Raw genomic sequence first — 72,089 nt, forward strand, 5'->3', positions numbered from 1 at the left:
GGAGCTTTTCCAGCAATTTCTGTGGGGTTTTTTTTTGGTCTCTGATTCACAGCATTCACTACGTTCATTCTTTCGCTTTTAGTTTGTCCTTTCGTCCGTGTTAAAGCCCCACATGTACATACGCGGTAATAGCAGGGCAGAGACTCACCTGTCTGCAGGAAAACGGTCATGACATTCAGGAACATCCATCTTTGAACGGTTTGCATCTTGTTTCTTGCTCTGCACGGTAATAAGAACTCGCATGTAATCTACAGGAAAACGGAGTGACATGTAATGCTGACGCGGCGTTGGTTTAACCCCAAACAGACCAGATGTATTCATCCTCCCAATGTGATCCGAGCGATAAACAATGAGGACGGAATAGGATTTGATTATCACACAGGCATCACCGAATACTCTGAGAGCGTTAATAAAAATAGCCAAAGTTAATGTTCGTGGTTCAGTGGTTAGCACTGCTGCCTCATAGCTCCAGGGCCCCGGGATCGATTCCAGCCTCGGGTGACTGTCTGTGTGGAGTTTGCACATTCTCCCCGTGTCTGCGTGGGTTTCCTCCCGCAGTCCAAAAATGTGCAGGTCAGGTGAATTGGTCATACAAAATTGCCCATAGCGTTAGGTGCATTAGTCAGATGGAATTGGGTGTGGGTGGGTTACTCTTCGTAGGGTCGGTGTGGACTTGTTGGGCAGAAGGAACTGTCTCCGCACTGTAGGGAATCTAATCTTTACTGTTTATGCATTCCAATAGGTATTGACTCCATTGAGGGGATTGGTGAGCTCAGTTTGCTTGGACGCCGGGGTTTGCGATGCTAACAGTGTGGGTTCACTTCAATTCAACCTGGCTGAGGTCACGATGAGTGACTGTCAATCATGAAGATTTTTCATGGTAGTGTCCCTCCCTCCGAACTAGGAGACCGGGGTTCAAGTCCCAGCTGCTCCAGAGGTTTGTTATCATAACTTTAAACAGATTGATTAAAATAACTCCAGCTCAATCAGGTCTCTTTGCTCCAAGCGCACTCTATTACACTCTCAGATAGACCCTAACTACTCGCTGCATGAAAATTGATTTCTTTATAATGCTTTTATTTCCTCCACTTTTACTTTTTTAAAAGTTTTTCTTTCTTGCTCTCCATTTTTCAAAGAGTGGGAACATTTTCTCCCTATTTACTCGGTCTAACGTGTCATCATTTTAAACACTTCAATCAATGCTTCTCTCTCCTCCTCCCAGGAGAACGGTATCAAACTCCCTGTCCACCCACACCCTCCGCCTGTGTTGTGGTGGCCCTCAGGTTAAAGCACCACCAATTCTCTATTTACCTTTTACCTCACCTAGAATCTTCAGATTGTTCCGATTGATAAGATTAATACGAACCTAGATGAAAAGTTGGCCTCCTATATGCTCTGCACAAAAGCTTACCTTCGGTGAACCTAGATTGTTTCTGAGTGCCGGCGTGGAAGGAGAGAAGTGAAAATCAGAAGGGAGGTATTGAAAATAAACCTTAAAAGCATTTAAAAACAAAACGCAAAGTCAAAGTCAAGATCTCTGAGAGAGAGAGAGAGAGAGAGAGATCGTCACCACGCCTCACGTCAGGGGTGAGGATGAAAAAGTGGAATCTTCATGGTAAATTGAGCCGGTAAGGGAACTGAACTCACGGTGTAATTGTACATTGCAAACCAACGTTTAGTCTATCGAGTTAACCGATCCCCACACCCCCCCCCCAAAATACACCAGAACCGCAAAAGCGTGGTATTTGTAGGTTTGTAAAGTGAGGTTGGCGTTGACAGTACATTCAAGTCAACTGAATACAGCCTTTGCGATTTGATCTTACAAAGTATGGCGAGTCAGCAACGTTTGCAAGGGATCTTGGGTAAACAATGTGGAGCACTTGCAAGGGTTGAAATATTAGAGAAAATTAGGCGAAATTTAACGATTTGGAGAATTGGTATTTTCAAAGCTGTAGTTCGGGATGAAGGGAAGGCAGAGGCAACAGAACAAGAGAAAAAGCCATAACTGTCAGTTCCCAAGGTATTTGGTAGAAACTTGTTTTCAACAGCAATAATCTGGGGGAGAACGAGTTGAATGCCAAACATTGAGTTCAGGGTGCACAAGAGTGGGAAATTTGTGACGGAGAGAGAGAAAGAGAGAGATCATGGTATAAGAATCAGGAAAAATGGGTTGCTGGGAATCAATATAAATATCAATTTAGTTAAAACATTTCAGTAGCGAAGTATTGGCAACAGTTTAGGTTAAAATAGACATTTCCCATCAACTTCGTCAGCCAGATAGAACAGGTGGGATTGCGATCTCAGGTGTAAAGGTACAACTGCTCGACATGAGTCGCTAACTTGTTCATCGTGTCAACGATGTGTTGCTGTCACGTCACTGAGATGGGTTTAGCCCCCCTTTATTGGTGTTTATGAGGATCCTGTTTTGCTTAGCCATGTCAAAACAAAATGTGGTCTTTAACCAGTTCCGCTGCACAGAGATATTGAAACCTGTGTGCGGGTTTTCAATATTAGTTGTTCAAAATAGAGGAGAAGTGTCAACCCGTAAAGAGCAAGTCAACTTGGGAACATATTCTTTCACAACCAGATTCACTCTCTTCAAATGTTGGGTACAATTGTAAAGGCAGTGCACTAGTGCTCAGGGGCCCAAATTCGTCCATTACTCTGTGGCTTTTAAGTTCAACTAAAGAAAGAATGCATTGAACACCAATCTCAGTAATGAATCAATGGTCCACAATACATTCCTCCATCTTTACCTGGCCCAACGCATGATCCCAGAATAAGGCAGTTCCAGTGCAGAAGAAGGTCAATCTGCCCATGGTCCTTTCTCCCTGATTCTCCAAATGAAAACCATGATTTAGCGCCATCCTTCCCAAGTAAACTTGCACATTATTTCTGTTGATATAATCATCAAATAGATCACTTGAACGCCTTGATTGAATCTGCCTCCATCCCATGTCCAGGCAGTGCAAACCGGACCCAAAACATGCACTACCTGAAAAGAAAATCTTCTTTTGGTTGACTGGGTGACCATAAGAAGTATAGTTAGCAAGTTTGCAATTGACACCAAAATTGGAGGTGTAGTGGACAGCGAAGAAGGTTACCTCAGATTACCTCAGATCTTGATCAAATGGTCCAAAGGGTGAAAAGTGGCAGATGGAGTTACATTTCGATAAATGTGAGGTGCTGCATTTTGGGAAAGCATATCTTAGCAGGATTTATACACTTAATGGTAAGGTCCTAGGAAGTGTTGCTGAACAAAGAGACCTTGGAGTGCAGGTTCATCTCTCCTTGAAAGTAGAATCATAGGTAGATAGGATAGTGAAGAAGGTGTTTGGTATGCTTTCCTTTGTCAGTCAGAGTATTGAGTACAGGAGTTAGGAGAACATGTTGTGGCTGTATAGGACATTGGTTAGGCCACTGTTGGGATATTGTTTGCAATTATGGGTCTCCTTCCTATTGGAAGGATGTTGCAAAACTTGAAAGGGTTCAGAAAAGATTTACAAGGATGTTGCCAGGGTTGGAGGAGTTGAGCTATAGGGAGAGGTTGAATAAGCTAAGGCTGTTTTCCCTGTAGCGTTGGAGGCTGAGGGGTGACCTTATAGAGGTTTGTAAAATCATGAGGGGCATGGATAGGATAAATTGACAATGTCTCTTCCTTGGGGTGGGGGAGACCAGAACTAGAGGGCATACGTTTAGGGTGAGAGGGGCAAAGTATAAAAGAGACCTAAGGGGCAACTTTTCACGCAGGGGGTAGTACATGTATGGAATGAGCTGCCGGACAAAGTGGTGGAGGCTGGTACAATTACAACATTTAAAAGGCATTTGAATATGTACACGAATAGGAAGGGTTTGGAGGGATATGGCTCGGGTGCTGGTAGGTGGGGTAGATTGGGTTGGGATAGCTGGTCGGCAGGGATGATTTGGACCGAAGGGTCTGTTTCCGTGCTGCAACTCTTTATGGCTCTATGACTTTATAACTGACTGGTGAAATGTTCCAGAAGTTACAGATGAGCCTTGTCGGTTAATTTGTAAAAAGAGGTTAATGTTAATAGTACATTTGTGCAAGTGAACAATCTTTATGGTTTGTTTTTGTAACGTGTGATTGTTCAGCAACATTTGCAGGGATGCGAGGTACACGCTGGAGAGCACCCAACTCCTCCCCCACTCCCACAGCACCCCCCCCCCCCCCCCCCAAGCCACCTCCCCCAACACGCGCTCATACACATACACACACGGTCACACACATACACACACATGTGTTAAATTACCAAATCATTATTCTTTGGTGTTTGGGGTTTGAAAACACGCCAGGACATGAGGACACAAAAGATCTTGGCTCTTCTTCAAAAGTATACCGGTGGATATTTGTGTCTATACAAAGGACCAAACTGAGCAGCAATTTAAAATATAATTCTAAAGAGAATATCCATGGTAATGCAACACTGAGCAACTTCAAGTCTCAGAAGTGGCACACTGCATCCAGAACTGTCAGACTCAGAGGTGAGTTTGCAACCCACTGAGGCGTGAGCAAACTCTGTAGTGTTGGAAATTTTCACTTGTGAGTGCGTGGACAACTTCAGGCTTTAAAAAGTTTACTTGATTGAAGTTAACAAAGATACTTTGTGTGCTACTTTAATGGAAACAGGAAAAACTGTGTTGATGTTAAGAATTCTGTGCACTTTGGTGCACAGAGAAGTGAAATCTTTCAGAATGCACTCAAAATAATGAATAGGGAAGTCATACATAAAAAAAACTTGAAGATTACATTGTGTAGTCATCTAGAAATGGAAACATACTTGCTTTCTTGGTGACCTTAAAGATGTTTATAAAATTATGAGAGGCATAGATAAGATGAATAGCAAAGGCCTTTTACCTAGGGTAGGGAAGTTAAAGACTAGAGGACATATCTTTAAGGTGGAAGGAGAAAGATCTAAATGAGACCTGAGGGGCAACCTTTTCACACAATGGTCGTTTGCATACAGAATGAACTGCCTGAGGAAGTGGTAGATGCAGGCACAGTTACACCATTTAAAAGACATTTTCAACAGGTACATGAATATGAAAGGTTTAGAAGGATATCAGCCAAACTCAAGCAAATGGGACTAGTATCGTTTGGAAACATTGGCCAGCATGGACGAGTTGGACTGAATAGTCCCTATCCATGCTGTATGAATATATGAGTCTATGACATGCTGTAATCCAATCTCCCTCCAGTGATTCCACACCAATTTACAGTCGTCATAGAAGTTAAAGGTGAAATCTAGATCTGAAATGAATTCTTAATCTAGAACTGTGAATGTGCAATTGACAAGTTGATGGAGGAGCTGGATAGGTAACTAATGAATTTCAGTCAGGTGAAGTGTGATGTGACACTTCAGTTGTAACAACATACAGTGATAATGCAAACAATATAGAGTAAAACTCTTAAGGAATTATAGGAACAAAGAAACTTGCATGTATATGTGCATAAGGTAAAAACAAAGACAGCAGATGCTGGAAACCAGAGTCTAGATTAGAGTGGTGCTGGAAAAGCACAGCAGTTCAGACAGCAGCCGAGGAGCAGTAAAATCGATGTTTCGGGCAATAGCCCTTCATCAGGAATACAGGCAGAGAGCCTGAAGGGTGGAGAGATAAATGAGAGGAGGGTGGGGGTGAGGAGAAAGTAGCATAGAGTACAATAGGTGAGTGGGGGAGAGGATGAAGGTGATAGGTCGAGGGTGTGTGGAGTAGATAGGTGTAAAGGAAGATAGGCAGGTAGGACAAGTCATGGGGACAGTGCTGAGCTGGAAGTTTGGAACTGGGGTGAGGTGGGGGAAGGGGAAATGAGGAAACTGTTGAAGTCCACATTGATGCCCTGGGGTTGAAGTGTTCCGAGGCGGAAGATGAGGCATTCTTCCTCCAGGTGTCTGGTGGTGAGGGAGCGGCGGTGAAAGAGGCCCAGGACCTCCATGTCTTCGGCAGAGTGGGAGGGGGAGTTGAAATGTTGGGCCACAGGACGGTTTGGTTGATTGGTGCGGGTGTCCCAGAGATGTTCCTTAAAGTGCTCTGCTAGGAGGTATCCAGTCTCCCCAAGTAGAGGAGACTGCATCGGGAGCAACGGATACAATAAATGATATAGGTGGATGTGCAGGTAAAACTTTGATGGATGTGGAAGGCTCCTTTAGGTCCTTGGATGGAGGTGAGGGAGGAGGTGTGGGTGCAGGTTTTACAATTCCTGCGGTGGCAGGGGTAGGTGCCAGGATGGGAGGGTGGGTTGTAGGGGGGTGTGGATCTGACCAGGTAGTCACGGAGGGAATGGTCTTTGTGGAAGGCGGAAAGGGGTGGGGAGGGAAATATATGCCTGGTGGTGGGGTCCGTTTGGAGGTGGTGGAAATATCAGCGGATGATTTAGTTTATGTGAAGGTTGGAAGGGTGGAAGGTGAGCACCAGGCGCGTTCTGTCCTTGTTATGATTGGAGGGGTGGGGTCTGAGGGCGGAGGTGCGGGATGTGGATGAGATGCATTGGAGGGCATCTTTAACCACGTGAGAAGGGAAATAGCAGTCTCTAAAGAAGGAGGCCATCTGGTGTGTTCTGTGGTGGAACTGGTCCTCCTGGGAGCAGATACGGCAGAGGTGGAGGAATTGGGAATACGGGATGGCATTTTTGCAGGAGGTAGGGTGGGAAGAGGTGTAATCCAGGTAGCTGTGGGAGTCGGTGGGTTTGTAAAAATTGGCAGTGTCAAGTCGGTCGTCGTTAATGGAGATGGAGAGGTCCAGGAAGGGGAGGGAGGTGTCAGAGATGGTCCAGGTAAATTTAAGGTCAGGGTGGAATGTGTTGGTGAAGTTGCTCAACCTGCTCGTGGGAGCACGAGGTGGTGCCAATGCAGTCATCCATGTAGCGAGGAAGAGGTGGGGTGTGGTGCCGGTGTAGTTACGGAAGATGGACTGTTCTACGTAGCCAACAAAGAGACAGGCATAGCTGGTGCCCATATGGGTGCCCATGGCTACCTCTTTGGTCTAGAGGAACCAGTGCTTGGGAGCCTCTTGTGAAGCACTTCTGTGATGTTTCCTCCGGCATTTGTAGTGATTTGTATCTGTCGCTTCCGGACAACACTACTATTATAGAACAAGCCAAACAGAGAACAGCCAGGGAATTCCTAGAGGCATGGCATTCATCCACAGATTCAATCAATAAGCACATCGACCTGGACCCAATATACCGGCCACTGCAGCAGACAGCTGGAACTGACAACCGGAAGCGGCAGATACAAATCACTATAAATGCCGGAGGAAACATCACAGAAGCGCATCACAAGAGGCTCCCAAGCACTGAGGATGTCACCTAGACAGGGGACGAAACGTCTGCAACACAAATTTATTATATCCGTTGCTCCCAATGTGGTCTCCTCTACATTGGGGAGACTGGATGCCTCCTAGCAGAGTGCTTTAGGGAACATCTCTGGGACACCCACACCAATCAACCACCTGCCCTGTGGCCCAACATTTCAACTCCCCCTCCCACTCTGCTGAGGACATGAAGGTCCTGGGCCTCCTTCACTGCCGCTCCCTTACCACCAGACGCCTGGATGAAGAATGCCTCATCTTCCGTCTCAGAACACTTCAACCCCAGGGCATCAACATGGACTTCAACAGTTTCCTCATTTCCCCTTCCCCCACCTCACCCCAGTTCCAAACTTCCAGCTCAGCACTGTCCCCATGACTTGTCCTACCTGCCTATCTTCTTTCCACCTATCCACAGCACACACCCTCCCCCTGAGCTATCATCTTCATCCTCTCCCCCACTCACCTATTGTACTCTATGCTACTTTCTCCCCACCCCCATCCTCCTCTCATTTATCTTTCCACCCTTCAGGCTCTCTGCCTGTATTCCTGATGAAGAGCTTTTGCCCGAAACATCGATTTTACTGCTCCTCGGATGCTGCCTAAACTGCTGTGCTTTTCCAGCACCATTCTAATCTAGACTCTGTATATGTGCATTAGTCAGGACAGGTGAAGAGAATGCTAAATGAAGGCTTTATTAAAAGGGGCTTTGAGGACGTTTTGCTGAACTTGTATAAGACACTTGTTAGATTTCAGTTCGAGTAATATATACAATCCTGACTGCCTCACTGCAGGGGAATGTCCAAGTGGAGGACCAAATATTCATGATCATAAAACTTGGCTTGTTGTGAAATGATTTTTTCACATTGCTTCTAGTGGTGTTGCACATCACTGAAACATGGCAACCTTTTTTTGCCTTGTTACCATCTGCTACTGTGAATATTTTTTTCCTGATTAAGTTTTCAAAACTATCCATGATTTTGACGAACTTGATTAAATTTCTTCTTAAATTTCACTGCTGAAGGTAAGAATCTGGACTTCTCCAGTCCCTCTGCATAAATGAAACCTCTCATCCCTGTCTACAATTCCATCTCCTCCATGCTTTCTCTCTCTAAGGCCTTGCCAACCTTCTTAAAGCATTTCATCCAGAATGGGACTTTGTCCTCCACTTAAGGCTGAGCAGTGTACTATAAAATTTTATCATAGCTTCTTTGATTTGTATTTTATGAGTTGATTTTCCCTCTCATGCAGAGATGGAAGTGATGGTTGGAGTGATGGCCATGTGGGGTCAAGGAAAATACATTCAGATGGTTCCTTGATACATTGATTTCTCTAAAAGTTCCACAGCCTGTTCCAGTAGGCCTGGAAGCCTCTTCTTTCACTGAAAAGCCAGTAGGGTCTGTTTTCCAATGGAGAAGGGAAAGGTCTGCTATTGGAGTGGCCTGCTCGTTGTCCAAAGGGATCACCATATCTGGGCAGGTTATCTTCTTAAGGCTGGCTGGGAACAAAGTGCTGCATGTCCCAACAAGAGCACTGCTGAGACACCAGGACTCCCTTTGTCTGTGTTTCCCAACAAGAGTCATAGTGGACTCAAAATGTTAATTCTCTTTCACTCTGGACAGATACTGTTGGAGCTGTTGAGATGTTCAGTACTTCTTTGTTGCTTTTGTTTTGTAAGTTGAGCAATAAGTTTTCAAAGTGCTCTAGCTCTCTTAGCTACTGCAACCCTTTTAAGTCTTAGGTAAGTACCGTCTTTTCACATTTTTCTTACCAAATATATCATCTGAGGGTCTTTATTGTTAGGTTTATCTTTTTGGAGCTAATGAACCCCTAGCCCCACACCCCTTAAAAGCTGAGATTTGTTGCATGGTAAGAATTTAGAAGGGTACTTTACTTTTAATAGCACAAGATTCACACTAATATTTCCTTAGTCACTCACGAGACGTGGGTGTCATTGGCTGGGCCACAATGTATTGCCCATCCTTAATTGCCCAGATGTCAGTTAAGTGTCAATCACATTTCTCTGAGTCTGGAGTCACAGAGAGCTCAGACCAGCTAAAGTTGACAGATTTTCTTCCCTAAAGGACATTAGTGAATCAGATGGATTTCATAAAAAATCGGTAGGTGGCCACGTGGTCACTATTGGATCAGAATTTTCTTTTAAAAATTCTGGGATTTTTCCACGATGAAATGGTTCATTTTGCTTTTTACCCATCAAAGTGGGAAGAGATGCTTCTGTCAGATTTTAAGCTCTCCAAGTCTAAAAGCACTACCACCATTACCTGTTTGTGTTGGATAATGAACATGTTGATGTTAACCAGCAAACAGCTCCACTCTTATGAGTTTAAGTCAATAGCAGGACAAGCAACTCGCCAGTTGGTTGCATTTGATGATTTGTTAATGGTAATTTGATTATGGTAATTTGACAACTAGAAGTTACAGGACACTGAGTTTGTTAATGCATCACCCGTCGAGTGAGCACCAGTGAGACATTTGCTTTAAGTTCACAACGCCTCGTTATTATTTGAAATGTGCATCTGTGGTGCACAACTAACAATAGAATGCGGTTTTCCGGTCAGTTGAGTAAATTGGCTGACGCATGACAACCACGTGCTATCGACTCCTTGCTGCTTATCTCGGTGAAAAGAAGGGAATTTAAAGAGATAATTGGCCAGATAATTCTACTGCCACAGCAGTTTAGTATAGTATAGCATATACAGGATGAAATCAATGCGAACGTGCAGAAACTACAATGGTGAGGGTCGAGGACGGATAGTGGAATGAATATTTTCCATCTATTTTGCAATCACTTCACCTACAGAAGAAGTCATTTCTGCAATGCCTCCCTAACCAATTCTCGAGAAGAGTTGCCTCAGAAAGAATCTGATTCCCGTTCACTTTCTTTATACCCTCATTCAGTCGAAACTTAGACGATTCTGATTAGATTAGATTTCTTACAGTGTGAAAACAGGCCCAGCAAGTCCACACCGACCCTTCGAAGAGCAACCCGCCCAGACCCATTCCCCTACATTTACCGCTTCACCTAACACTATGGGCAATTTAGCACGGCCAATTCACCTAAACTGCACATTTTTGGACTATGGGAGGAAACCCACGCAGACACGGATAGAACGTGCAAACTCCACACAGACAGTTGCCTGAGGTGGGAATTGAACCCGGGTCTCTGGCGCTGCGAGGCAACAGTGTTACACTCTTCCAACAGTAATTATTGGTATTGTTAACATAGTCCTTTCATGAAATTTATGATAATTTGATGCAGCGTTTTTTGAAATGTTCCCCCCTTTTTTTAATCGCTAGTGTGGTGTCTAAAAGGGCACCATTCAATAATATCTGCTTTTATAATCGCTAAGTAACTGATGGCACCTGGCTAAGCTTGCAGACAACACAAACATAGGTTAAAGGAACAAGTAGCATTGAGGAGGCGGGGAGGTTGCGGAAGGATTTGGATAGGATAGGAGAGTGGGCAAAGAAGTGGCAAATGGAGTTCAACATGGGAAAGTGTGAGGTCATGCATTTTGGCAGGAGGCATTGACTATTTTCTAAATGAGGAGAAAATTCAGAAATCTGAAATGCAAAGAGACTTGGGAGTTCTAATCCAGGATTCTCTCAAGGTAAATTTGCAGTTTCAGTCAGTAGAAAGGAAGGCAAATGCAATAATGGCATTAATTTTGAGAGGACTTGAATAAAAAAGCAGGAATGCACTTCTGAGGCTCTATAAGGCTGGGGTCAAACCATATTTAGAGTACAATATTGTGTGCAGTTTTGGGCCCCACTTCTCAGGAAGGATGTACAGGCCCTCAAGCATGTTGAGGGGAGGTTCATGAGAATGGTTCAGGAATGAAAAGCTTATCTTTGAGAAACTTTTGAGGACTCTAGGTTTACACTCGACGGAGTTTAGACAGATGGGGGTGGGGGGTGGGGTGGGGATCGAACTGGAGTGAAGGGAAGACCTTTATAGAATGAAGATAAAGAAAAGCTTCTTCAACCAGAGTGGCGAATTTATGGAATTCATTGCCACAGAAGGAGGTGGAAGCCAGGTCACTGAGTATATTTAGAACTGAGAAAGACCGATTCTTGAGTATCAAGGTTACATGGAGTAAACAGGAAAATGAAACCTTTAGAAACCCTACAATGTGGAAACAGTCCCTTCAGCCCAACAAATCCACACAGACCCATTCCCCCATTTAACCCCTAACCCAACCGACACATCCCTGAACACTGTAGACAAATTAGCACAGCCAACCTGCAGGAGAGTGGAAACCGGAATATACCTGCGCAGACACGGGGAGAGAATGTACAACCCCACATAGGCAGTCACCCGAGGCTGGAATCGAACCCTGATGGCGTGAGGTAACAGTGCTAACCACTGAGCCACCGTGCTGCCTTATCAGCTAGGATTGAATGTCAAAGCAGTCTCGATGGGCCGAATGACCTAATTTCTGTTCCTATGTCTTATGGTCTTCTGGTAACCCTGTTGCTACTTGTATCTGAGGAAAGGCAATGTCCAGAACATACGTTTTCCTTGACTTAAAGTCTATCCAAACTTTAACTGTCATTACAGTTAAGGCTATGTGTGGAAAATGGGACTAGTGTCGTTAACAATGTATTTTTGGTGGTAAAGACTCGATTGATCGAAGGACGATCCATCTATGTTGTATGATTCTGTGAATCTCTAATTATTTCCCCCATTTCCCCATCTCCCCTCACCACCACCCCGCTCACCCCATGAAAACATTAGCAGATTGTGTATCGTGTTGGTACCATTCTTACCCTGACAAAAATACCGTTTTCCAACCGCCTCAGTTAAAGAATGGCTCAAAATAAGCGCGAGTAATGATAATGTGGTGACCTCTGGTGGTAATGTTGCGGTACTGAAGCCGAGTGAACAATATTATCCACAATACTTTTTGCTTGGCTGGAGATTTGAGTGCCGGAGTGAGTGCAAGAAGTGTATTCATGTCTTCCTGTGTTAGATTAGAGTAGATTACTTGTTGCATATCTGATTGCATAGTTCAGCGATTATAATATCAAGGTAGCAAAGACCTCAAGTTCAAATACCAAAAAAAGATAAACTGGGATTGAATTGAATGAATTTTTTTGCCATGAGGGAAAGAGATCTAGGATTTTGACTCAGCAACACTGAAGGGACTGTGACATATTTCCAATTCAGGGTGGTGTGTGGTTTGGAGGGAAACTTTCAGTTGGTGGTGTTCCCACGTACCTGTTGCCCTTTACTTGTAGATGGTAGTGGTCATGTGTTGGGAAGGTGCTCTCTAAGGAGATTAGTAATTTCTGCAGTTCATGTTGTAGATGTCATATACAGTTGTTATTGAGAGCTAATGGGGAGGGAATAAATGTTTGTCGACGAGGCACCAATCAAGGGGGCTGATTTGTTTTTCCTCATGGTATCAACCCTCTTGAGTGTTGGCAGTGCTGGACTCATCCAGGCAAGTTGGATCCCAATACATGTCAGTTTTGTGTCTTGTCGAAGATAGATAAGCCTTAAGGAGTCTGTCGATGAATTATTCGTTGCAAGACTCCTAGCCTCTGACCTGCTCTTGCAACCATCATGTTCATATGGGAATCCGATTCAGTATCAAGTCAATGGCAACACCAGGATGTTAATATTCGGAGATTCAGAGATGGTGCTGCTATTGAATGTCACTGTGCAATGGTTAGATTCTTTCGTGTTGGGGAGACATTGTCTGTCACTCACGAGGCAAATATTATTCACCAATTATCAGTCCAAACCTGGATACTGTCCAGGTCCTGCTGCATTTAGGCATGAATATCTTTGGTACCTGAGGAGTTGCAATTGGTGCAGAACACTGTACAATCATTTGCAATTGTTTCCACTTCTAACGATACAATGGAGTAAAGGTCATTGCTTAACACTTCACCCTGGTGATTATTTAACCCATCGAGCCTGATCTATTATTCAATTACATCATGGCTTAGCATCTACTTCAATGCCACTTTCCAACAATATCTCCCTATCTAATAATAACATTAGTCTCCAGAAATCGATTGATTTGCATCCAGAACCTGCTGAATGATTGAGCTTCCATGTCACTTTGGGGTAGAAAATTCCAAACAGTCACCATCCTCTAAATAAAGAGATCCTTCTTTATCTCAGTCTGACTATTTTCTTTATGAGACTGCATGCCCTGATTATAGAATCAGAAGTCAGAGGAAATAGCCAATGTTTGCCCTGTAACACCCTGTAAGCGTTTCATAAACTTCAATGTGCTCAGTTGGTTGAATGGCTGATTTGCAATACCAGAGAGAGAGAGAGAGAGACGCCAACAGAGTGAGTTTAATTCCAGCACCGGCTGAGTTACCATGAGCGTTCAACCTTCTCAACCTTATTCCTCGCCTGGGGCATGGTGACCCTCAGGTCAATCTCACTGCCTGACGTATATCCAAAAGAAGACCAACCCTATTGTGACTTTGCACCAAGATCCTTTACCTGCTGTGCCCAGAAGATAGCTAATCCTGCATCAGAATCTTCAGCAATGAGAAAACTCATAGGAAATGCTGACGTTACTTACAGCATAACTCATGATGTGGAGCTGGTCATGGACTTGTTTATTTCGAATGTATAACAGCCTCCAGTAGAATGCAGAAGATTTTTAATTTTGTTGTCATGCGTGCTCAAGTACAAAAGTACAGGAGTACAGTGAAAAGTGTACAAGACGATATCTAACGTACAAGTACCTAGGTACAGACCTTAAGAGCAAGGTAGAAAGAAAGAACAACGTTAAAAGTTTAATATTGCAGTCATTATAGTAAAACATATGAAGTAAGGTTAAAGTTACACAGTGCAGACCTTCTTAGTTTTAAGTTAAATAAGGAATTAAAGCTGGAAGTTCAAATATTGCAGTCTTTCTTCAGTGCTTAGCCAGCATGGGACCACCCTTCGGAATCACCTCAAGACCAGAAGTCCACGCTGAGGCCACGCCAACTGCGAGACCAACTTGCCGGGCCAAAAGACCGTCATGCCGGACTGAGATGCCACTACGGTAGGACGGGGGATCTCCCCGCTGGGTCTGGAGAGGAAAGAAAAGAGGAGAAAGTGGGGGGTGGGAACACAACATAGAAGAAAATGATGAGAAGGTAAGAAAAGAAAATGGACAGAGTGGACGAGCTCAGTCTGAAGCTTCCTGCTCCAGCTTGGACGTTTCACTGAGTTAACAAAAGTTTACAAGGAATTAATTGTTGATCATCTAAAAGTAGAAATATTATTTCGCAAACTTGATTTCTAATATTCACTGTAATTGACATTCTATTAATGGGCACTATGGCAAGCATCACAGACCATTTTTCTCTACACCGTCGATTTCCTGTTATAATTGCTCACTCTTGCATTTAGCAAGAGGAGGACATTGTTCGTGTTTTGAATATTGAATTCAATTAAGTTACAAATCACACAACACAGGTTATAGTCCAACAGGTTTAATTGGAAGCGCACTAGCTTTCGGAGCGACGCTCCTTCATCAGGTGATTGTGATAAAGGTGATTCAATTAAATTGAATTTATTGTCACGTGTACCAAGGCACAGTGAAATCCTTTATTTTGCGAGCAATACAGGCAGATCATAGAGTTAAGTAACATAGATATGCAAATAGTAGATAAACAGTGGCAAAAACAAAAGGACAAGTACAGGTGAATGTTAAGAGTTTGTGAGTCCATTCAGTATTCTAACAACAGGAGGGTAGAAACTGTTTCTAAACCGGTTGTTGCTTGTGTTCAGCCTTCTGTACCTTCTTCCCGATGGTAGAGGTTGTAGCTAAGCATTGCCAGGGTGGGATGGATCTTTGAGAATGTTGGTGGCCTTTCCTTGACCTGGTGGCCTGGTAGATGGATTCTATAGATGGGACGTTGGCCTTTGTGATTTTCCGGGCCGAGTTCACCACTCTCTGCAACCATCTCCGATCTTGAATGGCACAGTTGCCATACCAGGTAGTGATACACCCAGACAGAATGTTCTCGATGGCGCATCTATAAAAGTTAGCAAGGGTATTCGCCATCATGCCAAGTTTCCTCAGCTGCCCAAGGAAGAAGAGACATTATTGGGCCTTTGTAACCAGTGTATTCACATGAAGAGTCCAAGAAAGCTTGTTGTGGATGACCACTCCCAGGAGCTTGACACTCTGTACTCATTTCACCTCTGTGCTATTAATGTGTAGGGTGGCATGAGTACATCCCGCTGAGAGTCAATAATGAGTTCCTTGGTTTTGCCGGCATTGAGAGCTAGGGCTGCCGGGAAGTGTGAGTTTTCCCGTGTTAAAAGGGACTTACCTCGGGGAGTCGGGCCTCCATTTGCTGAGATGTGCGATGGAGAAGCAAAGGATTTCTGGAAAATCGTATATTTGTGTGGTTGTGTTACCCGAAACACTACTCGGGTAGTGTCTCCTACCCATCCTCCTCCTCTAACCAAAAAAAAGGTTGTGTGCGCCAGATTGATAAGGTAATGAGTTTATTTTTTATTCCTTATTTTTCAACAGTCTCTTTGGGCATTTAGATTAGTGGGAATGGAGGTTAGGGCAGTTGAATGTTCCTCCTGCAGAATAGTGTCCCTGCTGACTACATCTGCGGGAAGTGCACCCAACTCCAACTCCTCGAAAACCGCATTAGGGAACTGGAGCAGGAGCTGGATGAACTTCGGATCATTCAGGAGGCAGAGGGGATTATTCAGAAGAGTTACAGGGAAGTAGTCACTCCTCAGGTACAAGAAAAAGGCAGATGAGTTACAGTCAGGGGACGGAAAGGGAACCGACAGGCAGTGCAGGGATCCCCTGTGGCCATTCCCCTCAACAATAAGTATACCGTTTTGGATACTGTTGGGGAGGGGACTTACCAGGGGAAAGCAATGGGACACAGGGCTCTGGCACAGAGTCTGTCCATGCTGCTCAGAAGGGAAAGGGGAAGAGGAGCAGAGTAGTAGTCATTGGGGACTCCATAGTTAAGGGGACAGATAGGAGGTTCTGTGGGGACGAGAGAGACTCACGGTTGGTGTGTTGCCTCCCAGGTGCCAGGGTTCGTGATGTCTCTGATCGTGTTTTTGGGATCCTTCAGGGGGAGGGGAAGCAGCTCCAAGTCATGGTCCACATAGGTACCAACGACATAGGTAGGAAGAGAGTTGGGGATTAAAGGCAGAAATTCAGGGAACTAGGATGGAAGCTTAGAGCTCGGACAAGCAGAGTTGTTGTCTCTGGTTTGCTGCCCGTTAGATGTTTCATTAGGAACAGAGAAGATGGTAAAAGAGGGGAAAGTGTGGCATTTTTGGTCAAGGACAGTATTACAGTTGCAGAAAGGATATTTGGGGACTCTTCAACTGAGGTAGTATGGGCTGAAGTTAGAAGCAGGAAAGGAAAGGTCACCCTGTTGGGAGTTTTCTATAGGCCTCCGAGTAGTTCCAGAGATGTAGAGGAAAGGATAGCAAAGATGATTCTCGATAGGAGTGAGAGAGACAGGGTAGTTGTCATGTCGGACTTCAACTTTCCAAATACTGCCTGGGAACACTATAGTACGAGTACTATAGATGGGTCAGTTTTTGTCCAATGTGTGCAGGAGGGCTTGTTGACACAGTATGTAGATAGGCCAACAAGGGGCGAAGCCACATTAGATTTGGTACTGGGTAATGAGCCCGGCCAGGTGTTAGACTTGGAAATAGGTGAGCACTTTGGTGATAGCGATCATAATTCTGTTATGTTTACTTTAGTGATAGAAAGAGATAGGTGTATACCACTGGGCAAGAGTTACGGCTGGGGGAAAGGCAATTACGATGTGATTAGGCAAGATTTAGGAAGCATTGGATGGGGAAGGAAACTGCAGGGGATGGGCACATTAGAAATGTGGAGCTTATTCAAAGAAAAGCTTCTGAGTGTCCTAGGTAAGTATGTACCTGTCAGGCAGGGAGGAAGCTGTAGAGCACAGGAGCCGTGGTTTATGAAGGGAGTGGAATCTCTTGGTCAAGAGGACGAAGAAGGCTTATGTTAGGATGAGATGTGAAGGCTCAGTTAGGGCGCTTGGGGGTTACAAGGTAGCCAGGAAAGACCTAAAGAGAGAGCTCAGAAGAGCCAGGAGGAGACATGAGAAGTTGTTGGCAGATAAGATCAGGGTAAACCCTAAGGCTTTTTATAGGTATTTAAGGAATAAAAGAATGACAAAAGTAAGATTAGGTCAAATCAAGGATAGTAGTGGGAAGTTGTGTGTGGAGTCAGAGGAGATAGGGGAAGTACTAAATGTATATTTATCGACAGTATTCACTCTAGAAAACGACAATGTTGTCGAGGAGAATACTGAGATACAGGCTACTAGACTAGGTGGGATTGAGATTCACAAGGAAGAGGTATTAGAAATACTGCAGAGTGTGAAAATAGACAAGTCCCCTGGGCCGGATGGGATTTATCCTAGGATCCTCTGGGAAGCCAGGGAGGAGATTGCCGAGCCTTTGGCATTGATCTTTAAATCGTCATTGTCTACAGGAATAGTGCCAGAAGACTGGAGGATAACAAATGTGGTTCCCCTTGTCAAGAAGGTGAGTAGAGACAACTCTGTCAACTATACTTCAGTCGTTGGTAAAGTGTTGGAAAAGGTTATAAGGGATAGGATTTATAATCTTCGAGATTAGGAATAGTCAGCACGGTTTTGTGAAGGGTAGGTCGTGCCTCACAAACCTTATTGAGTTCTTTGAGAAGGTGACCAAACAGATAGATGAGAGTAAACTGGTTGATGTGGTGTATATGGATTTCAGCAAGGAATTCGATAAGGTTCCCCACAGTAGGCTATTGTACAAAATGTGAAGGAATGGGATTGTGGGAGATATAGCAGTTTGGATCAGTAATTGGCTTGCTGAAAGAAGACAGAGGGTGGTGATTGATGGGAAATGTTAATCTTGGAGTCCAGTTACCAGTGGTGTACCGCAAGGGTCGGTGTTGGGTCCACTGCTGTTCGTCATTTTTATAAACCATCTGGATGAGGGCGTAGAAGGGTGGTAAATTTGCAGACGACACTAAGGTCGGTGGAGTTGTGGATAGTGATGAAGGATGTTGTAGGTTACAGCGAGACATAGATAAGCTGCAGAGCTGCACTGAGAGGTGGCAAATGGAGTGTAATGCGGACAAGTGTGAGGTGATTCACTTTGGTCGGAGTAACCGGAATGCAAAGTACTGGGCTAATGGTAAGATTCTTGGTAGTGTAGATGAGCAGAGAGATCTCGGTGTCCAGGTACATAGATCCTTGAAAGTTGCCACCCAGGTTGACAGGATTGTTAAGAAGGCATACAGTGTTTTAGGTTTTATTAATAGAGGGATCGAGTTCCGGAACCATGAGGTTATGCTACAGCTGTACAAAACTCTGGTGCGGCTGCTCTTGGAGTATTGCATGCAGTTATGGTCACCACATTATAAGAAGGATGTGGAAGCTTTGGAAAGGATGCAAAGGAGATTTACTAGGATGCTGCCTGGTATGGAGGGAAGGTCTTACGAGGAAAGGCTGAGGGACTTTAGGTAGTTTTCGTTGGAGAGAAGAAGGTTGAGAGGTGACTTAACAAAGACATATAAGATAATCAGAGGGTTAGATAGGGTGGACAGTGAGAGCCTTTTCCAAATATGGTGACGGTGAGTACGAGGGAGTTTAGGTTTAAATGAGGGGTGATAGCTATAGGACAGATGTCAGAGGTAGTTTCTTTACTCAGAGAGTAGTAAGGGAATGGAATGCTTTGCCTGCAACGGTAGTAGATTCGCCAAGTTTAAGTGCATTTAAGTCGTCATTGGACAGGCATATGAACGTACATGGAATAGTGTAGGTTAGATGGGCTTCAGATTGGTATGACAGATCGACGCAACATCGAGGGCCGAAGGGCCTGTACTGCGCTGTAATGTTCCATGTTCTTTGTTTTTCTCATTTTTCCATGTCTTCCACCTCCCGTCTGTTGTCTGTTTCATCATCATTTGAGATTCGAACGACTATGGTGGTGTCATCAGCGAACTTGTAAATGACATTCGTTTGGTATTTGGGTACACAGAGAGTACAGTGAGTATGGACCCCTGGAGAGGGGCTTCAGTGTTGAATGTTAGTGAGGATGAAATATTGTCCCCAATATGCACTGATTGAGGCCTGTGGGTCAGGAAACTGGGGATCCAGTTGCAGAGAGTGGGCCTTAGCCCGAAATCACTAAGTTTAGTAATCAGTCTTGAGGGGATAATAGTGTTGAAGGCTGAACTGTAGTCAACTAGTCGGATTCTTACGTAGCTGTTCTTGGTGTCAAGATTTTCTAGGGAGGAGTGAAAGGCAAGTGAAATGGCATCTGATGTGGGTATGTTGGTCCGATAAGCAAATTGGAGTGGGTCAAGAGTAGTGGGAAGGCTGGAGTTAATTAATGCCATGACCAGCCTTTCAAAGCACTTCATGACCACCGAAATTATGACTACTGGGCAGTAGTCATTGAGGCATGTTACATGAGCCTTCTTAGGCACAGTGATGATGTTGTCCCTGTTGAAACAGGCAGGAACAGTGGCCTGCTGCAGGGAGAAGTTGAAGATGTCTGAGAATACCTCTGCCAGTTGATCTGCACATGCTCTGAGTGCATGGCCTGGTACTCCATCTGATCCCATCACTTTCCTTGGATTCACACAAAGGAAAACTGATCTGACCTCTGATGCAGTGACTTTTGGGATAGGTTCATCAGGACTTGTCAGAATAGCTGTTATCTCTCCACCGAAATTCTATTCAAAGCGAGCAGAGAAGTTATTGAGACGATCTGGGAGGGATGTGTGTCGTCTACTATCTTGCACTGTCTCTTTTTAGAACCTGTCATGTCATTCAGTCCTTGCCATAGTCTCTTGGTCCCGAATATGAATTGACTTCCAGACTTGTGGGTTACTGGAATAAAAGATGGGAGACATGTAGGAGGCACAGGAAATGGTTAGTAACAAATTATGCTCGAGAATTTGAGTACTTGGACGAAGAAATGATCTATCAAAGTCATCAAGCGCATTTCTTCCAATGATCTTGCTTGGTTATTTTCTCCTCTGAACTAACCAAACAAGGACAAGGTGCCAATTTGTAGGGCAATTGGAAAAATGGTAGTTTCCACAGGGGAGCCCAGAAACAATAAGAAGGAAGGAGAACTGAGGTACTTAGTCTTCCGTTGAACAGAGCAACAAGTATAGATGGTATATTGCATACTTTCCCCATCAGGCTTTGTACCATTGTTGGCTTTAAGCATGCTGTAATTTATCTGAAGCAATGATGATAGTAGCTTCAGATTAATGAGATAGGGAATATGTTAAGTTCCAACCATTGACTACATTAATCAATAACTTGAACGATGGGATTGAAAGCCATGTATCCAATAATTGTCAATGGTACAAATGTTTGCTAGAAACATTGTAATGGATTTTGCTGGGGTTATGAAGTTATAAAGGGATCATAACAGATAGTTGAATGGGCAATGCTCAATTTCAATTCAATGTGAAGTCATCAATCTGGATCTAAAAATGATAAATCATTTTCTCTTATAGAAGGAATTAAACATTGAAGGTTCAAAGAGACTTGAAGTGACAGATACACAGAATTTTTAATGTCCGAATTTTCTGGATAGTCTTGACTTACAAAAAAAGGATACTGGTGTTGTGCTGCTGAAGAGGATTAATGAATTGCTTCTAAGATAGTGGTAACGGCGGGTCGCAGCGTTTGACTCCTGAACATGGCTCAGGTTCTGCCGCATCCACACGGCTTCATTGCCGTCTTTCCAATTCCGTAACGTTTTTATTTTGCTTTGGTTACCCTGGGACCGGTTCCTGACGCCCTCTTGCCGGACGCTGGGGTCACAGGTATCTCCATCCCCGCTCCATCTTGGGTGGCGACAGGATCCCGTCTGTTCATTCGGAGCCAGGACCTGTCAGTCGACGTCTACTGTCGGAGGAGGTGCGGAATCCGCGCAGCTCGACCGTCTCCAGCTGGGGGATGGTAGACGCGGAAGCGATGGCGCTGTGGCGGTAGTAAAAGAGCACATTGCCAGGACCCTGGAGGATAGAAGGCTGAAGTTAACGAGGTTTATAAAATCAAGAGGAGTACAGATAATGTGAATGGCAGGTGTCATTTCCCATAGGGTCGGGGAGTTCAAGACATGGGGACATAATTTTAAGGTGAAAGAATAAATGAACAAGTGATAATATTAAACAAATGTAGGCAGCAAGTACAAGATTGTGTAACGCACTAGAACATTATATATGTCTCAGAAATCTAAATGTTGCTTACATCTCAAAAATAAATAGGGACATATAGATATTCTTAAATTGTCAGAAATGATCAGGAGCAAATTTCAATAACAACACGTGATCTAAACGATGACCACGATCACACAGGCTATTAATTTGTGTTGGCATCCCGACGCTTGGATTCATTCATTAAACTGTCTGATACATCGCGAACTTGTGCAAGACGGCGCAGGCGCATTTCCTAAACAGGGCAAAAACTGTAACCGGAAATGACGTCGAAAGAAGCCTGTCACAATTATATCGATGAGTGATCAGTATTCTACCTTTGAGATCAACTGAAGTTACGGTGCTGCAATTGTCATCGGAAGGTATTGTTTCATTCGATCTGTGAGCAATGTAGCAGTCATTTCGACCGAGCGGCGAGATTCTTTCGTTTGATAGATCTAATGCAGGAATGCCCTATTATACCTAAGCTAAAAATGATTATTATTACGGTAATTTGAAATACTAACTGCTTGAATTTTAACGAGCGGACACAATGGGCCGAAAACCTTTCTCATGCTGGAAAATTTCTAAGATTCTACGGCTCTGTCAGCCGTGTCTCACTTAGTTGCATACGCACACACACACACACAAACCTTTGAGTTGGAAGGTTGAAGGTCCAAGTATCGATCCAAAGCTTCATCTCTAATATTCACACTGACAGTAAAATGTAGGTGGTAAGGGGTTTTGCGCTGTCAGAGGTGCCTTCATTCAGATTCATGTCCAGTAGGGACTTTTTCCGCCTTCTCAGCTGTGCGTGGCCAATTAAGATGGAGAGCGAATTGAGAGCCCTCTGTGTCCTGGGGAAATAATTCTCCCTTAAGCAGCAGTGGTTACTACTGCTGCCTCACAGCTCCAGAGTTCTATTCCAGCCTCGGGTGACTGACTGTGTGGAGTTTGCACCTTCTCCCCGTGTCTGCGTGGGTTTCCTCCCACAGCCCAAAGATGTGCATTTCAGGTGAATTGGCCATGTTAAGTTGCCATAGTGCTAGGTGCATGACTCAGAGAAACTGGTCTTGGTGGTTTACTCTTCAGAGGGTCGGTGTGAGTCGTTGGGCCGAAGGGCCTGTTTCCACACTGTAGGGAATCTAATCAAATATTAGCGCTTTTTGCGGGAGCTTGCTGTGTACGCATTTTCTGCCGTGTTTTCTACTAACATGTGAATTAGAAGCAGGAGCAGCGCTCCAAAAGCTAGTGCTTCCAATTAAACCTGTTGGACTATAACCTGGTGTTGTGTGATTTTTAAGTTTATGTAGGATTCTTATATTTTATGTTTCTTTCTCCCCGATTGTAGTAAGATAAAGATAATAAAAGATAATGGTTAGGTACGTCACTAATATTTTTTGACGATGTAGAATGGATATCAGCTAAAATGTTCTTAAAATAAACTCTTTTGTTATTAATAGGCAGCCGAGGGACTATGTTATGGAATCGATTCATTTGGCTCTTGCTGATGTTCCCGAGTGAGTAATCCGCAATCATGGACATTTTTGCATTTGAAGGGAATCCCACTAACACGCATATCCATACACGCACACAGATAATATGTGCAGTTTTGCAGACACGTATAGCCTATACGTACACGAACATATAAAGCAAATCTTTAATTCTGTACTACAAGATGCAACCAACAAATTTATTTGTATTTACATAGTGTTTTTAAGATAAGAAATCTTCCGAGCAGGATCAAAATAGGTTCAGATTAATTGCTCAAAAAAATCCCTTCGCTAATTGCATACCTGTGTAATTTGTCTCAGTGACCGTCCAATCCCTCGTGGATTAGGATTATACAAGAGACAGGAGTTGGCCATTTCCAAATTCCCTGAAATCCTGAGCGGTCAGGTTGCTCCAGAGGTGATGGGGCAATGCAACGTGCCCCAGCGTCGGGAAGTCTAATAGAAATTCGTGCGAGTTTTATAACGCGCACCCGACTCCTTTTAACGAAGAATCCAACCCCGACGGTGCCCCCCATTCGTAAACTTGGCTGTCTTCTTCCAGGGTTTTCTCCATTCATTCTGCTTTCACGGATTTCGCGGTTCCATAGCCGTCATTTCCAGTTATTAGTTCAATCAATGCTCAGGAAATCAGGACAGAATCATTCAATTCCTACAGTACGAGAGAAGGCTATTCAGCCCATCGAGTCCGCGCCGATTCTCCGAAGAGCATCCCATCCACATCTAGCCCTTCACTATACCCTGGCTCGGGCTATTTTCCCTGGAGCATCGAGGCTGAAGGGTGACCTTATAAAAGTTTATAAAATCAAGAGCAGCATGGATAAGGCGATTATTTTTCCTAGGATGGGGGGAGGGGGGAGCGGAGTGTTGTCCAAAACTAAAGAGCATAGGTTTAAGGTGAGAAGAGAAAGATATGAAAGAGATCTCAAGGGTGGTACCTGTCTGGAATGATCTGCCAGATGGAATGGTGGAGACTAGTGCAACTTACACATTTAAAAGGCACCTGGATGGGTTTATGAACAGGGAAGGTTTAAAGATGCATGAGTCAATTGCTGGCAAATGGAATCAGATTAATTTAGTATCTCGTCGGCGTGGATCGAGAGTCTGTTTTTGTGCTGTACATCTGTATGACTCTGATATTTACCATGGCTAATCCATCTAGCCTGCACATCCCTGAACACTACAGACAATTTCAGCACAGCAAATTCACTTAAGTTGCACGATGTTGGAACCTGGGAGGAAACCCGAGCCGGGGAGAAACTGCGCACGTGCTTGCAAACTCCACACAGTCATGTAAGACTGGAATCAAATCCGGGTCCGTGACGCTCCTGTCTCTCGTGTCATCCCAGTCCACACCGACACTGAGACAAATTGCAGAGCTACACAATTTGCGGATCGATTTTCTTGGCAAATAATCTGAGCCTATTTTGAAGCCGACCTTGAGGTTTCTTAACATAAAGACACGATATAAATACAATTCGGTATGGTTCATTTAATTGTTAGTAAAATAAAAAAACTTAAAACAAACCAGTCAATATGCTTCAAATAGATAAGAGAATCGGAACGTTCCGAGAGCTGCACCACTTGTGATCAAGTTCGTGAGTGGAGAGTCAGCGTGCACCCCCTTGCAGCCCAGTGCGATTCATGCGGTTTCAGTTCTCAGAACGCCTTTGACGGCCTGTTCTGGTCGCAGTCGAGGTGGGCCTAATTAGCAATACATTTAAGTAACTCTCGTGTAAAGTCAGTTTTGCATTCTATTGGCAAGAATTTGGACAGCTTTTACAGACTTCCGAGTAGGTCTATGACTCTATGAACAGTGATGATATTCAAGAGATGCAAAGCAGTAGGACCCCATCAACTTCTTCACCTATATTAAATGGTTGTCTTCTGGCACCTCACTTGCAAAATAGTTGACCATTTTATCGATTGAAAAGTTAACTGTCCAGTTACTCGCTTTTCCATCTGCAATTGAGACAACACTTCAAACTGTCCATCTCGTGGAATAAGAATATTCATTTAAAAGATAATTTGACACTCAACCCTCGTTGGCTCGAGGACAAAGGTAGTGTTGCGTTTGGCCGCCAAATCTAAAAACGGTACACTGTTAATTACTTTGGATTTTAATTTATTACCTCATTTCCACCCCGGTGCCCCATCGATAACTCAAGCCGCAAAATAAATGCAAAAGATAATTAGGATTAAAGCGTGAAATGAGCGCTTTTTTGTGCAACAACGTGGATGAACGACAATTTTACAGAAGCAGCTTTAATTGTTTTAAGGCAGCCACTGGTTTGTCTGTGAAAGGGAAACTGTTCGTTCAGTGTCCACAAATCAAGACAGTTGGAAGCTCATTCCCCGGTATGTTTATGGATCCGAGTTAGGGCAGAAAACCAAGTTTCTCATTGTGTGTAAATCTGAGTGAAAGGTCGAAAATACTGGAAATAGTCAGTAGTTCTGGCAATGTCTGCGGGCAAATCAAAGGGCATCAATAATGATTGAAACTCAGGAAGTGAAATTTGTTATTCATTACTTAGCAAACGGCTTCTATCTTCATAAACCGCGAGGTTGCTGTTATTTCATTCAGAGTAGAATTTTTTTGACTGAGACTATCTGCTGCTACTGAAAGGCACACAATGTAGAACGGCGTGATTATCCATGAATTCTTGTCTTTACAGGAATCACTGACTCCAAGGTCACAGTCAAGCAAACCCCGGCCTGGATTAACGTTGCCATAGGTGACACATTGAATCTACACTGCAAATTTAGTGTGGATGCCACCCATTCAGAAAACACGCTGGTTGGTGCCTACACATGGTACAAAGATCGCAAGATGTGTAATGTTTGTAACAACTGCACAGGATATATCGGACGTGTCCAAGAAGCAGGCAAATCTGCCTTCCTCAACTTGAAACTAGCATCTATATCAATAACCAGGATGAAACTGAACGATACAGGAACTTATTACTGCCAGGTCAAAGTCTTGAACTGTGGGCTCGGAACTGGAGAAGGCACAAGAGTCACAGTAAATGGTAAATTTGTCACTTTCATTGGAGATTGATCCACACTTGAACCCTATGCCTCTCCCCACCCCAAAATAAATATATAAATGGAAACTTGGAGGATGAGCAGCTGTGCACATTGTGCACAGGTTGTTGTGCACATCGGTACCAACGACATAGGTAGAAAGAGGGTTGGGGTGCTACGGAGTGAGTACAGGGAGTTAAGAAAGAGGCTGAAAAGCAGGAACTCAAGGGTAGTAATCTCAGTGCCAAGTGCACCTGAGACAAAGGACAGTAAGATAGTGATGAATGTGTGGATAAGGAGCTGGTGCAAGGAGCAGGGTTTCACGTTCTTGGATCATTGGGACCGCGTCTGGGGCAGGAGTGACCTGCATAAGAGGGACAGGTTGTACCTACTAGAGGGGAGCAAATACCCTTGCAGGGAGGTTCGCTAGTGCTATGCAGGAGGGTTTAAACAGTGTGGCAGGGGGTTGGGAACTACAGCAGATGTCAACAAATGCAGGGATTGAGAAGACGGTACATGTTACCATCAGTACATCAGAAAGAAAGGAGAAGCAGAGTCAGGTCAATGAACACGATGGTATTAACGGGTTGAAATGTATTTATTTCAATGCAAGGAGTATTGTAGGTAGAGCAGATGAGCCTACAACCTGGATCTTTACATGGGACTATTACAGAGACTTGGTTGAGAGAAAGGCAAGGATTGGATGCTCAACCAGTTTTGATGTTTTAGACGAGATAAAGGAGAAGGTAAAGGAGTTGGAATATTTGCATTACTATTTCGGGAGAATGTTACATCTGCATTCAGAAAGGACATACTGGAGGGTTCATCCATTTAGGCAGTAAAGGTAGAGGTCAAAAATAAGATGGGTACGATCACTCTGATAGGATTTTATTATAGGCCCCCGCTGTACCCCTTTCCCTACCAAACTCCCTCCCCCCCCCACCCCACACACACACACACACACCTCCTACCAACAGCACCAAGATACTGAGAAACAAATATGTAGGCAGATTTTGGAAAGATGCAACAAAAACAGATTTGTCAGCATGGTTGAATATAAATTCCCCAATACTGACTTGGACTCTCTTCGAGTAAGAGGCTAGGACGGGGCAGTGCATCCAAGAGGGTTTCTTGAAACAGTATGCGGATAGTCCAGCTTGGGGAAGCGGGATGGAGAGACGTGGCGGAGGGAGCATACTGGACCTTGTACTGTTAATAATCCTGATCAGATGTCCTACCTTTCAGTGGGGGAGTATTTTGGAAACAGTATCTTCTTAAGTTTTAAGGTAGCTATGAATAAGTCAGAACCATGTGGCAATATACTAAATTGGGAAAGGGCAAGTTACATCAGTATTTGGCAGGAACTAGGGAATGTTAATTGGGAGGAGCTGTTATTAAGCAAGTACACATTTGAAATGTGGGAATCATTTAAAGACCTGTTGATAAGAGTTCAAGACTGGCATGTTTCAGTAAGGATGACATGGATGGCAAGGTGAGGGATCCTTGGATAAGCGAGGGAGGTGGTGAATTTATTGAAAAGGAAAAAAAAAAGCATAGGTAAGGTTCAAGAAGTTAAAAGCAGGCAAGGCCCATGTGGAAAACAGGATATAAAGAAAGCAGGAAAGAACCGAAGCAGGGAATTAGGAGAGCAAGAAGGGTCCATAAAATAACCTCAGTAAGTAGGTTTATACATTAAAAACAAGAGGATAACTGTTGGGAGGAGGTAGGATCACTTAGGATAAAAGAGGGTACTTACACTTAGAGGCAGAAGATGTGGGTGAGATCCTAAATAAGTGCATTGCACCCAGGAGAAGTATATGGAGGAAAGCGACATTTGTGTGGTGCATGCTAACATGCTAGGGCATTTTGAGATCAAGAAAGAAGTGGTGTTAGTTCTTTTGAAGCGCATTGAGATGGATAAGTCCTCGCGGCGCAATTGGTATCTACCCTAAGTAAGTGAGAGACGCAAGAGAGGAAATTGCTGGGACCTTGACCAAGATCTTTGCATCCTCACCAGCCACTGGAGAGGTCCCAGAGAACTGGTGAGTGGCTAATGTTGTTCCACTATTAAAGAAGGGAAATAGGGAAATTGCAGGAAATTATCGACCAGTGAGCCTCACATCTGTGGTTGAGAAGCTGGTGGAGAGATTTCTTAGAGATAGGAGTTACATACATTTGGAAAAGTATGGCTTAATTCGGGGTAGTCAGCATGGCTTTCGCAGGGCAGGTCATGTTTTATTAACCTGATTTGAATTTATCAAGACCATGGCAAAAGTGATCAATGAGGGTAGAGCAGTGGATGTTGTCTACATGGATTTTAGTAAGGCTTTCGACAAGGTTCCTGGCGATAGGCTCATGTAGAAAATTAAGATGCAAGGGATCTACTGTGACTTGGTTACGTGGATTCAGAATTGGCTTGCCCATAGAAGGCATAGGGTAGTAATGGAAGGTTGTTTTCAGGCTGAAGGTCTGTGACTCGTGGTGTTCTGCGGGTATCTGCACTGGGACGTCTGTTGTTTGTGATATACATATGAGTTGGATGAAAATGTAGACGAGTGAGTTATTAATTTTGCAAATAATACAAAGATCAGTTGGGTTGTGGATAATGTAGAATGTAGTCAAAGGACACATTAGGTTATAGATCAGTTGCAGATGTGGGCAGAGAAATAGCAGATGCAAGTTAATTCATCTAAGTGTGAAGTGTTGTGCCTAGGGAGATCAAATGTTAAGGAAAGATATGCAATTAATGGCAGGACTCCGAACAGCGCTGATGTACAGAGGGATCTTGGGGGTTCAAGTCCATAGCTCCCTGAAAGTAGAATTACAATGTTCTCGACCTTTAATAGCCTATCCCAACCGACCTAGCAAACCACTTATTTGCCAAAAGGGAGGCACACTGCCAACTCTTCAAGGCAACATTGGATAGCAGAGGTGTAATAAATGCTGGCCTAGGCAATGATTCCCACATTCCAACTTGGCAATAAATGGTAGTGCTGGTGCAATATCTTGATATCTGTCATGTAGAATAACGAATGACCTGATGAAACCATAACAAAACAGGATAATTGATTTTATTTGGACTGAATTAATTAACATGTTTGAAGTGCATGGTTACACATTTGTCAACTGGTATGTGACTACATAATAATGAAGAAGGGACCATGAGCTCGAAATATCCTTTCCTTTCCTTTTTCATTTCAGGAAGCTGCTTCGTTAAAAAAATGACTTGCTACAGCCATCATACATTACATCATAATTGACTAATAGCTGGCTAGTTGTTCCACATGATATGGAACTTAAGATAGTTTCAATGCGGTCAGCAATCTCTGTGATCTTCACAAAGTAGCATGGAGAGAATCTAAGCTGCAAAGTGTAAACTGGAATTGTCTTATTCTAATTGATGATTTAATCGGGTAGAAGATGGCTGGTGCATAGTTATTGATATTTAATTTATGATTATTTATATATTAGATTCAGAGTAACAGGATTTTTGAATCCATTTTGAATCCGTACTGCGTTGCTAAGGTCAAATTAGTGGAAAGTAAGCAATTTATATGACAAGCGGTTTTTGTTCTAAAATAGACTGTAAGTGAGAAAAATGAAGCGATACACAGCACAATGTACAATGCTTTCACCTCCCTCTGTTACTACAATCTACATCTGCCCCTCCTCCACTCTAACGCCTTGCACTCACCCAACTGAATCTTTATTGTGGCTTTGGCTGCTGATCTTGTTTGTGCTTATTTTGTACAAGTTTATCTTAATTATAACAGACTAAAAATAACTGCAGTGAATAGCACAGAACAGGATGATGAAAAGATACTTAGTTTTTTGTTTTATCTACTCACGATCTAGGTGCCCTGCTATCATTTGCAGCTTTTAAATTAAACATGAAACCAATATAGCCACTACTAAGAACACAAAGAGAAGTGGGAAGACATTAAGAAATAAATAGCTTTTCTCCCCCCTATTTGCAGCTCATATTGATTCTGAAGAAACACCATCTCCATATCAGTGGAACACCAATCTGCTTATATTTTCAGTGGTGGTCCTGGTGCCGGTCGCTTTAATCATAATCAAAATGTTCTCTACTTGGCACAGTAGCAGACCTCCTTGTAAGTACTGAACTCAACTACAAAACAACATACAATGAGCGACCACTTAGTGTTCTCTTCTTGAACTTCTTCCGATCTATTTTCATCACAATTAGTAAATCTAGTAATTTTAATATCTCTTTCTGTGTTTTTCTAGATTACTTTTAATTATAGATCTATTATTCGATTCAAGCACACTGTGGTAATAGGCTTCACGCTCTTGTCATAGTTTACAGAAATAAGTTGCTTCTCGATTTCCTCTTAAAATACTTAATGGTGATCTTGTATTGGTGACTTCTATCTAAGCTTTTGCCCATAAAAGGAAGAATTTCCTTGTATCGATTGTAAGAAAGCTTTCATAATTTTAAAGAATTCCCTAAATTCATGCTTCAATCTTCTTTTCTCAAGAGAAGATATTCAGCCTTTGTCGATGCATATGTCTGCATATTTTTAGTATCATACTTGCAAATCTTCTCTGTGCTGCCGGCATAACTGGCCAAATTATTTGTTGATGAAAGCAAACTCTTGAAAAGGAGAGCGAAGGGGAGAGCCCTATAAAGGAATAGTGGAAGTAAGCAAACCAGGAAATTATAATACTTACGCTTGTATCAGAAAGACAAGAACACAAAATCATTACAGCATCAGCGATACATTTGTCACGTTTAAAATGTATTTCAATGTTCAACTTCGAACCCCACATGAAGTTTCATTATTGTATTATAGTTTTAAATGTTTGGATTAGAGGTAATCTCACACCTGCACTCTTACCACCTTGCAAGATAATAAACAATGGCAAGTTAGATTCATAGAATTCATACAATGCAGATAGAGACTTTTTGATCTATCGAGTCTGCACCATCCTTCCCAACAGTATCCCACCTAGGCCCATCTTCCCACCCTATCCCTGTCAGTCACCTTGCTTACACATCCCTGAACACAACGGGGCAATTTAGCATGGCTAATCCACTTAACCTCTACATCATCCGACTGTCAGAGGAAACCCATGCGGACACGGGAAGACCGTGCAAACTCCACGCAGTCAAACATCCAAGGGTCAACTTAAACCCCCGGTCCCTGATAATGAGAGGCAGCAGTGCTAACCACTGTGCCATCATTCCGCCCCAATAGGCTAGATATCATTATTTGCGAAGTTAAATGAATGAAAATACTGAAACATTTGTTCTTAAAGTTTTCATTACACCAGCTGATGATATTACTGAATGAATAAGGTGCCAGAACGAAACATGGATTGATAGATCATATATTTATCTATACACTTTAGTTAACATGGTGACCAATGACTGAAATTAGTCACACGAAACTCAAAGCTTATTTAACAATATAAGTTTCTTGCAAAGAAAAAAATAAATGAAACCCAAGACATCCAAGCATATTTTAAAAAATCCTTAAAAAGACAAACCACAACAAAACAGCATTTTCATGAGTTTGTTGACACTGTCCTTTACAAAGAATCAAATCTGGAGTAGGAAGCTCAATACATCAAATACTGACATTTCACTTAACTGATTCTCCCTAATTTCTTTTTGTAAACTGCGAAGATCTTCTTTCAGAGGTATCCACAACACTTAAACCTTAGATTTTCTCAGCTTCCAATACCATGCAGATTCCTAACTGTGCTCTTCTGACTTGAAAGCTACACAACAAAAAATTGACTGAGATAATAAATTCCCTGACTTGCTCTGAAAATTTCCTTTCTATAAGGCGAACTTTAATTGTCCCTGAGCTCAGTTAAGTGCCTCTGATACTGCCCTAGAAACTATCAGACTCCGGGTTTTTAAACCAAAATCAATCTTGATGATTATAGATTAAAAACAATCTACTGGCCTTCATATTTATTCACTTGCCATAAACTGTTATATGTATAAACAACTTCCCATTGGCACACCACAGAATTCTACTTCTACTCACACTCTGAGCAGTGCCACAAAGTCACAGAGAAATATAGTACAGAAACAAATCCTTTTGTTCAACTCATCCATGCCGACCAGATATTCTAAATTAATTCGGTTCCATTTGCTAGCATTTGGCCCGTATTGCTCTAAACCCTTCCTATTCATGGACCCATCTGTTTGCCCTTTAAATCTTGTAATTTTACCATTCTTCATCACTTCCTCTGGCAGTTAATTCAATACACGCATCATTTTCTGTATGAAAATGCTGCCCCTAAGGTTCCTTTAAAATCTTTCCCCTCTTACTTTAAACCTATGTCCTCTAGTTTTGAATTAATGATTTTATAAACTACTATAAGGTCTCCCCTCAGCCTCTGACACTCCAGTTAAAATAGCTCCAACCTATTGAGCATCTCCCGTATCTCAAACCCTCCAATTCTGGCAAAATCTTTGTAAATCTTTTCTGAATTCTTTCAAGTTTAACAAGATCTTTCCTAAAGCAGGGAGACCAGAACGCTGTACCCCAAAAGTGGCCTAACCAATATGTTGTATAGCCGCAACATGACCTCCCAACCGCCATACGTAATGCACTGACCAATAAAGGTGAACACCATCTTCGTTTTCCTGTCGGCCTGCAACTCCACTTTCAAAGAACTACGTACCTGCCCTCCAAGGTTTCTTTATTCAGCAGCACTCCCCAGGACCTTACCATTAAATGCATAAATCCTGCTCTGGTTTGCCCTCCCAAAATGCAGCACCTCATATTTATCTACATTAAGCTCCATCTGCCATTTCTCAGCCTTTCTGATCGAGATTCCGTGAGCTTTGAGGTAGCCTTCTTCGCTGTCCACTACACCTCCAATTTTGATGTCATCTGCACACTTACTAACCATACCTTCTATATTCACGCCAAATCATTTATATAAATGATGAAAAGCGGTGGACCTAGCATTGGCACACAGTTGGTCACAGACCTTCAGTCGGAAAAGCAACCTTCTCCCAATACCCTCTGTATCCTACCTTACAGCCAATTTTGTATTCAAGTCGCTAATTCCCCAGGATTCCATGTGATCTAACCTTGTTAACCGATCTATCATGCAGAACCTTGTTGAATGCTTTACTAAAGTTCATATAGACAACATCCACTGTCTTCCCTTCATTAACCTTATTCGTCACTTCTTCAAAACCTCAGTCAAGTTAGTGAGCCACGAATTCCCATGCACAAAGGCATTTTGACTATACTTAATCAGTCCTCGCCTTTCCAAATGCACCTACATTCTGTCCCACAGAATATCCTCCGACAACTTGCCCACTATTCACGTCAGGCTCACTAGTCTATGGTTTCCTGATCTCTCATTATCACTTTTCTTAAGTAATTTCACCACGTAAGCCAACTTCCAGTCTTCCAGTAGCTAGCAATGATACAAATGTCTCAGCAAGGGGCCCAGCAATCACTTCCCGAAGTTTCTACAAAGTTTTATGATGCATCTAATCCGGTCCTGGGGATTTATCGAACTTTGTACGTTTTAAGACGTCCAGCAACTCCTCTTCTATAATATGGACACTTTTCAAGATATCATAGTACTACGCGAAGTCGTTATCTGGAAGAACCACTAAAATCTCTGTTCTTTTTCAAAAAGAAAAATACTTCAAAAAAGTAACCAACCCTCACATGCCAACGTTTTTGACATGCAAAGACACATTTTACTTTCAATATATTCTCTGGTGGGGCACAGATGTTACTGGCTAGGCCAACATTTTTTTGCCTGTATCTAGCTGCCCTGAACCACCAAAATCAAAATGTAAAGAAATACAAAAGTTATTGATCTTTCCTCGCATAATGTCTTGACTGTAGTAATGCATTTATGTAAATGTTAATTTTGTTCCAGCTTTAAGTTATCTAATCGATTAAAAACTTTTACAGATAATGGAACTGGAGAGCAAGTTGCAAATGAGCTATGTATAACTGAAGCCTCCAGACTGAAAAATCTGGTATGTATGGAGTTTGCACAATCTTCCCGTGTCTGCGTCGGTTTCCAGTCCACACGTGTGTAGGTTAGGTGTATTGGCCGTGCTAAATTTCCCATAGTGTCCAGGAATGTGCAGGCTATTTGGGTTAGACATTGGAAATGCAGGATTACAGGGATATGCTCGTGAGTTGAGTCTGGTTGGGATGCTGTTCGGATGGTCGGTGCGGGCTCTATGAGCCGAATGGCCTGCTTCCACACTGTAGGAATCTAATATTCTATTATTCGATTGTTCTTATTCTCGAGGGGGATAATAATTTTATTGTGAAGCACAAATCCATTTTAACGTATTATTAACAGGCGAAGATAATAACTGACTCTGGTGGTTCCATGGTTCAAGCCATGAAAGCGGAATCACTTTTATAAGTTCTGTTTTCAAATCGTTAGAGTCCGCCCAATATCTATGCTCTCAATATTTTTTCTTACCATAGAAGAAAATAGTTTTCCTCCTTGCATTCAGCTAGTGGTCAGTTTTCGTTTCTTATAGACTTTTTTACATTAAAGACATCACCGCAAACTGTTTCTTTTTAAATTGTACGTTACGTCACCTAAATTCGATTACATCACTCCTGAAAGTTGCCACGCAAATAGATAGGGTGGTAAAGAAGGCGTATGCCATGCTTGCCTTTATTGATAGGGGAACTGAATACAGGATTTAGGATGCCATGCTTCAGCTATATAAGACTTTAATTAGACCATACTTAGAGTATTGCGTTCAATTCTGGTCGCCACATTGCAGAGCGATCTGGAAGCTTTGGAAATGGTACAGAAGAGGTTTACCAGGATGCTGCGTGGTTTACAGGGTACGACTTATAAGGAACAGTCTACAAAAAACTCGACTTGTTTTCTCCGGACCGGCGGAGGCTGAGGGGAGACTTTATAGAAATCTTTAAAGTTATGAGGTTCATAGATAGAGTTGACGGTCAGAATCTTTTTCCCAGAGTGGAAATGTTTAAAACTCGGGCATGCATTTAAGGTGAGAGGGAGAAAGTTCAAAGGAGGTGTGAGAAGCAAGTTTTTTTTTAACAGAGAGTGGGAGGAGTGTTGAATGCGCTGACAAGGGTGTTGGTGGAGGCAGATACGGAAGGGGCGTTTAAGGGACTTTAAGATAAACACATTAGTATGCAAGGAGCGGAAGGACATGGATGAAGTGCAGGCAGAAGGGATTGGTTTAATTTCGCGTCGTGTTCGGCACAACATCGTGATTTAACTACCATGATTCCTGACGGCGAGTACAGACTATGGTTGCTTTAAAGTGTCTAAACTTTAACCCAATCAGCCTTGTCGCTTGCGTGCTGTGGGCTTAGATCGAATTGAGGTCTAGAAGCTGAGAGAGCAATGCACCAACTCTTGTTGTCAGTCTACCTTCGTGACAATCGTTTGTGAAATGAAATCCTCATCTTCCACCTTAAATGGAATGCAACTGGTTTCCTGGTTAATTTTTGCTCATTCCCATGACGAATGTAAAATTTTCATTGCTCATTGTCGACTTGTGACATCGAAAACGAAGAGCTATTTCTGTTGTAAAAATGCTTTTATAAATTTACCAGCGTCAGAAAGAAAGAAAAAGTAGCTGCAATATCACGGATATTTGCTCAGTCCCTATTCAATCTGTGAACATTCTGCAGTTGTGTGAAGTCGAGGAAATGCTTTTCCGCACATTATGGACTAAGATTTACAAAATAAGATATAGTATCAAAACAGGTACTTGTCACAAAGCTGCTCATTTTTTCTAAAAGCTGTTCCTTATCTCAAGGATAATGTGCCCTTTGTTTTTTTCAGAGGGGTCGTAAACCGCTCAGGCTCAGAATCGACTGGTTTGGTACAGAGATAATAGGCTTTTTTTGTTTATATGGAAACAGATGAGACATTAGGCCAACGTTTTTAAGCTTTAGAAGTGAACTGCATAATGAAAGGTCAGTTGTGAAAGCATAAGTTAAATTAGAGTCAGTTCAGCAGTGGAGCTGTGTGGAAACAGGTTGCTAAAGTCGCTGTCCTTCTAACTTCGACCTGTAGCCTTTGTTTCGTTTTTACGGTGTTTAAGGGGTTTGTATCTTGGAAGTGTCGTGCATATTCAGAACAGCATAACTAAGTCTACTTTGGATAGACTGAGTTCTGTAGGTGTTCTTTATTCTTTGTGTTTCATTTCGTAATTTTGTGAATGCATTTTTGGCTGTTTTAAAACCTGGGAGTCAACTTAGCTAACTTTGGGTAAGTTTCTGCGTACACTTACCGAAACAAACTGCAAAGTTACGGTTTGGGCTGCCTGCTTAAGAATGTTTTGAGTGGTCTGGCCTCGTCCATAACATACTTAACAAACGTTCTGGGGTTTCATTGGTGTAATTCTGTCCAGTTATGGCTTGTGCAAAATACGATAAGGAAAAAGAAAGCATTTATTCGAACCGACAGCAATGGGGCCACAAGATCACACATCAATACTACTGCTGCAGCTAATTGCATATTTCTTCACTTAGGAACCCTGACATCCTGCATTTGAAAATGCTGTAAATAATGATCTGGTTATTTGCAGGATCAAGACTTATCGGATAGCACGATTTATGCCAAGTTAAATATCAGTCGCTCAGACACCCACCACCGTCCTCCCGATCAGGCTGCGTGCACAAAGTTGCGTGTGCTCAGTGAAAACCCAGCAGTGAGTGAGTCGGCGCCATTTCCAAAACGTAATGAAGAATCGGTTGTGTATTCGGCACCGAGTCAACCGGCTCAGAGTCTGGCTGGGGTTCGGTTCGATCCTTTACCGACTGCCACGAGGAAGGACGAGCAGATCGTGTATGCAACAGTGCGCTTGTAGTGCTTATGGACCTTGCATTTTCTAATGAGTGAATCATTGTCGTTTTAAACTAAGCTTAGTGATGAGTGTAGCGTTTGACGGATTCGTCAACTTCCCATTTTTCTCATGCGCAGACCTTACTATCGATGATTTTTTTTTACGCCCATCCAACTATGGTAAACGTTCTTATGGGAAAACCTTAATTATTCAATGTAAAACAAAATATGACAGCATTTTAGTGACATGAGCGCTTCAAATTGTTCCAATAACTTCACCTGAACAAGTTCCAAGAATCAAGCACTGCTGTTAAATGTAATTCTCTTGATTTCCTCTCTGAATTAAATTTGTTACATTTATTCTTTCATCTTATTTTAACGTGAAGCTTTGTATTATGCATATTCCTTCCAATTTCTAGCGTAGGGATCAAGTTGCCACAGCGGGCGGTAACGTGACTAGGTGAACAATGTAGTGGTCGCTGAGAAAAGGTTTCTATCCCACCACCTGTGTGTTAACTAAACTCTTAAAACTTTGCTGGAATTGTAAGTTTCCTTCGTATTGCCATGAAACTGCCATGATTGTTTTAAAAAGTTACCTGATCCATTAAGATATTTTCGGGACGGAAATCAGTCATCCTTAGCTTCTCCAGATGACTTGTGACTGCAATGATTTGGATCTTAACTCTAAAGTGGTCTAGCAAGAGCAATTAGGGATACGCAACTCTCTTCCTCTTGAAAAGACGAATCAAGGTTTAAAATTAAGTTTAAAAAGGTGATGTTCAACGAGTTCTGATTCGCCCATGGATGCCAATATAGTGGCTAATGATCTATAGATTTTTGTTGCGCTGAATACACTTACCGCGGCATCCAGCGCCCCCTGGTGTAGAAAAGTCTAAATATTCGCAACATTCTGAATAAAGAATGTTCTTCCAATCAATTCTCAACTTCAATCCTTAACCGAAAACAGTGTCCCTCGTACTTGATTGTGCGGACAGGCTGTCTTCCAATGGACTAACGTTTCTTAGAATCGCATGCATTTTCCCAAAATCACCTCTCGTTCTTCTTGGATTTGGGAGCAGGTATAAACAATCTATCATCAGCGGGAAAACCATGGAACAAATCGATAACCAAAGTTGACACAGTGGTCAGCATCACTGCCTTGCCGGTCCAGGGATCAGAGTTCAATTCCAGCCTTGGGTGTCTTTCGGTTCTCCCTGTGACGGCGTGGATTTCTGCTTGCCTCCTTCAGTCAACAGATGTGCAGATCAGAAAGACTGACCACACGAAATTGCATTGTCCAGTGATGTGCAGGATGGTGGATTAGGTATGGGAAAATCAGGGTTAGGGAAGCAGGTTTGGGGTCTGGGTGGGATGTGCTTCAGAGGCCAGTGCATCCGGAATATTCTCGGATGCTGCCTGACCAGTTCTGCTTCTCCAGCACCACACTTTTTGACTCTGATCTCCAGCATCTGCAGTCCTCACTTTCTCCAAAGAAATACACTACGTGATTTTGGGCAGTATGAAGGCAACATCGTGCCAGGCATCTCTGTTTCGCTCATTTCCATTTCACAGAGCCCGACTGGAAAGACTCGTAATCTTCAAGGTAGAATAAGGTGAAGCAACATCCTCCGACATTACTAAATCCTTATCAGTCAGCAGATGAAGGCAAAGACGCAGTTTCTGAACGAAGAAAAAGGATATACTATTAGCTGTGCATACATTAACTTTGTTTAATTTGAAGCGCCTCAGATGAGGAAAAATTGATTTGATTTATTGTTGTCACATGTGCCTAAGTACAGTAAAACGGTTTGTTATGTGACCAGTACAGGCAGGTCATAGGAAACAAGAACAAACACATTATAGGGTGCTTAGACAGAATGAGATATACAAGGTTACAGTTGCAATGCAAGATCAGCATTAGCAATATCAACATTATTTGAAATTAGAGTGATCCATTTAACAGTCTAAAATAGCGAGGAAGAATCTGTTCTTAAATCTGTTAGTGACTGTATTCAAGCTTCTGTATCTTTTGCATGATGAAAGTGGTTGGAAGAGAGCATTACCATTTCGCTATGCAATCGTTATATGAAAGTTAATTTGTAGCAATGTCTATTTAAATGTGTAAATTTATATTCTTGTAGACGTTTATTGGTCAACAGTATGCACTAATTGGCTGCATAAGGATATCTCTTTCCCTCACTCCTTAAAAACATTGTACAATTTAAGTATTCCGTCTTTTCACATAGTTTTGAAGTTAGAAATAACTTTTAGGTCATATAATTCATCACCAAAGTTCATATACTCGTTCATGCACCCACAGTTGCGGCGATAAAATCATCACCTAACAGACAGCGCCTAAAATCAAAGAGTCACGTGTCTGTTTCAATGAGGGGCATAAAGAGCAAGACCGTCGGAAGTTCAGAGGAGCAGAGGAGCAGGCGAATCCTGGTGTGCTTGTCCATGACTTCCAGCAAGAGCACTATATCTTCAAATTCCATCTCTACGTAATGACTTATAATATTTAATTTCCTTTCCTAATTTATTGCTGTACTTGCATCCCAACATTATGTGACTTGCGTAGGATACACAATATTCCTGCACCACCAGGTTTTGCAATCCCTTTCCATTTTAGTAATATACACCTTTTCTATTCTTCCTGTCAACTTATAAATTCACAGTTTCTAATATTGCATTGCATCTGTCAGATTGTTGCCCACTGTAATATCACTTTGTAGACTCTTTATTTCTCTTGACAAATTACAGCACTCCTATTTTGGTGTAATCGGGAACTTTACCAATCATATTTCCAGTCCTCTCATTAAATAGATTCTAAATAGTCTAAATACGGTCACTTATCCATACGACTAGACACTTGTTTTATTTTTCTAGTCTTATTTATTTCCTCATTGCAGCTTGGATTCACAATTAGCTTTGTATCATCAGAAAACTATTTTTAAGTCTTTTCACCCAAGTCATTAATTTAGATTGCAAATAGGTAAGGTTGTAACATTGACATTGGTGCTACTTCTCTAATAAAAGGCTTCTGGTCAGAATATGCCACATTTATGCCTGCTTTCTATGACCTGCCCATCAACTTACCATTACTCACATAAATACGTGTCTTTCACCCCATGAAAGCCTATGCTGTGTAATAGATTTATATGTGGCACCTTATCAAATGTGTTTTACGAATTCACGACCTCTCTGACTGACCAGTATCCCTTTATTTACCCTATTAGTTGTGTCCTCAAAAAATGGCTAAGAAATTTACTAGATAAGATTTAATTTTCATAAAATGCATGTCAACTTCGACTGATTTTTAAAATATATTGTGAACGGCTCCCTAATAATAAGAATTAAACCAACGACTGGTGTCAGGTTAATTTGTCAGTAAGTCCACGTTTCATGACTTCCTCCTTTCTAGAGTTATGGTCTTGCAATTACCCTCTTCCTATTCAGTGGGATCGTTATAGGTTCAATGGAATTTTGGAAGGTCACAACAATTTCATGTATTATTCCTGCCTCTTTTGGAATTCGAAGATTTCACGAGATTTGCTAGTTCTTTCGCTGGTATGTTTCTCTATTGATAGGATTTGCATTCCTTCATACATGAGTTAATGATTCCTCTTTTTAAAAAGATGTTTTAGTTTAAAAATATTTCACAAAATTTATTTAACATTTCTGCTATACCCTTGTTCCTCATTAGTATAATTGGGAAATCTATTTGATTTTTTTCTTATTACAAGGGTGGTTAAATACAGAAGTATGTAGGTTATATTTCAGTTATGCGAGGTATTAATGAAACCACATCTGAAATATCGTGTTTAGAATTTGTCTTCCTTTTTAAGGATGAATGCAGACCTGGTGGAAACATGCAGAGAAGGGTTCCTAGACTAATACTTTGACAGAGTTGATTGTCTGATGAGAAAAGTTTGGGAAGTCAAGGCTTGCATCGATGGGCTTAGAAGAGTAAGGGGTGACTTGATTAAAACATACAATGATAGATCCTAAGAGAGTCCGTACAGACCAGATATAATGCGGTGATATAATGCAAAGCCAATGAGCGGGTGGTAGCTCAGTTAGGACTCCTCCAAGTGCTTTGGTTTCCTGCCACTCTCCAAAGGTGTGCTTTTTATGTGGATTGGCCATGCTAAACTATCTGCAGTGTCCAGGAATTTGCAGCTGGCGTCTGAGCAACAGGGTAGTGGTTCATTCTAGCTTCAGAGGATTGGTGCTGGCTCGATGAACCATATACTGTCTTCTGCATTGAAGGGATTCGATATGATTCTAAAACTAAGAATTTCTGTCAAAGAAAAGTAGAGTTGCTCACTTAAGCAGAAATGCAGAAAATTCATTTCTAATAGAGGGTCGTTGGAACTCAGGAAATGATGAAGAGCTTATCCTCAAAACGTCGATTCTCTTGCTCCTCAGATACTGCCTGACTGGCTGTGATTTTCCAACACCACACACTTGACTCTTTGGAACACTTGCCTCAATGCCAATGAGGAAAGGCTGTGAATATCTTTACAGCAGATATTGATAAGCGAAGGAATGGTTATGGAATTATGTAGGAATGTACAGTAATCAGATTAGTCATGACCTTATTCATTGTGGATAAGAGGGGCATGAGGGGCCCAATGACCTACTTCGTTTCCTATGTTTATATGATTTCTCTCTTCTCAGTGCTTAATGGATCAAAGATTGCTTTTGTCCATTATATATACGACATATTTTTGCATTTCTTGTTACTTCTACTTTGATTATTTTACCATTTTCTATTCATTCATGAGACGAGGGCATCATTGGCTACACCAGCATTTATTACCCATGGGGCAGTTAACTTTCAAATACATTGCTATTAGTCTGGAATCACATCTAGGCTATAGCAGGTCGGGATTCGCTACCTCAAGGTGCGGTGGATGCTGGGACAGTGAGTAAATTTAAGGAGGAGTAAGACAGATTTTTAATTGGCAATGTGTTGAAGGGATATGGAGAGAAGGCAGAAAATGAAGGTAAGGAATATATCAGCCATGATTGAATGATGGAGCGACTTTGATGGACCAAATAGTCTAATTCTGCTCCCATATTTTATGAACTTATGGATGACAGTTTCCTTCCCTCAAAGCCATTAGTTACCCAAAACAATTGTTCCGGCAATTGCCAATAGTTTCATGGACACCACTCGTAATTCCAGAAGTTTTATTGAATTCAAATGCCAGCATCTGCAATCACAAGATTTGAACCTTGGTCCTCAGAACGTTACCTAGGTTTCTGGATTAACTAAGCCATCACTTTTCATAACTGGATTGTAAAACTCCACCAAACCACAAACTTACTGTTATTCTTCACCACTACCTTGCTGCTTTTTAAAGTATAATTGTCCAGTAAGAACAGCCAATTGCAAGCTTTCCAGCTAAGAAAGCGCATTGTGCTGTAAGCAGTAGAATGTTCATTTGTCTCATTCTCAACTACAGAAATAGATATTTGCCTAAATTCAAATTGAGTTGACAATTATTATCCTGCCTTAAACCATAGTCATCGTTCTTCAGTATCACAAGTCTGTGAGTTGAAGTCCCATTCCAGAAAGTGGAGAATGTAATCTTGACTGATGCTCACACTGCAGTATGATGTGATACCAAACGTGCCATCTTTGGAATGAAACACCACCAGTCCTTTCAGGTTTACAAAAAAAAAACGTCATTCAGCACTATTACAAAGATTGACATTTTTTCTTATGGGATTTGGTTAAGGCCAGCATTAGTTGCACTTGATGAACATTTCCTGAGGACAATGAAGAATTAAACATCTTGCTGTGGTTGTTAGGAGACCATTAATTTCGTTTTACAACTGATGCAATGCAATGAATGTAAGTACTGAATTTCTGTAATTCCAAAGATATAAACTGGATTTAAATTCCCCAGTTCCGAACATGGGATAAGAACTCATGATCAATGTTGATGCCAGCTCCCACCACTCTACATCACCCCGTCCCAAGTCCAGTAGACATCATCACCAAATCTTCTAAAATTATCAAAGGATCATATCCACTCAATGTCTGATTCGAATACTAGAAAAATAGTTGCTGTGTTGCCTACACTCCACAGTGAATGCAGGCTGGTATACAAACTAAAAAAAGGGTGGGACGAGCGGAAAGGAATATACATTAAATGAAGATATATAAAGAGAAAGCGTTTGGGAAAATAAAAGAATGGGTGAATTTGAGCCTGGGAGTCTGAATTTCTGCTAATGGGGACAATTCATAGATGTCAATGGGTTGTTTATGGTAGCAGCCAATGTGATGACAAGGTCTGGTGTTTGGGTTTGGGATAAGGACATGGGAGAATTTGCTCAGGCACTAAACTTATTGAACTTGATGTGGAGAACCGAAAGGCAGCAGGGTTCCCAAGGTGAAAATGGGCTGTTTTTCTTCCAGTTTGCACCGAACTTCATTGGAGCACTGCAGCAAGACAGAGACAGAGACAGAGACAGGGAACACAGTGATCTGTTGAAATAACAGGCAAGTGGAAGCTCTGAGTCATTTTTGCGGCCAGAACACGTCATCCAGTCTCTGCTTCCTCTCCACATTATAGAGGAGACCACACTATGAGCGGTGAATACAATAGACTTTAATACCTATTCAGCGTTAATAGAAATAAAAGCACTTAAACCAATTTTCCTTCAGTACTTGTGCGCACTGTCTGTTTGGGAAACATTAGACTCGTCTCTATTCACCCGATATCCCATAGCAGAAGAAACTGCTGTCTTTGACGACTAACACCAGTATTTTCAAGTTAACCGCAGCACATTAACAAAATGCAGAGCTTCCTCATCGTATTTATGGAGACATGTTCTCAGTTCAGAAGACAGAGTCACTGCAAATTCACCTCAATGAAATATCAGTTGAATAATTTGCATGGTAGGTGTCAGCCAAGTGCAGATCCACATTTCAAGTTGCTCACGTTATTTCTAAACTTTACTCAACCCCCACAATCTGAAGCTCCACAAATAACGAACAAAGGCGTTTCACATTTCCCTGTAGGACTGCTACATCCGCTTTCTGAAGCTTTTGATTTGACTCCACGGAAGGTGATTGGTTTGCAAACGAGCCACAGGTAACAGCTTGCAGTACAATAGTTCAAAGGTGAAATGGGGAAAGAGAGAAGGGGAGGAGAATTCCAGAACATTCCAGACAAGATATCCATTGAAGTTGTATGTTATTAATACCTCTACAGCTTTGAATTCATTTTGTTACTAATTCTTCAGTAATTATTTATGTGCCTCTAACCTCAACTAATATGATTGGCATAAGTGGAAACAACTGAGACAGAAAGTTACCTATCCCACTTCAGAATTGTTAACATGTAAGTATCAGCGTGTGGTGAGTTATGTTTAGTTTATTTAATTTGGCAGAAGTTCTATTATTAAATTATTTTTATTTTAGTTGATAAACTGCACGAAAAATGAACGTTGTAAGAAACATGTCCATTGTACATTAATTCATAACTTGCAGAAACAATGCAACAAAAATGAAAAAAATGGTATGCAAGATTCTAGCAGATATTTCGATATCATTTCATTTATTTTCAGTATGGCAAATTCTATCCAGGGAAAGTTACCTCAAGTATAAAAACAAATTTTATCATATGTAAAATAAGCGTTTTAGGTTGGGTAAGTAGACTGTAATAGAAAAATCCACAGAAGTTAAAATATGCCATTTTATACACGAGTGCTGGTTGTGCCAAAGCAGAAAATCGACAAAGGACTGAAAATGGTTAGGTAGGAGGCAGTGGACACAGGGGAGGAATCATTTCAGTAGTGTTTAATTGATGTTGTGTCCGTATTTACAAGCACAGACATTACAATCATTAATTATTCACTGAGTCGCAGGTAGATTGGATAGTGAAGAAGACGTTTGGTATGCTTTCCTTTATTGGTTAGAGTGTTGCGTACAGGAGTTGGGAAGTCATGTTGCGGCTGTACAGGACATTAGTTAGGCCACGTTTGGAATATTGCGTGCAATTCTGGTCTTCTTCCTATCGGAAAGATGTTGTGAAACTTAAAAGGGTTCAGAAAGATTTACAGGGATGTTGCCAGGGTTGGAGGATTTGAGCTATAAGGAGACGTTGAATAGGCTGGGGCTGTTTTACCTGGATCAATGGAGGCTGATGGGTGACTTTATACAGGTTTAGAAAATAATGAGAGGCATGAATAGGGTAAACAGACAAGGTCTTTTCTCTGGGGTAGGAGAATCCAGAACTAGAGGGCGTAGGTTTAGTGTGAGAGGGGAAGATATAGAAGAGACCTAAGGGGCAACTTTTTCATGAGGATGGTATTGGTGGGGTGTGTGTGTGTGTGTGTGTGTGTGTGTGTGTGTGTGTGTGTGTGTGTGTGTGTGTGTGTGTGTGTGTGTGTGTGTGTGTGTGTGTGTGTGTGTGTGTGTGTGTGTGTGTGTGTGTGTGTGTGTGTGTGTGTGTGTGTGTATATAAAATGGGCTGCCAGAGGAAGTGGTGGAAGTTGGTACAATTACAACATTTAAAAGGAATCTGGATTGGAAGAATATGGGCCAGGTGCTGCCAAGTAGGACTAGATTTGCTTTGGATATCTGGTTGGCAAAAACGAGTTGGTACAGAGGGTCTGTTTCCGTGCTGTACATCTCTATGACTCTAAGACAATGAAAGCATTTATCAGTGACAAATGTACCCACTTATTTAACAGAGTCAGCTTTGATTCAGAATTGGAATACAATACCTGATTAAACCTCCTGAACAATCTGAGGTAACAGGTTGATTAGAAACTCTATTATAGGAACATAGGAGCAGATATCTTAGAAGCAGGAGCATTTTTTAGCATCATGGCTGATTATGTTATGGTCTTCTCTCCACTTCTCCATGTGCACACTATAAACTTTGAGTAGAAATTTACCTACTTCACCTTTGAATAAATGAAAATTCCTATTGCATTCTGGGGAAAGTGATTCCGCCCCTTAACAAACTCGTGAAAGACAATATTCCTCTGCATTTTAGATAAAGCCCAATTGCTTGGCACACTCACCCATCATCTACACTCCCTTTCCCCACTAGTGCATAGTGGCAGATTTCTTTGCCATCTACAAGATGCACTGCAGTAACTCAGAAACCCATCTATGCTACTTCAATAGCAACTTTCAAACCTTATAAATTTGTGCTTAGTTAGACAAGGACAGCAGTTGCATGGGAACATCACTATTTCTCCTCCAAGTCACACAACATCTTTAATTGCAACTATATTGTCGTTCCTTCACTGTTACGTGATTAAAATCAAGAACTTGATCTCTAACAGTGCAGTCAATGTCCGAGATATGCAGCAGTTAACGAAGGCTGCTCATAACCATCTTCTCAAGGGCAATTAGGAGTGGTAAATAAATGTGGACTCAGACAGCAATGTTTTCATCAATTGAAAGAATAGGGGAACCTCTAATTCGTAAACTATGTCCCCTAGTTTTAGACTCCTCCACAAACAGAAACATCTTCTCAAATATGCACCTATTCGATCCCAATAGACTGTATATATTTCAATAAAATGACTTTTTATTCTTCCAATTTCCATTGGGTATAGACATAACCAGTTCTAACACACATCATAGCATAAGACTTCCATCTCAGGGGTAAACTGAGTGAACATTCTTTGAAAACAAACATCACCTCGTTTTCTAAACACCAAGATCAAAATTATATTTTTTTAAAAAAGTAGTTATGGTCTTTGTTTTCATTTGATTTCAAGCAACCTTTGATGAAACCTAATACGAAAATATAATAGTTTGATGCCAAAAATGATTCGATTCAGGTAAAATCCTGATTTGGGTATTTGTGAGAGATGTTTATGCTGTAGCTTAGAAGTAAAACTGGCTCCGGAATAAGACCATGCACGATAGGCTAATTGATCTCGTTTTGATTCCATGTTGTGACACTTTCAGAGAGAAAATCGTATTCACCATAGTTATTAATCAAAACACTTAATTCACTGAGGTGTTTCTAAATGCAATTAAGCATGCTCGTTTTCAGTTTAATTGTCTGGATACTTGCCCCTTCAGTGAATTATTACAAAACCTACTTATTATAATGCTGAACATTCAAAGCAGCGATATAATTGTCTGTTTTGTTTACATTTTGTGGTTCATCACGGTTGTCAAAACGAAACGGGTTTTTTTTGTGGTCTATTTTCCTTTCCGATTTCTCAGGGATTTCTTTTAAATCCTGAGTTTCAAATTAAACAGTCACAGGAACAAACATGTATGCATCCTGCATATGTAACAAGTCTTAATATACTTGTCAGTAAGATAGTTAAAGAGCTAACAAATATCTTCAGAATTAAGAATGTAAGGATATCTTACTGATATTAATCAGTATGTAGGAGCATGCTGTGATGTCCGTGTTGAGATAGTAAGCAATTATCGGTGACATAGGGAAGCTTTATTGTATAACCGTTGTACTTTGACATTCCATTAAATATCACGATTGAATGTGGGATTAACAAAATATTGTTGTGATTCCTAGATCGCTGAGAAGCAATGAATGCCATTGATCTACTCTGGACATCGACACTATTGCTGAGTAAGCTGTTTACTTTTTTTCTTCATGTAGTTACTGCATAGTAGAGCAAACTTAAGTAGCTGCTGAGGCATATGGCAAGAAAAAACACATGATGACCTTAGCTATTGTAGCAGTCCATAGAGGTAATACTTACCTCAGTTTGTACATACACTACAATGAGAATTCATCTTACAGTCACAGCTGCCAGCAAGATCATAGTGCATCAAGAACCTCTCTACACTGAAGCTACCGAGGGAGAAACAGCTCACTTTCTCTGCACCTACAATGCATCTCACGATCAAATGATTGGAGCTTTCTCCTGGCACAAAGACATTAAAAATGGAAGAGAAGATACCAAAGTAACCAATAAATCCGCAAGATTCTTGGGCAGGATTTTAGAGGTGGACCGACCCTCTTTCAAAACCAATCGAAATGCTTCCATCGCAATTACGAATCTGAAACAGGATGATTCGGGCACATATTACTGTCAGGTAATATTGTTCTTTGAGGAAGAGTTTGGACCAGGAACAGTGTTAACAGTTAAACGTAAGTTTACATGGCGAGAATGAGAGCAATAATGCGTGTGAAGAGCGAGGGCGTGGCAATGGCTAGAGTTGGGACGATGAAATAGAAATTGAGCTGGATGTATTAGATGGCTATATAGTTAGATAGATAAAGATAATTCATTGTTATAGTGGCCCATATTCACACATTAGAAAGCTCTTGCAATATATATTGCAAACTGTTGCATTTCATAGAATAATTTTTTGTTCAACATCATAACTTCAAACAGATGAATGAAGATCTGTATGACATGAGGCACGCAACTGTCACATATTCAATGCAATAGGTGCTCAGCCGACATGTTAGATGATAAATACAACAAATGTCCTTCCAATATCATGTAGTTAGTTTAATTAACCTAACTGACCATGTCACTACACGTCTCCGGGACAGGTAGGCATTGAATCTCGACCTTTTTACCAAGAAATGGGAACACTTTCAACTTGCCACAAGAGAAATCTTCGTGGTGGTGGCGCGAGGCGAGGGCAATGGGGGAGGGGGGTGGGGGGTGGGGTGGGGTGGGGGGAAAGAGTCCATTATTGACAACCAAAACGAAAGCAAATGTGAGGATTCGAGACCAAACTAGACGGAATGTGAAAAGGAATTGGCAGCAAGCCGAGTGAGCACTGCACTGAACTGTAACAGTGAACTATGGGAAGCAAATGCTGAATTCGAATCTTTTTGTTTTCCGTAGGCAGCCAGCCACTTGTGAGCAGCGGAAGGTCTCTACTTTGGCAGATGATTCTGGTTGGATTGAAACTTGCTGTGTTTTCTGTCATCATCATTCTCACAATTTCTTTCGTGTATTTCTGTGAGTCTTGAAGATTTCCAATTGAATTTGCTGCAGAGTGAGAAAAGTTGATCAACTACCCAAGAGCCCAGGAATAATGGATAATCTATATCGATTGGGATACCAGATAATTTTATTGGCATTTGGAATATAAAATCAAAATATGAATGAAATAATTCTAGTTGGTAAATGGAAACAAAAATGTGCAGTGTGTACTAACACAGCTTGTACGTCCTTCGTTTTCTCAATGCAAATTTATATCTATGGCCATTAAAATATAAGAGTTTGTGTTATTGAAGTAATTAAATACATTCATTGAAAGATGCAAGTCTGATGAATTTTCCATGCCTCACATACTCACTTTAAGTTTGACCTATTGTCTCATGGAATGACAAAACCAATTTTCTGTTCAATTTTGTTCAGTTTTACACTGTCATGTTTTTTCAAGGAAAGTCAGGAGTAGGATGAGTGATGACAAGTGCTATGTAATATCGATTGCACAAATATCAGAAAACCAACCCTGAACGCGTAAGTGAAGCATTTGTAAATGTTAACGAATGCTTTTTATCCTTCATGAGTATTCAATTGAAATTGATCTAATATGATTTGCTGAGAATTGTGTTTGATCTCCTGATTTCGAATTGTTGTTCTACTGTGCAGCATAACGAAGGAGTTTGCTTTACTGGGAAACATTCTGGTTTCATGGATGTATTTTGCATTTTTATTGTCCCTTTTCGTTCTTTGCTCATTTCAACAATTGCAGCTGGGCTATGAAATGTTTTTCCACGTTTTACTTTCACTGTGAACATCAGAGATTCAGATGTCACGTACAAAAGAAACAAAATCCTTCTATGGTTACCCCATAGCACGATTCAACAGCACATTGGAAAGTTAATACATGCTTTAAAGTGATTATTTTCCATATTTCCCACTATGTTTTATGATCTAATCTATTGCATTAGCAGAATTCTCATTGACCAATTTTGGCCATTCTGCTCTCTCGCCTATCATGTTAAGTTTTGTAGAGGAAACCGTCGACATACATCTTCAATGTTGAGGTGTGGAGGGAACTTTGTTAGACAATGCAAAATATGAGCAATCAGTAAGCTAAGTCGATTCTCAGCAAAACATAGCTGATATTTACATGAAACATATTGTAATATTGTACTTGTAAAGAATATGATGACATATATGGTTCTTTAACTGAATCAGTTTTAGTGGTAAGTAATAGTGTAAAGACTCAAACTCTGTGGTTTCAAGAGGAAATATCTTAGTGTTTAATTTGGAACAAGAAAAAGCTAAGTGGTTGAGAAAAAAATGTAAAATCAGTGTCATCTTAGTTGCACATATCTTCTGATTACGTTTGAATTTGCTTCTGTGGTGTGGCCAAAGCTGCAAATTTACATTCTTGTGCAACACATTAACATGAGGCTATTGTACAAAATACAATGTCTTGCTTGTTTTTGTTTTGCATTTGATTCCCGAGTTGTGCTGAGGCAAGAATATGAAGACAACAACATAAGAATTAAAAGGGGTTATAAGCCCTTTCGAGTCTGCTCTGACAATCAATCAAACCAATGCTGAACTGAATACCACATTTCCCACCCTGTCTATTCTTGAGAACTTTTGATCTTTTGCCTAACACGATTCGACCTATTTTCATCAATTTTCCAAACTCTAACGAACTTGAAATTGAAATCAATGCATCTACCATGTCAAAGTCGACCTTTTTTAAGATGTTAGAATGATCTCTATCACAAATCAACATGGAGCTACATCATTTTGGTCAGTATCACTTGCCTAGTGGTTAAATGCTTGTTAAGTTCCTCACCTACCTTAACCTCCTTAGTAATTGTGACCGAACATTTATGCATCCTTACATAAATATATACATTTCCCTTCTTTATTTCCCACGACAACAAGAAGGTTATCTGATATACTATAAACAATTGCAAGCAATTCCCTGCAACCGGGATTATATTCATTGGTTTTTAGAAAAATCTTATAGAAACATATAAAATTATGAAGGGAGTAGATATGATAGACGTAGAGAGAATGTTCCTACTGGCAGGTGAAACTTGGAGAAGGAGCGTTAGGCAAAAACATTCAAAAGCTGATTTGGGCAAATGTTCACACATAAAGGGATGGCTGGAAAATGGAAAGCCTTCAGACATGAGAAAACGAGAGTCCAGAGACAGTATATTCCGGTTGGGGTGAAAGGAACGTCTGGTAGGTGTAGGAAATGCTGAATGACTAAAGAAATTGAGAATCTGGATCAGTGGTGCTGGAAGAGCACAGTAATTCAGGCAGCATCCGACGAGCAGCAAAATCGACGTTTCGGGCAAAAGCCCTTCATCAGATATTCCTGATGAAGGGCTTTTGCCCGAAACGTCGATTTTGCTGCTCGTCGGATGCTGCCTGAATTGCTGTGCTCTTCCAGCACCACTGATCCAGAATCTGGTTTCCAGCATCTGCAGTCATTGTTTTTATCTCGTTGATTTTAAACCTACTGCGATTCCTCTTGCAAGGATGCCTGCCTTGACGAAGTTTTCTTCCTCTCTCTACAAGAATCTCCCACTGCAACTCCCAGGTCATTTCCTCTGCCCTGAAGCTCTTCAACTATGTCCTGAAACAAACTCGGTACCACAGCCACATTTGCTTCCTCAGTGCATGCCTCCGTAACCAACTCATCCCACATGGACTCCGGACCACCTTTAAACCAGCAGAGTTCGTACCCGAACAGGACAAACAGTACAGACTACAGATTCAAAAACACCAGCAACAGTTCTCCTTCAAGATCCTCCGCTCCACGCTTGCAGCAATGCGCCGGCACCTAACCTCTCTACAGTTTGCCCTGCCTCAGCTGAGGGCCACACTCTCTCAGAATTGCAAAGGACCCACTCTGTACTACATCCTTAGGAGAATTCATACTCTCAACAAACAGTATTTCAACTCCATCTCAAACATCAAAAACTGTAAGTACAACAAACTTTTATCCACCCACCTCCATAACCAGCGCTCCTCAAACATTCCAGAAGATTCCCCTGGCCTCGGAAACGCCATTAGCCATGCGGCTGATGCAGCTACCACCCCCACGCTGTTTGATGATGTCACTTCTGCCCCCATCATGGCCACTCCCACAGCCACTTCCGGCCCTCACATCATCGCCGATGCCACACGCTCAGTGACTTCCGCCACCCCTACTGCCGTGTCTGCCACCACTTCCGACCCCACCAGCGCCACTCACCTGCATTCTGCTGACACGTTCCCCACAGACCCCACTGTCACTATTCCCACCCCCCAGAACCCCGAGGGGAACACTACCCCTGCTCATGCCTCCACCCCCATTCCCCCCACCATCACACCCGCTCCAGGTACTGGCTCCGCCCCCACTCCCAGCTCCACACCCACACCAGATCCCAGCTCCCAGCCCTGCTGAGTTTTCACCATCCCTCCAGACCTCCCACTCACTGAGGACGAACGATCAGTCCTCAGCAAAGGACTCACCTTCATCCCCCTCCATCCACGCATCAATTAATTTAATACACACCGTGACATCGAACACTTCTTCCATTGCCTCCACCTCCGAGCCTACTTTCACAATCAGGACTCGCACCCACCTTCCGAGGACCCCTTCGCCCACCTCCAACACACTGCATCCACCTGGACACCCCGCACTGGCCTATTACCTGCCCTCGACCTCTTCATTTCCAACTGCTGCCGGGACATTAACCGCCTCAACCTGTCGACCCCCCCCTCCCCCTCTCCAACCTCTCACCCTCAAAATGTGCAGCTCTCCAATCCCTCTGCTCTAATCCCAACCTCACCATTAAACCAGCGGATAAAGGGGGCACAGTGGTAGTCTGGCGCACTGACCTTTACACCGCTGAAGCCAAATGCCAATTCGAGGACACCTCTTCCTATTGCCCCCTCGACCATGACCCCACCCCCCATCACCAAACCATTATCTCCCAGATCATACAGAAAAAAAAAAGCTTTATTCCTGATGCTTTTGCCCGAAACGTCGATTTTGCTGCTCGTCGGATGCTGCCTGAATTACTGTGCTCTTCCAGCACCACTGATCCAGAATCTGGTTTCCAGCATCTGCAGTCATTGTTTTTACCTTAAAGAAATTGAGAGTTCGGTTAAGAAAAAGAAGGAAGCATAAATCAAATATAGAAAAGATAGATCGAACGAATGCTTAGAAGAGCATAAGGGCAGTGCATGTATACTGAAGAGGGAAATCTGGAGGGCAAAAAGGCGGCATGAGATGGCTTTGTCAAATAGAGTTAAGGAGGATCCAAAGTGTTTTTACAAATACATTAAAGACAAAAGGTTAACGAGGGAGAGAATCGGGCCCCTCAAAGATCAGCAAGAGAGTCTTTGTGTGGATTCACAAGAGATGGGGGAGATACTAAACGAGCATTTTGCATCAGTGTTTACTGTGGTAAAGGTCATGGAAGATATAGAATGTAGAGAAATAGATGGAGACATCTTGAAAAATGCCCATATTACAGAGGAGGAAGTGCTGGATGTCTTGAAATACATTAAAGTGAATAAATCCCCAGGACCTGATCAGGTGTGCTCTAGAACTCTGTGGGAAGTAAGGGAAGTAACTGCTGGGGCCCTGGCTGAGTTATTTGTAGCATTGGTAGTCACAGGTGAGGTGCTGGAAGCCTGAAGGTTGGCTAATGTGGTGCCACTGTTTCAGAAGAGTGGTAAGGATAACGCAGGGAACTAAAGACCAGTGAGCCTGACGTTGGTGGTGGGCAAATTGTTGGAAGAAGTCCTGAGTGACAGGATGTACATGTATTTGTAAAGACGAGGACCAATTAGGGATAGTCAACATAGCTTTGTGCATGGGAAATCAGGTCACATCATCTTGATTGAGTTTTTTGAAGAATTCACGAAGTGGATTGATGAGGGCAGAGCGGTGGAGGTCATGTATATGGACTTCAGTAAGGCGTTTGACAAGGTTCACCATGGGAGACTGGTTAGCAAGTTTAGATGGAATACGGGGAGAACTAGCCATTTGGTTAAAGAACTGGTTCAAAGATAGAAGACAGAGAGGGTTGGTGGAGAGCTGGTTTTGAGACTGGAGGCCTGTGACCAGTGGAGTGCCACAAGGATCGGTGCTGGGTCCACTACTTTTTGTCATATATATAAATGATTTGGATGGGAGCAGAAGATGTATACTTAGTAAGTTTGCAGATGGCACCAAACTTGGAGGTATAGTGGACAGGTAAGAAGGTTACTTAAGATTAGAACGGGATGTTGATCAGATGGGGCAATGGGTTGAGGATTGGCAGATTGAGTTTAATTTAAATAACATGAGGTGCTGAATTTTGGGAAAGCAAAGCTTAGCAGGACTTATACATTTAATGGTAAGTTCCTAGGGAGTGTTGCTGAACAAAGAGACCATGGAGCGCAGGTTCATAGCTCCTTGAAAGTAGAGTCACAGATAGATAGGATAGTGAAGAAGACGTTTGGTACACTTTACTTTATTGGTCAGAGTATTGAGTACAGGAGTTGGGAGGTCATGTTGCGGCTGTACAGGACATTGGGTTAGGCCACTTTAGAAATATTGCACGCAATTCTGGTCTCCTTCCTATCAGAAGGATGTTCCAAAACTTGAAAGGGTTCAGAAAAGATTTACAAGGATGTTGCCAGGGTTGGAAGATTTTAGCTATAGGGAGAGGTTGAATAGGCTAGGGCTGTTATAGAGGTTTATAAAATCATGAGGGGCATGGATAGGATAAATCTCTTCCCTGGGGTGGGGGAGTCCAGAACTAGAGGGCAAAGGTTTAGGGTGAGAGGGGAAAGACATAAAAGAGACCTAAGGGGCAACATTTTCACGCAGAGGGTGGTATTTACATGGAATGAGCTGCCAGAGGAAGTGGTGGAGGCTAGTACAATTGTAACATTTAAAAAGCATCTGGATCAGTATATGAACAGAAAGGGTTTGGAAGGATATGGGCCAGGTGCTGGCAAGTGCGACTAGATTGGATTGGGATATCTGGTCAGCATGGACGAGTTGGACCAAAGGGTTTGTTTATGTGCCGTACATTTCCATGACGATATGATTCATAGCCTAAAAATTAGGGGGAACAGATTTAGGACTGAACTGAGAAAAAAATCTCTTCAACCAGAGGGTTACGAATCTATGGAATTCCCTGCCCAGTGAAGTAGTTGACACAACTTCAGTAAATGCTTTTATAGCATATATATGTGAACAGTGAGAGGGAGGGTAAGTGGAGCTGAGGTCACAATATGATCAGCCATGATCTTATTGAATGGTGGAGCAGGCTCAAAGGATCAGATGGCCTACTCCTGCTCCTAGTTCTTATGTTCTATGAAAGTTTGATAATCATTGCAATTCAGATCTCTCATTAAACCAATTCTCTTTGTATGAATATACAGACCAACAATTCACGGCTGCAACCATTATGATGCCAAATGCATTTAATTATTGTTTCCTTCCTGAATGACAAGAAACACTTTTTTTTTTGCTTTTTAAACAGCTGTAAATATTAACAACTGAAATAATATTAAATGAATTCGAAGTAGATTCTTCCTCTGCATATCTAAAACAATGCTTCTGAATCTGAGTGATAATTTTGTCATGTTAAGCCAAAGAACAATTTTGCACAAACAATACATTTATCTGTCACCTTAACCAATTTAATAATTAAAAATATTTCAACACGCTCTTCAGCCTTTATCATGCATATTTTTGATGAAGCAGTACACAGAGGTACAGCCATTCTCAACCAAACGTATTATCCTGATATTATCTTTCCAATTGTTAATATTCCCCATTGAATTAAGCGTTGTTTTTCAACCAAGTGTTGTTTTTCAAACCAAGGTGCAACTCACGTCATATGGCAACAGAAATATTTTACATCACCCAGTATACCACATCATTTGACTTGCCATGTAAATTAATTAAATAATTAAAGCACATTGCGTTACAAATGGAGTTTTGCAATGTCGATCTTACCCTGCACAAATGAAAGTTCCCCTCTACAGTTTTGTTTTATTTTAATTAGCTTCAAGAAGATGTTAAAAAGGTAGTAAAACTATATTTTAGGGAAGTCTAGTCAGTGCAAAATGAATAATCGTTTCATGTTGTACCTCTTGTTCAGACACAGAAACGGATTTCACCCTGTACTTCAGTCTGCAATACAGTAATCCCCAAAGTCCTACTCCTGCATAGAGAGAGACAAATAGTTATCAGTTCAACTTGAGGACAACCGCACCTCAGGAAAATGGTTCGGTCAATAAACCTGCACTTTTATGGTGAGCCCAGCTAGTATGAGAATTGCCCATGTGCTCTTGACGACACTCTGCATTGCACACCTGCCATCCAGCCAGCTGAGCTAACTGAAAACTGAACGTATCATTCACTGTGCAGAGCAACGCTAATAGCGTGGGTTTAATGGCTGAGTTAACCACGAATGTCCCTCCTTTTCAACCTCACCCCTCGCCTGAGGCCTGAAGACCTTAATGTTAAACTTACCACCAGTCATAGAGTCATAGAGATTTACAGCATGAAACACACCATTCTATCCAATTCATGCATGCTGACCAGATATCGTAACCTAATCTAGTCTGATTTGCCAGCACTTGGCTCTTTCCCTCTAAACTCTTCCCATTCATATACCCATCCAGATGCCTTTGAAATGTTTTAATTGTGCCAGCCTCCACCACTTCCTCTGGCAGCTCATTCCAGACATGCATCACACTCTGTGTGAAAAGGTTGCATCTTAGAACCTTATAAACATCTCATCGCTCACCATAAACATATGACCTCTAGTTCTGGACTCTCCCACCCCAGGGAAGATACCTTGTCAGTGTATCTTATCCATACCCCTCATAATTTTATAAACCACTATAAGGTCACCCCTCAGTCTCCAATGCTCTAGGGAAAACAGCCCCAGTCTATTCAGCCTCTCCCTACTGCTCAGACCTTCCAATCCTGGCAACATCCTTGTAAGTCTTTTCTGAACTCTTTCAAGTTACACAACATCCTTCCGGAAAGAGGGAGACCAGAATCGCAGAAAATATTCCAAAAGTGGCCTAGCCAATGTCTTGTACAGCTGCAACATGACCTCACAACTCCTATACTCAATGAACTGACCAATAAAGGAAAGCATACCAAACACCTTCTTCACTATCCTATCTACCTGCGACTCCACTTTCAAGGAACTATGAACTTGCACTCCAAAGTTTGTTTGTTCAGCAACAGTCCCTATGACCTTACCGTTAAATCTATACATTAAGTCCTGATTTGCCGTACCAAAATGCAGCATCTCGCATTTATCTAAAAAAACTCCATCTGCCACTCTTCAGCACATTGACCCATCGGATAAAGATCCCAAGGTAACCTTCTTCACTGTCCACTACACCTCCAATTTTGGTTCACCTGAAACATTATTAACTTGACCTCCTATGTTCGCATTCAATCATTTATATAAATGACAAATAGTAGTGGACCCAGTACAGGTACTTGTGGCACACCACTGGTTACATCCCTCCAGTCTGATAGGCAACCCTTCATCGCCACTCTCTGTCTTCCACCTTCGAGTCAGTTTCTGTATCCAAATGGTTAGTCCTCCTTATGTTCCATGTTATCTAAACTTGCTAACATGCCTACCATGGGGAACCTTGCCGAATGCCTTACTGAAGTCCATAGAGATCACGTCCACTGCTCTGCCCTCTTCAATCCTTTTTGCTACTTCTTCAAAAACTTCAATGAAGTTAGTAAGACCTGATTTCCCACCCACAAAGCCGTTTGACTATCCCTAATCAGTCCTTGCCTTTCCAACTACATGTAAATCCTATCCCTCTGGATTCCCTCCAATAGTTTGTCCACCATTAATGTCAGACTCACTGCAATTCTCTCTGATGAGAGTGCAGTCGTCTGGGGCTATAATGACATTCCCTTTTTCTTACAAATCGATCAATCTATTCTCTGAACAGAATTGACCGCTTATTTTTCATCTGCTACTTCAACCAAGTGACTCAATAATCTGATATACATAACAAGCCCACGTACAAAATTTAAAAATCAGCAATTAAGTGTTTCAAGGCCAATTGTATTCCCTCAACATTGTTAGTTGTAAAGAAAATCTCAATGTAATCCATTTAGTGTAACATTAAACCGTCACCTGAATACTTAGACTTAAGTCATGTTGTTAAGTTGCAATGTTAAAAAAAAAGTAATTGTATGTTATGGCTTAAACTTTAATTTAACGCTAGAGATTGTGGAGCCCGACGCTATTAACTGGAATTGTACTTACGCTCAGCCATAGTCATCCTGGAGCTTTGCATTAGAGTTTGCAGATCTTAGAATTTGAAAGGACAAAAATTCAATCTATTATTCAAATTACAGCGTGAAAGATATGGTGGAGCTATTCTATGAAAAGTTCCTCTGCAAATGAGGTGAATATATATCTATCCGGCACCAATCCTTTAAATAAGTCCATACTCTGTGGTTCGTCAGTTCAGCGCACATTACTGGACTGCCGTAAATAAGGAAGTCAGATGGGCGTGTATTTAATCAATCAAACTGTTCATTTTTTTTCTGAGACTGAAAGAAACTGGAACATGAATATATACAATATGTACACATGCAAATTAGGAGCAGGTGGAGGCCATTCAGGTCGTCGAGATTTCTCTGCCATTCAACAGGTTCATGGATGATCTCACTTTAACCTAATATCCACGTTCCTTTTCACCACTGATAACCCTTTACCCCTAGGGTTAACAACAATCTATCCATCTCTGCCTTAAATGAAAACGGAAGAATGCTTCTTCCACATACCTTTCAAGAGGAGAGATCATAAGTCTCATAATAGAGAAAAAAAAACCTTGTTTATGTTTTAAATGGACAACATGATTTTTTCGCAGGAGATACCTAATCTCTGTTTCTTCCTTAAGACAAAGCATCCTCTCAACACTTATCCTGTCAAGAACCTTCAAGGTCATATATGTTTCAATCAAGTCACTTCATCGCATTTAAAACTTCAGGGGATGCAACACGAGGCTGTACAAACTTTCCTATAAGAAGACATAGTTATTTCAGGTATCCATCTAATAATTCTTCTCTGAACTGCTTCCAACATTTTAAGGTCCTACCTTAAGTAAAGTGATCAAAACTGCATAGTACTACAGATGTCAGAGTAGGAAACAGTAATGTATAATACAGTTCAGTAAAGGTGTATGACCACTGTGAATGAGATTTAGCTTGACTGAGGTAGCGGAGAGTTATATCTGGAAATTTGGCTTAAAGAGGGCTTTGAAATCATACGTCCTTTCAATTTTACAGTAAAAACAAGATTCTGACCTTGAATTAACAGCCTTTATGTAAGTAAAGATAACTTATTTAAACAGACAGCTGCTTGACAGTAGCAGTTCAATTTCAATAATCTGAAATCTCTAGCCTGCAGAAGGTTTTATTTATACCAGAAAAGGGCTCAGTTATCAAGTCGTTAATGACAACTCTATATAAGGAAGGGATTTTTAAAGTGTGCGATCATGAAGATCACGACTTCACCTCAGTGAAAAAAATCACAAAACACTAGGTTACAGTCCAACAGGTTTATTTGGAAGCACTAGCTTTCGGAGTGCTGTTCCTTTATCAGGTGGTTGTGGAGTATAAACTTATAGTCTAAACAGAATGCAGTCAACAAAAGGAAGCAAAGTTTATATATGGTGACAAAGGTTAGATAAGTGGAGTGTGTGGTCAGTAATATTTGGGAAATCATGACCTCTAAGAATGTCTTAGATGAGCAAATGTGCAGGAAGTTCTACCAGCTGCAGAAACTTTAACCTCCAGTTGTCAGAATTCGAGTGGTTGGAGTTAATGTGGTTCTTCTGAGAGTCTGAGTTTTGTGAGCCTGTGAGCTTGGTAGCACATTCAGCGGGGTGGTCACACTGTAGCTAAAACACGTAGAGACAGAAAGGAGATGGGTGACCCACAGGCAATTCCGGAGAAACAAGCAGGTGGTGCAGGAGTACCCTTATATCAGTCCTGCTAATTGTGTTTTTCACTATTTTGGAAATTGATGACGTCACTTGTTCCCCAACGGAATGCAGTCAGAGGTTGTTTATGGAACTACTAAGCGGTCAGCTGTATAGGAGTGGTGGCAGATGAGTATTGGTGGGTATAGGGATATGGGAAGAAGAAAGTAGGAGCAATTCACTACTGAATGGAACAGACAGGCATTTCTATGGCCGTAGAAATGACTCCCGGATGGAAAGCTGTCTACCCAGTAGCACAGTTAAGGATGTCGTAAACTGGATGCAGAAAAGCTCAAATGCATAAAGGTCGTGTTCTACATTGATACTAATGATATGGCTAGGAAGGTGGTTGTGTTACTGCAATCAGGAATTAGAGAGTAAATAGAAAATTAGTAAGCAGGTTGCCATAATTGTGCAGAAGGAAACATTTCAGATACCAGAAACAAAGGGATTATCCCCGGCGAACGATGTTACGTACACAAGATAGAGGTTGCACAAGATCAGAGCTGATATTTACTTCCTCGCACTGTGTTTTGCTGTTGTCAAGTTGGTAGGTGAACGGAATCTAAAAGAGAGCATAAGAGAAGAATAACAGGAAAGGCAGATTAAAACGTGAATTCAGAATAAGGCAGAAAAGTAATTAAGGCTCGATGAGATTTTTTCTGTGTGTATAAGAATGCACACAATATTGGTAATAACGTTGAAGAGTGGTAGCTGCAGATTGCAATGCACAAATATGATGTGGTAATAACGGGATATTGGCTGAAAGATAGGCAATCCATGTGTTAAATATTACTGGGCACAAGGTGTGTAGAAAAGCAGTAGGATGGCAGTATTTATTGTGGAATGCATTGCAGATCCGGAGAGAAAAGGATGTCTCAGAATCTCTACGCAAGAGGAAGCCGCAGGGAGGCCTTGGAAGGTGGGAGTTGCTTGCCTAATAACCCATGAATGGAAACATTGTGTTTTGGGGTCCGAGGTTCAAATCCCAATGTAGCGATTAGAATTTATGTTAAATAAAACACCTGAAATTAAAAGGCTAGTGATGACCAGCAAACAATTATCAATTTTCCAAAAAAAAATCCTTCTGGTTCACTAATGCGCTTTAGAGCAGGAAAACCTCTGTCCTAACCTGGTCTACCCGCCCTGTTGATTTACGAGGTAGCAAGTTGCAAGCGTTCATAAATGGCTCAGAAACTTTTAAGATATATTCCAGTAATCCAGAAACGGAGGACAAACAAATCCAACGTTATTAGATATAAAAGAAGATGGAAATTCAGATAAAGAATAAAATGGGTGCTTATGACACGAGTCAGGCAGAGTAAACAACTGAGAATCAAGACGAATACAATTGGTACAAAGAGAGGTGAAAAAGCATGAAAGAGAAAGAAGGAGGAAAAAAATGAGAATAGATTGGTAGTCAATATGCGAAGAATCCGAAAATCTTCTGCAGACACATATTTTTTTTTAAAAGTTGCAAAAGGAGGAGTAGGACTGATCAGGGACAAAAAATAGAATTTGCACATGAAGTCAGGACACAACTGAGCTGTTAAATGAAAATTTGCATTTTTCTTGAACATGTACTTATATTCTACTTATCCTGGTGATGATGATTGTAAAATGATCTAGGGATAGGTCCAGCAATTGAAGACCAGTCAGTTTAAATTCCGTGGTGGAAAAGCTCCGAGAAACAATTGTTCTGGATACAATTAGTAGACACATGTAAAAAGAAGGATTGAGTTGAAGAATCAGAATTGAGTTCTGAAGGGGAAATCGTGTTTAAGTAACACCAGAGCTGTTTTTTTAATCGAATAGATAATAGTATAGGTTAATGAGAATAATGCTGTTGGTGTTGCAAGTATGGATTTTAGAAGGCTTTTCACTTCTTATCAGACACAAATAAAAAACTTTTGAAGAAGTTATAGCTCATGGACAACAGAGTCAGTAGCAATGTGAACATATGCGCTGAATGATAAGTAAAAGAAAGCAATAGTCAAGTGATATAGTTTGGGTTGGATGAAGGCAGTATTTCCTAAACCTCATTATAAGGTAACTTTTTCATTTCCCTAATATATATTAATGATCTGGATATTGATCTGCAGATTACATTTTCAACTCTTTTGAGCTATGCAGACATTGGAAGCATTGTAAACTGTTAGGAGCAGAGTATAGCACTTTAAAGCAACACACATAATTTGGTGGCTTAGGCATAGCTAGCAAATGAAGTTCAATGCAAAATACTGTCAGGTCATGTATTTTGCAGGAAGAACACGGACAGAGAATATGAAATAAGGAGTACAATTGTAAACAGGGAGGGGGGCCAGAGCGACCTGGTTGTATTTGTGCATAGATCATTGAAAGTGGCAGTACAGTTGGAGAGCAGTTAGTAAAGCATACTGCATTTTCGGTATTATTAATAGTGGTATAGAATTCAAGAACAGGAATGTAATACTGAGACGGAAGACTGGGAGGAGATTTGGTAGAATTTTTCAAAATCATAGGAGTCTGCATAGAGTAAACATACAAAAACTGTTTCCACTTGCAAATTGATGAAGAATGAGAGGGCACGCATTTGCAGTGAGTTGCAAAAACAGCAAATGTGTTGGAAGAGAAAAATAAAACACAAAATGAATGGTTTTGAAACGCACTGTCTGTAAGTATGTTTGGAGCAAATTCAATTGTGGATTTGACAAAAGATGATTAATTAAATATAAACAATGTGCAAAGCAGTGGCGGTGCAGGGAGCAGTGAGAACGTCTCTGAAACATGATGAACCACTGCAGAGTGGATAGGCCGAATGGCCTCCTTTTGCATCGTAATACTTCAGAGGATCTGGGGAACCCAAAACAGATACAGAAAATAAAACAGAAAGGGGAAAATGATGGAATTGAGACAAATTGGCGATAAAAGAGTGAAGAACAACTTTCTGAAATTTATTCAACAAATTTAAACTCTGAAGGATTTAGTTTCAACTCATGAAAAAGGATTTTCAGTGCTAGAGAAGCTCCTTCTCACAAATTAAGGCATTGTTTCCACAATCTGAAAATCATAAGCATTTGAACAGAGAATCTCTTTTTTTCTGCATATTTTATGCTTATCTGAAGGATAAATTTCCCCGGAGTCATTTTGATCCATGTAGTTGAATGCAATTTGTATTTTTTTTCATATTGAATGGTCTTATCAAATTGAGCCACAATTTCACTTTATTCAGAATCAATATATTAATTATTAATGTGATTAGTCTAAACTGTTAAGTATTACCGTCAACATGCATTGTTTCCTGATCTTAAATATTAATCGCTTGTGTAATAGCCGACACAGAATCTCATGTCATGTCTCAAAATATTCTTCACGGTCTCCAGTCGTCCCAAACCTTCTCAAGGTATCATACGTTGGCAGCAGTTCATCTGCATACAGTACTATCTGCTTAATTCTCGCACTTCCTTCCACCTCAGAGCTGGCATCTTCCACCAACCTGACTTTCTTCATCACCTATTCAAACGCTCAAAATATTTGTTTTACACTCAGGTGCTCTATTTCTCCCCTCTGCATTTCTGGCTTTCTAATTTCAACCAAATACAAATTTCAATTGTTTGAAATCTTACACTATACATTGTGTATCCCACAAGTAATTTCTGTCCTCACACTATCCTGCACTATTCTCCCTGTCATTGGTCCACGATTTCCTAACTACAAACAGACAAAAGATCTTGCTTTTGCTGGTTTTGATATTTATTTGTTCATTGAGTGTTGGTATCGCTGACTAGGTCAGAATGCCTTGCCCATCTATGTTTGTTTAGAAGCCAGTTAAAAGTCTCCCTCATTGCTATGCACCTGGAGTCATATTTTGCCCGAAGTTGATTTTGCTGAAGCTCCTCGGATGCTGCCTGAACTGCTGTGCTCTTCCAGCACCATTGATCCAGAACCTGGAGTCATATGCAGACCAGACCAGGCAGATTACCTTCCCCAAAGGACATAAGTGAACCAGATTTGCTTTTAGAAATCAAAGCTGACTACCTGCCATGGTGGAATTTGAACACATCATCCAAAAAACTTTAGCCAGGAGATTCTTGATGGCTGATCCAGGGACATTGCCAGTATTCTACCAGCTCCAGAAGATCGGCTGCCGTTGTTTGTCATACTTGTCTTCCTTAATCTATTCTCACACATTTCTGTAGCTCCTCAGCAATGGCTCTGTGCCATCCATCATTCAGCTGCATTTTGATTGACCCCTCCTTCTACTACTGTTCTACCTTGATCTCTGGAGATCCCTGTCACTTTTAAATGGCAAATGGCATTGCTAAATGGCACAGATGATGTTTTCTTTCTAGGCAACTTTCTTTACATTATTGTTTTCTACGTTTTAATTTGTTTTATGACTTATATATGGAATTGTTATCAGATGTCTGAGACATCCATGTTTCAGGGTGCCCACTTTCTTTCATAGATCTTTACACATTGTAAAGTTTTCTGAGACATATGGGTAAGTGGATAAAATATAGCAAATTATGAGTTTATTTTCCTTGTTACCAGTCTGAATTTCTTTGTTATTGTGGTACTGTAATAATGTATTTCTTTTTTCAAAAACAAGCACAATTATATGCAATTTGAAACATTCAGGTGGGTAACAAATGCAAGGGGAGAGCATTCAACATTTCCACAAAACGTTGTCTGAAGAAGTGCTACCTGATAAGGCTGGGTTGAAAACATTACCTGGTTGAGAATAGTAAAGAAGTAAAAGTTAGATATTAAACATGTTTTCTACTTTTAGTCACTCTTAGCTGGATGGAGGACACATATAATAGTCACTGATGAGTTCAATCAATAATAATAAGAAATGTTTTATGCAGATCTACTATTCACAAATGAACCTGTGAACGCATGAAGAAGTTGTGAAATAGCATAAGTGCATTCAAGAGGAAGCTGGATAGCACACAAAAACGCTGATAGGGAGGAAGCTGCTGTGGAGGATACACAACTGATATGGTTACACAAAAGCAAAATACTGTTAAGTCTGGTCATCTCAAATGAAAACCGAAAATGCTAGAGAAGCCCAGCAGGTATTGTAGCATTTGTGAAGAGTAAAAAGCAGAATTAAACTTTTAAAATCAAAGACTTTGGAACTGGAAGAAATCTACCAACATGGAGCCGTTCAGCCAAATGGTCTGTTCCTGGTGTAAAAGACATGGTACATGACACAAACTTCGACAAATTATTTACAATATACACTGTCATTTGAAATTACCGTAACCATATTATAAAGTGACTGAATGACAACGATTTATGAGTTTCTTGTTATGATCCCATCCAAAGTTGTTACTGAATAGGTTACGTATGAAATATAAGGCGTCAATGTTGTTGAGTTTATTAGCAAAATAAGTGAACAAAAGTAAGAATCTTGCAGTTACTTATAATAAAATTCAAAGATCTTAAGACATGCAGCAAAAATATAATCCAATTAATCCCAAAATGCTTTTTATGATTTGAAAAGAAACGACTATGATTGGATGAGGCATTACCATGGTGATGTCTCCCCTCACCCTCATCATTTTATTTTTTGAGTTTGACAAGCGTGTGACAAAGTGAAAAGAGATTTGCCCAATTTTCAGCTTCAGTGAAAATGGCTCAAAGGGCCTTGGATAATTGAATAATAGAGAGAATGTGTAAACATTGCGACTTTATTTGTTTTCTCTTAATGTTTATCTCGACATTAGAAATTTCAGCATGGGTAACTTTTATGGACCGTTCAGGTCACCTCTATACATTTTAAGAATGTAGCCTAGACCCTAACTTAGCTCGTTGTTTTCAGTAGGTGTACAGTGGAGTGATGCAGCTGACCCAACCACTTAGTATTCAACAAAAGGAATTTATTTGCAAGATTACCAAATGAAACGTAAGAGAGAGCAGATTATAGCATAACCTAACCTACCTGAAAACCCAGCAGATGATCCCAACTTAGTGATGCTGATCCAAATATTTGCAACAATCCCCATAGCATCTCCTTTGTAAAAAAAAGGAAAAGTCTAACACAGGCTTTCAAAGGAGAGAAGGATGATTAACGTGGACTTGCTTCTTTGGGCCCAGCAGCTTCATAACTGACTCCTTGTGAAAACCAAACCAAACCCAAACCACAATAATGCTCATCTGTGAGAATTGGCCACTCCCCTTTCATTGTACGAGTGTTTTTTTTAATTTTGAAAGCTTTTTGCCTGTTGCAGTATCTGTTAGCTATAATCAATTTGGCCATAAAACCTATCCAAATCAAACCTCTCGGCAACTTTGCATCATACAACACTTTTGAAAAAATAAGATAAGGACAACATAACATTCCCCTGAAAAAAAAGAACCATCAATATTAAAAGATGGCTTCATTTTAAAATCCCTTAGTCTGAAATTGTTAGTACACGACAAAACCCATTTACACTATATTGGCAATAATCATGCAAACATGCACTACTAAATTCTGTTTCTATTTGTTTTACTCCTGCCACTGAACACCTCCTTTTCCCATTCAATTCTTGACAATACATCGGCAATCATGTTTTTTCATCTGGCCACATGTACAATTTTCAAAATGAATGGCTGTAACAATAAACAGTCTGGAAGTTTTGTTCTTAAGTTTCTCCACAAACATCAAATGGATTATGATCAGTGTAAATGATTATCTCGGAGACATTATTGGTAACACAAACATTGAAACATTGTAACGCCAACACAAAGCTCAAAGCTTCCTTATCGAATATTTCTGCTGATGAATGTTCAATTTCCTGGAGAAGTACCTGATAGGTCTTTTCATCCTCTCGTCGCCCTCCTTTAAGAGCACAGCATTGACCCACATCATCGATAACTACCTTGAATGGCTTGGGATAACTAGGTGTGGCTAAAACACCTTTCAGGCTGTCAAATGCCTTATGAAAGTTCAGTGTCCACTGAAACTTCTTGCCTTTCTTCAGCAATTTAGTGAATGGAACAGCCACACTGCTGAATCTCGGTATGAATTTTCGATAAAATTCACTCATTCCCAGGAATTGTAGCACTGTTCTGTTCATCAATGGTATGGGAAACTCCCCAGTTACCTTTGTTTTTGTATTTTGTGGGGCCATTCGTCCATGTCCAATAGCATGGCCCAGGGAGGTGACTTTGGTTTTGGCAAATTCACTTTTAGCCAGGTTTATCAGAAAACCTGCCGCCAGAAGTCAATTGAACAATTCTGATAACCGTTGCAAATGTTCCTTCCACATGCAACTAAAAATCACCAGGTCATCAATATAAACTACCCAACTAGGTAATCCGGACTATAGTGGTTAATCTACGAAATGTGGGTGATGCATTTTTCATACCAAGTGACATGACTTTAAACTGATACATTCCATTCAGCGTTATGGATTCTGAAATTGTCTTCACTCTTTCTGACAAGAATACCTGCCAGTATCCTCTGAGCAAGTCCACCTTAAAAATATCACTTGCTTGTTCCATCTTTTCAACACAGTCTTCCAAAGGCAAAATTGGATATACATCAGTCTTTGTAACAAAATTGACTTTGTGATAGTCTACACATAACCGTTGGATACCATCTAGTTTTGGCACCATTAGCACGGGTGAGGTCCAGACACTGTAATTCACTTCGTTTATGTTGTCTTGAAACATTCAATATTTTTTTGAACCTGTGCCAACTTTACAGGGTTATGCCTATAAGGATGTTGCTTAATTGGAACAACATCTCCTATATTTATGCTATGTATGACATGTCTGGCAAAATTAATTACATCCTTGTGCAATTAGACCAGTGAAAGAGATTTTTTATTTTAGCTTAGGTTTTCCTTAACCCTAAATGACCCCCTACTGTTAGTTCATGTGCTACTCCAACACTTCCTTTCTATAACTCACTGTTAATACGACTTGATGAACTTCTACTCATTTGTCATCGGCCTGAACATGTGATTGTCTCCATTGCCTCATTAAGACATCGTTTTAAAGACAGTAGAATTCAGGTATACATTTGGATTATTTTTTCTATGTATGCTTTTGATACAATCACTTTAAAATTTCATCTTTCTGCTGTAACTCACTTAATTTATCCGAATTAAAGATGTCTATTTTGTCATCTATCCACTCCTCGTTTGTGTCAACCATTTGATCAAACAGGGTCTCTGCTAATTCCACACCAACTTTTCAATTAATGTAGGCACCACTCCTATCTGTGAATCAGCTATATCATTAGTAAGGACAAATTGTGCTCCTCGAGCTGAGGGTTTGTCCAGTACTCCTACCAGACTTTTCCATTCTTCAGGGACAATAGACAATAGACAATAGGTGCAGGAGTAGGCCATTCTGCCCTTCGAGCCTGCACCACCATTCAATATGATCATGGCTGATCATCCTTAATCAGTATCCTGTTCCTGCCTTATCTCCGTAACCCTTGATTCCATTATCCTTGAGAGCTCTATCCAACTCTTTCTTAAATGAATCCAGAGACTGGGCCTCCACTGCCCTTTTGGGAAGAGCATTCCACACAGCCACCACTCTCTGGGTGAAGAAGTTTCTCCTCATCTCTGTCCTAAATGGTTTACCATGTATTGTTAAGCTGTGTCCTCTGGTTTGGCACTCACCCATCAGCGGAAACATGTTTCCTGCCTCCAGAGTGTCCAATCCTTTAATAATCTTATATGTCTCAATCAGATCCCCTCACAGTCTTCTAAACTCAAGGGTATACAAGCCCAGTCGCTCCAGTCTTTCAGCGTAAGGTAGTCCCGCCATTCCAGGAACTGACCTCACTAACCTCACTCTGCATAACTGAGCACTTCTTGTCTTACCATGAATTCTCGTTACTAGCACCTTTTCTGGCAATAGTCCTTCAGAGATTCATATCTTCACAGCTTTCAACATCAAAGCATGAGAGCATCTCTTAATATTAGAATCTCTTTACCTGCTGGTCCTGGCTTATGTAAGTAAACTTTACATTCGCAGGTATATAGTTTAAAAATATCTAGCACTGTCTCCTTAACCAATTTCCAACCAGACTGTACATTCTGGTGCAGCTTTCTAGCCTCTGTTATGCTTTCTGCTCTCACTCCAACAAAATTCACTGGCTTACCCTACTTTTCTGCATCCAGCTTCCCAGTGCTTTTCCTAACCCACCAACATAGTGATTTCATGTGGCCTGCTTTATTTCAGTGAAAACACCCTAGCTTTTCAACTTCTTTTTCCCTTCAAGTGTTTCCTTTTTACTCATTAAGTTCTTCACCACGATCTATCTTTTCCTTTTTTCCTCTTTTCCCAATTTCTATCCTTCACGGATTGAAGTTAACTTTGGAAGCCAAACTTGGCTTGGTGCACCAATTTATAATCATCAGCCATTTCAGCTGCTAATCTTGCCTTTTTACCTCTCTGCTTTTCCACATGAAATCTCACCACTTCAGGAAGTGAAGTTTTGAACTCCTCCAGAATAATCGTCGCTTTAAGAGCATCATAGTTTTGCTCTATTTTTAATACTCTTATCCACCTATCAAAATTACTTTGTTTGATCCTTTCAAACTCAATGTATGCTTGATCAGGGTCTCTCCTTAGATTCCTGAAGCGTTATCTGTAGACTTCTGGGACAAGCTCATATACACTTAAGATGGTTTTCTACACCTCCTCATATGCCCAGATAGGTCCTCTAATAGTGATGTGGATACCTCACTCGCTCTACCTGCAGGTTTATTTGGTCACTGGCCACTGCATTTGCTTTGCACCTTTTCAACAAAAAATGTTTCCACATCCTTCTCATCAAATGTAAGCAATATTTGAATATAGCTGAAAAATGTGTTGCTGGAAAAGCGCAGCAGGTCAGGCAGTCTCCAAGGAGCAGGAGAATTGACGTTTCGGGCATAAGCCATTCTTCAGGAATCCTGAAGAAGGGCTTATGCCCGAAACGTCGATTCTCCTGCTCCTTGGATGCTGCCTGACCTGCTGAGCTTTTCCAGCAATACATTTTTCAGCTCTGATCTCCAGCATCTGCAGTCCTCACTTTCTCCTAATATTTGAATATAGTGAAACAGATTCTCACCAGAATTTTGTTTATCATGGGTTTGCTCATCCTCACTTTCGCCCTCACTAAGCTTACCTTCAGCCTTCATCTCCATCCTTTTAAGCTAAGTTTCCTGACTAAGCGCCAATTAAACTGACTTTCCTGTCGAAGTGTCAAGTTGTGAAATTCAATCTCCCTCTCTTTCTTCCTTTCTTCGCTCTCCTTTTCTCTCTCCTCTGTTTCTTTCTCTCTCTTCTCTCTCTCTCTCTTTCCTCTGCTTTTAATCGTAATTCAAACTTTTGTATTTCTGTTGCCCTTTACCTGTCTTTTGCCTCTAAATCAAGTTGCCTCAATTTCAATTAGGTTCAGCCATCTTTAAAAATTATTTTCAGCAAATTTAAATGTGCAGCTATTGCTGTAATATATCTCCTTTACTCACGGAGGCAGCTCCAAATAAAAATTGTCTGCTAATTCAAGCACCTTGGCTTTATTAACTTTTTCCAAGATCCCCAAAGTCACTTCTTCCACCCCAAGAAAACTCTTGGTATTTGAAAGAGCCATTGCTATCCCAAGCACTCTTTAAACCAACAGAATTCAACACTCCGAGGAAAAAATACTAACATCTACTACTCGGTACCTTCGAGTCGAACAACTGCAATCCCAATTTGGAACTATAGAACAAATCCCACAAAGAGCCCCCGATCTGTTATGGACCGGGCCAGTCCCCTCAAAACATTTGAAGAAAGTAGCCCAGACCCTAACATTGCCAGTTGTTTTAAACTGGTGTAGAGTGCATATTCCAGGAGTGATGAAACTGGCCTAATCACTTAGTCTTAAAAAAACAGAATTTATTTGCAAGAATACCGAATGAAATGCAAACAAAAGAGGGCAGAATATAGAATAACAACCTATCTGAAAACCCAACAGATTATCCAAACTTAATGATTCTGTTGCAAATACTTGCCACAATCCCCACAAACCCCTTTACCAAGAAAGGAAAAACAGGCTCTTAAAGGAAAGATATCAGAGAAAGGGAGGATCAGCAAAACCTGCTTCTTTGGGTCCAGCAGCTTCACAACTGACTGTTTGCTAAAACCAAAACAAACCAGAGAAAAGCTGAGCTGAGGGAACTGGCCACTCCCTTTTCATTGTATGAGTTTTATTTTAAACTTGAAAGCCTTTTCCACAGGCAGTTTCTGTTAGCTATAGTCAAACTGGCTCCAAAAACCATCCAAACCAGACCACTCGGTAAATCTGGCACTTTTGAAAATGACCAAGGACAGCATAACTTTGTTAAAGGTGCAGCAGCATCACAGTAACAAAGGAGTTTAAAACACCTTTGCACAGGTCAAGACTTTATTTAGAACAAGCAAAGGAAAGGCAACGATGTCACTTGGTATTATGGCTGTGAGGTAAGACATTCTCTCTTCCCTCTCTCTGCAAATCTTCGCAGTAGCAGACCAGTAAAAAGGCTAGTTGTGTGAAAGTTTGATATCTTCGTTTACAAATATGATGTCATAAATTGACAATGGCAAACTCCTTGATGCCTTCCTACTTTCCAGACAAATCTCCACTTGCCACATTTGTACAGAATCATGCATGATACATAAGCTAAGTTTAAAGAAAATGATTCAGATTAGAACTTCCACAGCTCCAAGTCTGCAGCTTGCTCTGTAAATATATACTGTACAAAACAGTGACTTTAGCATTGCAGTGACTTTATTTACAAGGACTCTATTGGACTGGAAAGCATAGTTATTAGTGTTCTACTTTCGAATAGGAAAGACCGGGTAAGGCAGAGAGAATAGGCTGAATACAAATGTCCAGACGTGTTTGCAACAACTTTGTGCAAACGTGTTTGTAATGGAAATTATCCATATTACACATGTGGCTGCATTGCAAATCTCATCGCAGTTTGTAAGAACTGTGCGCTAACATTGCTGAGTGTTCTCTTGACTGTTCATGTACCACCAAAAACTGACAGAACAAAAGAACTTTCAGAACTTTTGTATGTAATTTTGCGCTCGGCTGCTCTTGGGCCATGAGCCCTGGGAGCGATAGAGTTGGGATTGGACATTCCACAGGTTTCACAGTAATGTTACATGGGCAGAAGCAAAACACCCCGAACCTAATTACCGATTCTCTATGCTTTAATGAACAATTGCAACTGTTACTACAACAGAAACACGATTGATCGCAACCTTTGTAATGAAAACTTCTGAT

The 72,089-nt window shown here is 41.3% G+C and overlaps 2 protein-coding genes across 3 annotated transcripts in view; one reads left to right on the forward strand and one right to left on the reverse strand.

The window, feature by feature from the left end:
* The window catches only part of LOC122541178 (uncharacterized), a 21,457-nt gene extending 19,908 nt beyond the window's left edge, over positions 1 to 1,549 (reverse strand). Inside the window, exons 1-2 of one of the 2 annotated variants that reach the window (XM_087978857.1) lie at positions 1,412 to 1,549; positions 149 to 219 (exon numbers count right to left, since the gene is read on the reverse strand). In XM_087978857.1, the coding sequence (XP_087834983.1) occupies positions 149 to 206 (58 nt within the window). In that variant the 5' untranslated portion in view covers positions 207 to 219; positions 1,412 to 1,549. Of the gene's footprint in view, positions 1 to 148; positions 249 to 1,411 lie in introns of both variants that reach the window. The other variant, XM_043677804.2, reaches the window with a different exon arrangement.
* Positions 1,550 to 20,680: 19,131 nt separating this feature from the next.
* On the forward strand, positions 20,681 to 49,150 carry LOC122541177 (uncharacterized). The gene is made up of 8 exons (XM_087978704.1): positions 20,681 to 20,717; positions 23,021 to 23,077; positions 25,744 to 26,097; positions 30,070 to 30,207; positions 34,021 to 34,088; positions 36,654 to 36,923; positions 47,610 to 48,024; positions 48,737 to 49,150. The coding sequence occupies exons 1-8, from the start codon at positions 20,681 to 20,683 to the stop codon at positions 48,862 to 48,864; spliced, it is 1,467 nt and encodes a 488-aa protein (XP_087834830.1). The 3' UTR covers positions 48,865 to 49,150.
* The last annotated feature ends 22,939 nt before the right edge of the window (positions 49,151 to 72,089 follow it).

Source organism: Chiloscyllium plagiosum, unplaced genomic scaffold, assembly GCF_037043375.1.
Source record: "Chiloscyllium plagiosum isolate Xiang-an unplaced genomic scaffold, Cpla_swu_hap1 HiC_scaffold_35, whole genome shotgun sequence".
NCBI lineage: Eukaryota > Metazoa > Chordata > Chondrichthyes > Orectolobiformes > Hemiscylliidae > Chiloscyllium > Chiloscyllium plagiosum.

Coding starts and splice junctions, on each gene's coding strand:
- LOC122541177 (XM_087978704.1), top strand. CDS start 20,681: ATGGGATTGAAAGCCATGTATCCAATAATTGTCAATG. Junction 30,208..34,020: donor GCACAGTAGCAGACCTCCTT/GTAAGTACTGAA, acceptor AAACTTTTACAG/ATAATGGAACTGGAGAGCAA. Junction 34,089..36,653: donor CCTCCAGACTGAAAAATCTG/GTATGTATGGAG, acceptor GGTTATTTGCAG/GATCAAGACTTATCGGATAG.